This window comes from Balaenoptera ricei, chromosome 5, assembly GCF_028023285.1.
Source record: "Balaenoptera ricei isolate mBalRic1 chromosome 5, mBalRic1.hap2, whole genome shotgun sequence".
Classification (NCBI taxonomy): Eukaryota; Metazoa; Chordata; class Mammalia; order Artiodactyla; family Balaenopteridae; genus Balaenoptera; species Balaenoptera ricei.
In genome coordinates this window covers 91,142,827-91,214,915 of record NC_082643.1, presented here as the reverse complement: position 1 = coordinate 91,214,915, position 72,089 = coordinate 91,142,827, and the positions used below count along the sequence as shown (strand labels likewise).

The window sequence follows — 72,089 nt, the reverse complement described above, 5'->3', positions numbered from 1 at the left end:
AAGGCAGAGTGCCTCCAATATGCTTCGACAGATAGGCTTTTACATCAAGAAGAGAAGGAAACCAGAGAAAGTAAGACTGAAAAGCTACTCAGGAGTTGGCGGGGTAGCAATGGCATGGAGTCATTCAAGAGGGAGAGGTGACTTGGGGCTGGGTTGCAGGGATGACTTGAGCTGGGTCTCTAAAGACAGTTAGGATTTAACCAAAGTTTTGGAGGGAGTGCTGTTGACAGTTTGGGGCTGGATGACTCGTTCATGCTTCATGCATGGCATAATGCTTATCACCCCTGACTCCTGCCCGCTACGTACCAGGGATCCAAAATACTCCCGGACATATACGTTTCCAAATACCCCCTGGAAGGCTGAACTTTACTGGGTGTGTGAACCACTGATGGATAGCGAAGGGGAATGTGAGAGGGTGATTCAAATGGAAGAGACCAAGGTGTGGAGAAGGACACATGAGACATTCTCAGACCACTGGTAGAGCACTGTGACTGTGGTAGAGGATTCGAGAGGAAAACAACTTTTAAAACAAGCTAAAAATGAGATTTATCATTAAATTCTATTCACAACATGTCCAAATGGCCCCCAAAGACCATGTTAAACACTAATGTCGGATTCAGTTAAGAAGTCAAAGGCATGTAGTAGATGGAATATGAGCTCTGGCCTCAGACCTAGTTTGAATCCCAGCCTCACCACTTACTAGCTGTTTCCCTGGGCAAGTTACTCATGGTCTCTTGGCCTGCTTTAACAACTTCAAAAGGAAGATCATACTTCCTCAAAGCATTGTTGGAATCTCATCATGTTTGAGGAGGTCATTAAGAGGACATGACCCCAGTTGACCTTCAAGCTGGACCCAAGCAATCAGAGGCTTCTCACTCCCTGCTCCCCTGTCCTTGGAATGTACATTCTGCCCACTGTACCTGCACTAGGAGCCACTTAAAGGACACAGCTTTGACAGAGCAATGTATTATTGAGAACATCTAGACAGTATACATGACTGAACCCCATTAAGGCTTCTACACAAACTCTTAAGATTCTGGTGGGTAGGTGGAGAGATCTACTCATGTTGCAGCCACCCAAGACAAACCTCGTATGTAAGGTCTCTTGCTTATTAAAACCGCCATCTACCAATCTGCAATGATCTGCCTCTTTCTTTGGTCTCTCTTTGTTCTCCACGTAAGGATACCAATTCTGAATTTTACCAGGGAACTCCCAAGGATGCAAACCAACAGATCAATCTGACATTAAAAACATTTGAGCCTTGAAATAACTACTTTGCAAATGAATATATGTTCTACCAGTGTATCTATTTTTTTTGTAAGTCCTCTAAATTTTGGTTGTATGTTGTTCACAGTTAGTTGGAAGTTTTTTCCTCCTTTTTGTTAAGCAAGGTAATATTTACACTAACTTCAAGTGTCCAATTTGGTGAACTTTTGTAATTTTGTACAATCATTGAACCACCACCACAATCAAGAAATAGAACGATTCTCTCACCCTAAAAAGTTTCCTCACCTCATACCCAGCATCTCCCCTCACCCTGGCTCAGGCAACCATTGTATCATTATAGTTTAGCATATTATAGAATTTCATATAAATTGACTCATACAGTATGGAATCTTTGTGTTTGACTTCTTTCGCTTAGCGTAATATTTTTGAGATGTATCCATATTGTTGTCTATGTTAGTATTTCCTTCCTTTTTATTGCTGAGTAGTTTTCCATGGTATGGATACAACACACTTTGTTTATCCATTCAAAGGCGATGGATATTTGAGTTATTTTCAGTTTGGGGCTATTACAAATAATGCTGCTACAACCATTCATATACATGTTTTGTCTGGACATATATTTTCATTTCTCCTGGGTGAATACCCAGAAGTAGAATTTCTGCTTGTATGGTATGGTTGTATGGTAATGAATCTTTAACTTTTTAAGATAATGCCATACTGTTTGCCAAAGTGACTATATTCCCACCAGCCATGTCTGAGAGTTCCAGGTGCACCACATCCTTGCCAACACTTGGTAGCGTCAGTCTTTTTCACTTCCTCCATTCTAGTGTATAGTGGTATCTCACTGTGATTTTTAATTGATATTTCTCTGATGACCAATAAAGTTGGACACTTTTCGTGTGCTTATGAAAATGTTTAATCAAAATATCTATCAAATGAAATGCCAAAATGCAGTTATTGGAAGCAATAACTTCACGAGCACAGGAGCTACTGAACAAATTAAACAATGAGCCCCTAAATGGTATACAATATTGATATTGAAATTCTGTAATTGCATTTTGGGATATCTCAACTTGCAGAATGAAACATTTGCTGAAGTACCTATTTTTAATTGGGTAAATTTATGTTCTATACTGGAATGAAATGAAATTTAGGAGGCCTATAATTATGCAGAATCATAAGTAGAGACAACTTATTTGATGAGGTTTTTCTTATGAAATATTTGTTGAAGAAAGTCACTCTGAATGAAGGCAAAAAAAAAGTCAGCATCTGTGAAAATATTTGGGCTGAAGTATTTACACATTTCAACATGCAAAAACTTAAAATTGTGAATTTCCTTGTTTTAGTTTGCTAATGCTGCCATAATAAAATACCACAGACAGGGTGGTTTAACAGAAATTTATTTTCTCTCAGTTCTGGGAGCTGGAAATCTAAGAGGAAGGTGTCGACAGGTTTATTTTCTTCTGAGGCTTCTCTCCTTGGCTTACAGATGGCTGACTTCTGGCTGTGTTCTCACGTCTTTTTTGTGTGTGTGCTTGTACCTCCCTGGTGTCTTTCTGTGTCTAATTTCCTTTTCTTATAAGAACATCAATAAGATTGGATTAGGGGCCATTCTAATGACCTCAACTTAACTACTCTTTAAAGACCCTATGTCCAAATATAGTCTCGGGTGTATTTGGCGCTAGGGGTCAAGGCTTCAACATAGGAATTTTAGGGGGATATAATTCAGCCCACTACACTCTTCCATTAAGCAGACCAGTTCTGACATCCCTTTTACTTCCACATAACACAGGACGAAACATGAACGCTGGCATCTAGTGAAGGGTATAAATGGGCCAGAGAGTAAACACGCTCTGCCCTGTAATCTGCAGTCACCCTCGTGCTCTGTGCTTTCCACGTGTCAGCATGGACCTGCCAGGCTCCAAAGTCCACCTGTTTAGGCCAATAATATCTACCTGACTCTCTCACACTGGCACATTTTTAAAAAATAGTTCTGTTTCTTCTGTTTATAAAAGTAATATATGCTCATTGGGGGAAAAAAAAAAAGATCAAACACTGGTGATGTATATAGAAGAAAATAAGATCACCTCCAAAAATACACGCCCAGAGATAGCCACTGTTAACTACATTCATTGTATGTGCATCAGAATGTTTTGTCTATGCAAGGACTTGTGTGCTTTTTAATATAAAAAGTAGAAATCATAACATATATAATTTTTCAGCTTTGTTTTTTCTACTTAATATATTCTGGACATATTTCCCTTTCTATAAATAGCTATCTTAAGACCTGTCAAAATTCAGCCTGGCCAGCTGTGCCGCCACCCAGGCCTAGGTTTTACTTAGACTCTTTGGAATGAGGTAGAAGTTTCAGGGCCAAGATAGTCAAAGACCACTCAAGGTTAAGCAAAGTGCAGCCTTTAGTCCCATACTGTTCCAACCTTCTTCCTGAAGGTGGGATGCACAGATTACCAAGTGATGCTGGGCCCAAGTCAGGGAGGCTCGGGGAGTGATTTGGGAGCTGATGTCAAGCAGCCTCTGATGTCCTGCAGGCTTGAGGAGAACTGCCTTTCTAAGGTGGAAGCTGCCCTTACCTCTTTTATTAACCTTCCTCCAGGCTGAAATTGTGACCCTTAGCCACTCCCAATCACACTTCTGTTCTCTCATTTGGGACACTGAGGGGCATCTTTCTTCCCCCAGTTCCCAAATAGACAACCTAGAAAGCAATTCAGCACAACCTCCAACAAACAGAAACTATCGAAAAGAAATTTACAAGTATCACACATTCTCCTCCTTTGCTTCAAATACACAGTCCATCTTCTGGGAATTGGGCCCGGAGGTGGATAAGAAATATAGATGTTTGTCCTAGTCTGTTCATTCAATCTCCACAGGAAAGAAAAAAATTACAGTGTAAGAGAGTCATCAGCCCAGCCACATAATATCCTTTTAAACAAGTGCTAGGAATTCCACTGCCTAAAAGAAACCATATCAGAACTTATTTCCTATTCATAGATATCATAGGTTATTTCCAAATTTACTAAACAATACTTCAATGAACATCTTAGATATATATTTTGTACTCTTGCCTTAATATGTTTCCTTAGAATATATTCTGAGGGGTGGAATGTATGGGTTGAAGGGTATGTATTTTTCAAGTTGTGATAACTATTTCTAATTTGCTCTCTAGAAATGTTATTGCAGTTTAGATCATTTCAATGACCTTGGTTATATACCTAGGAGTGAAATTGAGTCTCATTTTGCAAACCTATGTTTAACTTTTGAGTAACTGTCAGATGGTTTTCCAGAGCAACTGCACGTTTTTATATCCCATCAACAATGTATGCAGGTCCCAGTTTCACCATATCCTCATCAACACTTATTATCTGTCTTTTACTAGAGCTGTACTAGTAGGTGTGATGTGGTATCTCAGTGTGGTTTTGATATGCATTTCTTTGGTGACTAATGCTGTGAATATCTTCTCATATGTTTACTGGCCATTTGTCTATATTCTTTTAAGAAATGTCTATTCAAATCCTGTGCCCATTTTTTAAATAGGTAATTTTTCCTTTTAATGTTGAGCTATAAGTGTTCCTTACATATTCTGGATAGTACTAATTCCTTATCAGATATATGACTTGAAAAAATTTTCTCCCATTCTATGGGTTGTCTTTTCACTTTCTTAATAGCGTCCTTTGAAGCCCAAAAGTTGTAAATTTTGATGAAATCCAATTAATCTATTTTTTCATTGGTTGCTGAGCTTTAGGTTTCATGTCTAAGAAACCATTGCTTAATGCAAGGTCAAGAAGATTTACCCCTATGAGTCTTATAGTTTAAACTCTTACGTTTAGTGCTTTGGTTCATTATTAGTTCTTTTTTGTATATGGTATGAGGCAGGGGTCCAACTTCATTCTTTTGCATGTGGATATCCAGTTGGCCCAGCACTATTAGAAAAGACTAATCTTGGGACTCCCTGGCGGTCCAGTGGTTAGGACTCCACACTTTCACTGCAGGGGACACGGGTTCGATCCCTGGTCGGGGAACTAAGCTCCCTCATGCTTCAAGGTGCGGCCAAAAAAAAAAAAAAAAAGAAAGAAAGATGAATCTTTCCCCCACTGAATTGTTCTTGGCACTCTTGTCAAAAATTAATTGACCATAAATTGGTTTATTCTTAATTCTTTTCTATTGATCGGTATTCTATCCTCATGCCAGTACCACATAGTCTTGATTAAAATAGTTTTGTAATAATTTCTGAAATCAGAAAAGGTAAGTTCTCCAAAATAGTTGTGTTTTTTTTTTTAATGAGTGTTTTGGATGTTCTGGGTCCCTTGCATTTCCAAACGTATTTTTCTACTATTAATTCAAAAAGTACTTTCTATGTTAAGGATAGTAACCCTTTATTTATTAAACATATTACTATTTTCCCTTGTAAATTGTTTATTTTTTCTATTTAGTAGTTTTAATGTTTAATTAGTTTATTAATCTATGACTCTTTCATTCACAGTTTGGGGATTTGGCTATAGCTAACTTTTTGGAACCTCAACTTTATTCTGCCTAAACCTACGACAGTCATTTAATCCTCCCATCACGGATCACTGTGAAACTCAGACTCGACTCTACCTGAGTCACAGTATTTGTTAGTCTCTTCTTATGTAAATCTCGTGAAAGATTGAAAACGGCCAAGAACTCTTTGACACTCCTCTCATCAAGCGATAGGGTTTGTGTCCCCTCCCCTTCAATTTAGGTGGGCTCTGTAACTGTTTTCATCAACAGAATATGGCAAAAGCTCACTCTGTGCCTGGGCTTAGGCATTAAGAGACTGGAAGCATTCACCTCCTGTCCTTGGAACATTCTCTGGGAGCCCTAAGCTGCCATGTAAGTGACTGCCCTGAGACCACCATGCTGGAGAAGCCCTGTGTGGGAGCGTCCCACAGCCGAGGGTCCCAGCTAAGCCCAGCCTTTCAGTCATCCCATCCAAGAAACTGTACAAGCTAGTGAAGCCTTTCAGAGCAGTCATCCACAAGCTAAACACCATCAAGTGACCCCAGTTGATACTCACGATGGAGAATTATCACCCAACTAAGCCTGCCTGGATTCATAACCCAAAGAATCATGAGCTAGAATTAAATGGTTGTTGTTTTAATTGTGGCAGTAATTTGTTACAAAGCAATAGATAACCAGAAATTAACCTGGGCTAATAGCCACCCATGTACTGGTAAGACAGGTGGAGTAAAAAGAAGCATATAATCCTTAAAAGAAAAAAATTTTTTTCCTTTTAGAAAAGAGAAGAAAAAGTAATGGTTGAATATCAAATGTGGAAACTTTTCAAGCTCTGTCCTCTTTGCAGATTCTGGATGAGAGATTAAGACTATATAGGAGGTGAGTGGTATAAAAAGATGAGGCTTTGAGGAAGTCAAATAAGGGTATGGCTTACTCCCTTATCATGGTTGATATCTCTGAATAGTCCTCCCCCTATATAATCGAGCAAGAAGATTCTTCTTAGTTCCCACATTTCTGTGATGGAAGAGATAATAGGAAGAATAGACCATGGCTAAATTCTAAAGTGCCCCTTGTGAGCTTTCAATGCAGAATCTATTTTAAAACTGCTCCAGCTGTTGGTGAGAATATGAAATGATGCAGCTGCTACGGAAAACAGTATCACGGTTCCTCACAAAATTAAACATGGAATTACTATATGATCCAGCAATTCTACTCCTGGATACATATCCAAAAGAATCGAAAGCAGGGTCTTAAAGAGGTGTTCGTATACCCATGTTCATAGCGGTATTCTACACGGTAGTCTAAAGGTGGAAGCAATCCAGGTGTCCATTGATAGATAAATGAATAAACAACATGTTAGGTGATTAGGTAGAAAATCATTATGACACATGCTACAACATGGATGAGCCTTAGGACATTATGCTAAGTCACATTAAGCCAGTCGCAAAAAGACAAATACTATCTGATTCCACTTATGTGAGGTATCTAGAGTAGTCAAATTCATAGAAACAGTAGAATGGTGGCTGAGAACCAGAGAAGCTCATTAGGAGACCACCTGAGGCCAGATTAAAGGAGTGCAGGCCCTGCACACGCCCTGATCCTTATCAGCAACTCCACCCTTGAACCATTGCTATAAAACTCCTCACCAAATCCTCCCAGGTGGGGACACACAGTTTTCTAGGGCACAAGCTTGCTGTGTCCCCCTTTGCCTGGCAAAGCAATAAAGCTATTCTTTTCTACTTCACCCAAGACTCTGTCTCTGAGGTTCAATTCGGCACCAGTGCACAGAGGCCAAGTTTTCAGCATCAATACCCAGAGGTAGCCAAACTAGAAAATTTGAGGGCACAGCCCCCAAGACTGTCCTCACTTCTGACATCAACTGCAAGTTCAGGGGTTCCCCAAACTACCCTCAGGTTCAATAATTCACCGAAGGACTCAGAACTCACTGAAAGCTATTATGCTCAGAGTTACTGTTTATTACAAGGAAAGGGTACAGATCAAAATCAGCTAAAGGAAGAGACATATAGGGCAGACTCTGGGAAGGTTCCAAACACAAAGCTATGCTGTCCTCAGGATGCATTCCTCTGCCGGCATCGGTATGTAACAATACACACAGAATATTGCTGACCAAGGCAGCTCACCTGAGCTTCTGTGTCCAGACTTTTTATGGGGTTACAGAGGCATGATTGAGGGAATGATTATCCACACGGTTGAACTCAGTCTCCTGAGTTGAGATAACACATGACTCAAAGACACACCCCTGAACCCCATGGGTGGTCTTTCTGGTGTGGCTAGCCCCTACACTAACCAAAGACACTCCTACCCGATATGACATTGATTACCTCCTAGTAGCTGATGGCAAAGTCAGTTTTTTCTTTGGGCAAGGCCAAATTCCTTACTACATAGCATATGTCAAAACACACATTGGCTTTTAAAGCTTCTACTCAGAAGTAACACGTGGCATTTGCTCTCACATCTTTGGCTAAATCAAGTCACAAGGCCAAGCGTGACATCAGAGGGGGTGGTGAGGTACATTCTTCCCATAGCTGATTAGGTATAGGTGATTAGAAATCCTGTCTACCACGTAAGTGTTTTTATGTGTATTAATTCATTTAATTCTCTCGACAACCCCCTATTACTACCTTCATTTTCCAGATAAAGAAACTGAGCCACAGAGAGGTTAAGTGACATACCCAAAGTGGCACAGGTAGTAAGGGAAGAGCTGCGATGCCAGGTTTCAAGCCCAGGAACTCTACCTCCATAGCTCATGCTTTTTAAGACAACTAAAGGAGAAAAAATCCTATAGCTTCTTCAAGTTTCTTTTTTCCTACATTCAAATAATACTTGATGAATACTTCCGAAGCACTCCAGGCACTGGACTATGATGTGCTGGAAATTAATGAATTAGACGTTAGGCACTTGCCCTAGTGAAGCTGAAGTTTTTCCTACTTTCTTCTTGGACAAAGGGATTTGTGGTGGAAAACAGGAGCTGGAATAACCAGGCCCCACTCCTCAAACACACAATCACCACTACTACAACTACATCACAATCATTCCCCCAAACTAAGATCAAATCTTACCCACCCACTTCTTGAGACTTTGGAGGAGCAAAGAAAGAGGTAAGGGAAAAATAAAAATGAAAATGGATGAAATGAAGTAAAAGCTATTAAAAACCCAACTGGATGACTCTTTGCCACTTCTCCTTACTTCAGATTAGTTAAAAACAGGTACAGCATAGGCACTGCCCGATTGATGGCAATGATAAACTGTTGTCCCGTCTGTAAGCATCAACCCTGTCCTTACCCCTCATCCTCCAGAGTGGACACATTCTCTTGGAACTATAGAAGAAAGAATGTTTTTTTTCTGTTGGGTTTTCTGAGAAGACAAAATGTTGGCAGCTCTCTTGTCAGCACTAGAGATCAGCCTGTCTGAGAATGGAGCCACTATAGAGGAAAGCAGGCAAGACCAGAGACATGTGAATCAAGCCTTTGACAGCATTTGAGCTCCTGGATCCAGCCATGCCTGAAGTCAAATGGCCTAGACTTTTCAGTTATGTGAGCCAATTAATTCCCTTTTTATGGCAAAGAAGTTGAGTGTCTGCTATTGAAGTCAAAGAGTCTTAATACACCTATATATTTATCCTCCTTTTAAAGTTCCAATGTCAAAGAAGCCATCTTGTGCCCTTCACAGGAAGGGGAAAAGTTCGTCTTTAAGAAATGAGAAAATAAACCTAAGGAAGGCTGGTGTGGAAAGCTTGGCCTCTCTGCACAGGTGCCAAATTGAATCTTGGAGACAGAGTTTTAGGTGAAGTAGAAAGGAATAGCTTTATTGCTTTGCCAGGCAAAGGGGGACACAGCAGACTCCTGCCCTCGAAAACTATGTGTCCCAGTGCTTGAGGATTTGATGAAGAGTTTTATAGCAATAGTTCAAGGGTGGGATTACTGACAAGGTTAGGGTGTGTGCAAGGCCTGCATTCGCTTAATGTCATCTCAGGTGGTCAGTCTCCTAATCTTGATCAGCTTCTCTGGCCTCTTTAATCTTTTTTTAAAAACTAATTAATTATTTATTTATTTTGGCTGCGCTGGATCTTAGTTGTGGCACGCGGGATCTTCATTGCTGCATGCGAACCCTTAGTTACAGCATTCATATGGGATCTAGTTCCCTGACCGGGGATCGAACCTGGGAACGCAGAGTCTTAGCCACTAGACCACCAGGGAAATCCCTGGTCCCTTTAACCTTGCCTCAGGTGGGAGCTTGGCTGCTCCTCCCTTGATTAGCAACTGTTCGAATCCGCCCTTTGGAACTCAGGGAAGGTCGTGGAGGCTGGAGTCTTGCCTACAAGAAACGGGGGACAAAAAGGCTTCTGTGCCCAGGAGTCCCACAGGGTCCTTCTTGGTTTCAAGTCAAATGAAGCTCATGGGGGATGATACCAATTTCCTAGGTACCAACTGCTGAGACTGTCCCCCTTCTACCAATACTTATAGCCCGTAATTTCTAGGAAAGCATGAATAGCAACAGAAGGAGGAATTGGCTACCAGGATGCATGGAGAGACACGAGCAAACTGAGTATCGTATCTCCACTAAAAAGATTTAGTACTAGAAAGCTGCAGTGAAGTCTCATATCTCTAAAATTCATTGCAGCCATAAAAAGCACCACCATATTTTCACAAGCTATTAAAACAGTTAAAAATAAAGCCCATTTGGTATCCAGTATCCTTCACATGATCATATTTTTTCATGTATTTGTGAAGCAATGAAATTTGGTTAACTGCAATACATCTCCTTGTAACTGATTCAGATTTCCACATTCTCTTTTGCATCCTAAAATAATAAGCTACAATTTCTCTAGCCATATAATTTATAAATTACATAGACATATCACAACAGGAAATACATGTTCTTTGTTTTTCCTCTTCACCTTTCTCAACTGGTTTTTCATTTTAACAATTCTTGATGAAATCTCCACAAACATTGAGTGGCATGGGCATAAGGATAGTATAAACGGAGGGCCTTAACATTTACTCGGAACCTATTATGTGCCCATCTCATCATATTTTATTTCATTTAATACTAACCCTAACCTTTAAATCAGGTGTCATTGCCCCCATTTTTCTGATGGGAAAGCCTCAAAGAGGGGAAGTCATTTACCCAAGTTTAAATAGCTATCAAATATCTATGGCAGACACTGTTGATTGCTTGCGCATAACTATTTCCTTCCTCTTTGCTGCTTGAACATACTTCTCATTAAAGAAGTTGAAAATGCTGAATACACTTTATCCCAGACTTCTTTGCTGCTAGGGCATGAGCTTTGATGCAACCTAGCCAATGGGGCCTGAGGGGAAGTCTGCTGGGGATTTGGGGGAAAGTTTTCTCCCTGATTAAAAAAATAAAAAACACATGCACAAGAAGGAGGCTCTTTCCCCCTACTTTTTGTTTTTGGATAAGGTCTTATAGTGATGTGATGCCTGGAGCAGTCACAGTCTTCTTGAGACTATGAGGACACAAACCTGAGGATGAAGTTGAATACTCTAAAACACTCTAAAGATGGTTTAAAGGAAAAGTGGTCCTTAATGACATCTTTGAACTTCTCCTGCACCTCAAGACTTAGAACAAGTGCCTGGTGTGTATTAGGCACTTAACAAACATCTTTTGAATGAATAAATGAATTATTTTAACTTTTCAAAATTTGTCTTCATAAAAGATAAAAGGAATATCTACCAAAGCTTAATCTTCATCTACCTCTGACCCAGCAATTCCACTCCTGGATATATATATGTAAAAGTGTTATGTGTCCACAATAGACATGCGAAACAGTGTTCATAGTAGCTCCAAACTGGAAACAACTCAAATGTCTATCAACAGAAGAACAGACAAATAAATGTTGTAATATTCATGCTTTGGAATGCTATACAGCAACATAAAAGAGCAAACTGTTAATACTCACAATGGCATGAATGAATCTCACGGACATACTATTGAGCAAAAGACAATATACACACAAGTACATACTATTTGCTTGCATTAAATAAAGTTCAAGAACAGAAAAAACTAATCCATGGTGATAGAACTATCAGTGGTTACCCCTGGGAAGGGTGAATAATTATTGAGGAGTAGGGACATAAGAGAATCTCTTGAGGTGATGAAAATGTTCTACATCTTGATCTGAATTGTGGTTATACGGGTTTATACACATAAAAAATTAATCTGGGGCTTCCCTGGTGGTGCAGTGGTTGAGAGTCCACCTGCCAATGCAGGGGACACGGGTTCGAGCCCTGGTCTGGGAGGATCTCGCATGCCGCGGAGCAACTGGGCCCGTGAGCCACAACTACTGAGCCTGCGCGTCTGGAGTCTGTGCTCCGCAACAAGAGAGGCCGCGACAGTGAGAGGCCCGCGCACCGCGATGAAGAGTGGCCCCCGCTTGCCGCAATTTTTTTTTTTTTTAAATGAAAGCTTCTTTCTTTCTTTCTTTCTTTTTGGCTGTGTTGAGTCTTCGTTTCTGTGCAAGGGCTTTCTCTAGTTGTGGCGAGCGGGGGCCACTCTTCATCGCGGTGCGCGGGCCTCTCACTATCGCGGCCTCTCCCGTTGCGGAGCACAGGCTCCAGACGCGCAGGCTCAGTAGCTGTGGCTCACGGGCCTAGTTGCTCCGTGGCATGTGGGATCTTCCCAGACCAGGGCTCGAACTCGTGTCCCCTGCATTGGCAGGCAGATTCTCAACCACTTGGCCACCAGGGAAGCCCATGTGAACATATTTTACATGAAAATGTGCCACCAATAGCACTGCTGAGAGCAGGGTCTGGACACATGAGTAAGTGTGTATTGAATGAAAGAATGAATGACTATATCCTACAAGATAACATTGCCCCCATTTGTCTTAGTCCTTTCAGACTGCTATAACAAAATACCATAGACTGGTTGGCTTATAAACAACAAGCATTTATTTCTCACAGTTCTAGAGTCTGGGAAGTCTAAGATCAAGGCACTGGTATATTCAGCGTCTGGTGAAGTCTCACTTCCTGATTCGTAGATGGCGGTCTTCTTTTTTTTTTTTAATTTTTATTTATTTTATTATTATTATTATTATTTTTGGCTGCGTTGGGTCTTCGTTGCTGCGCATGGTCTTTCTCTTGTTGCAGTGAGCGGGGGCTACTCTTCATTGCGGTGCGCGGGCTTCTCATTGAGGTGGCTTCTCTTGTTGTGGAACACAGACTCTAGGTGCGCAGGCTTCAGTAGTTGTGGCACGAGGGCTCAGTACTTGTGGCGCACGGGCTTAGTTGCTCCGCGGCATGTGGGATCTTCCCGGACCAGGGCTCAAACCCTTGTCCCCTGCCTTGGCAGGTGGATTCTTAACCACTGCACCACCAGGGAAGCCCCGATGGCAGTCTTCTTGATGTAACCTCACATGGCAGGCAAGATGAGGGGGATCTCAGGGGTATCATTTATAAGGGCACTATTCCCATTTGTGAGGGCTCTACCCTCATGACCTAATCACCTCCCAAAGGCCCCACCTCCTAATACTGTCATATCGGTGGTTAAGATTTAACATATGTATTTGAGGGGAAGGCCACAAACATTCAGATATATAGATAGAACCATTTTACAGGGGAGGTATCTGAAACTCCAAGAGGGAAGGTGACACTCCCGAGGTAACAGAACTTATGCCAGACAGAACTGGAAAGAAAGAGAACTTGGGACAGCCAACTTTGTATTTTTACCCACCATACTAAACTACCAACTTTTGCTGTATTTAGAGACCAAGCCCCAAGGACAAGCCCCTAGAGATAATTTATGTGACAGCTCTTCTCTAGATATTATACAAAGATGCTATAATAGGAGGAATATTGAATAGGAGTTGGCAGCAGTGATTTGCTATTATAGTGTTTTATTGAAAACAATTCATTTTACTGAAGACTTACTTCCAGAATCCTTAGTCTGATTAATGACAACCTTCTGGAATGATATTTTTTTTTTAAATAAAAAAGATTTTGCTTCCTTAAAAATTCACATAATATAGTATGTGACAGATCACCATAGTCATATATTTAGATCCGCAATTACTAGATACAAATAAAAGAGAGCTGGAGAGAAGACATCATACATGCTTTTAATCAGGAAAGAAAAAGACCTCTCTAATCAATGTCTTGCAAAATCATTAACCAAAGTCATAAACTGAAGCTCAAATAATTGAAAAATGAAAATGATCCATCTACTCATGACAGGGAGATTGCAGTCTAATAAAAAAGTTGAATGCATATATGGATGAAAAGGATTGACACTGCCATTTGGTTAATTGGCTAACAGTCATAAACAAATGGAAGAAATAACCAAATTGAGAGCAGACGTCAGAATTTTCCCCATCATCTTTAAGAGGTCACAACACATTGATCTAGAATTTTGATGCTCAAATCATTAGTTATGTGGAATAGAACTGACAATGGCAAAAGGCATTACAATTCATCCATCCATCGTCTGTCCGTCCATTCATTCATCCAATCATCCATCCACTCATCTATCCATCCACTAGGTTTAACAACATGAAATTGCCATTATTTGATCATTTTTGACTTACAAGAAACGCAACTTCTTGTGGTTCAATATAAAATATTCAATTAATACTTATTGAACATACTGCCATGTTCAATGCACTATGCAAGGCTTGGGGAGTAAAGGTTGAATAAGAAATACGCCCCATTTCTGAAAATCTCTACTGGGAGAAACATACACCAACTACTGTTTATAAGAGAGTTACAAAGTGCTATGGGTTTATATTGATTACTGTACATGCATAGAAAGAACATACAGCAAATTGTCAGTAGAGACGTGGTTGGTGGGAGTTTATAAAATTCTTTTTCCTTTTGCTTATTTCTACTTTAAAACTTTTTATTCAGTGAACATGCATTATTTTCATAATCAAAAGTTTTTTGAAAATGTACCATGAAGGCTGAAAAATTGATGGATATTAATAGATATGTATAAGATAAAGGATGTAAAACTTAAAATAGATGAAGCAACCTAGGTAAATAATAAGTGAGAAACTGAATATACAAACAGACAATGGTCAGACCATATACAAAAATAGAGCTCTGACCCACAACCTGTAGCAAGCAGCCTGGGAAACCAATCTATTATTTATAGTAACCAGACTGGAAAGCCAGTCTTCTGTCTATAAGTCAGACTGCTATCTCTATCAACCAGCCCAGGAAGCTAAATAATAATCGCTATAACGGTTGGCCCCAAATCAAGCCAGGACTTGATTAATAACTGAACTTTCCTAATATTTGTCCCCACTTTGAACTTAGGACCAATCAGACACAGCCCAATATGCACCCCTAACCAATCACACAGGATGCCCCACTTCTAGTCAGCGCACCTCCAGGTTCTCCAAGCCAACAGGCTCCGATCAGGGCATACCCGAAGCCTTCGCTTTGTTTCACTATAAAACTTTCCCACCCCTCTGCCTGCCTTTCAGTCTCTGCCAAAAGTCAAGTAATGGTGGCTGACTCCCTTGCTATAGCAAACTCTAAACAAAGACATCTTGCCCGTTCTCATTTGGTTGGTCTTCATTTATTTCCACAGAAGAAAAAGAGAAATGAACTTGGGAATGAGCTTAGCGCACAGAATGCCAATGACAAAGGCATATACATTTATGAGAAATGAGCATTACAGCAACTGTCCGTACCCCACTGATCACAGGGACTAGCTGGGTTCTGGTTAAGCTGCAGGAAGATGAAGTTGTTTTACTTCTTTGTATTTCCTTTTCCACACCCTCTTTCAGCATGCTTTACTCCCTACTCCTTAACCTGAAAAGGAAAATCTAGAGCTACCGTATGCCTCTAATTTGGTTTGACCTTTGAAGGCTGGCTCTGAATCAGGAAGACCTTAGGCACCAGATTTTATCACTTAGAATATCAACTCCATGAGGGAAGGGAGCAAGCATGTCTGTTCAGCCCACCTCCATGTGCCCAGCTGAATGACTGAAATAAACATGTGGATGCATTCAGGGTATAAGCACTATGTGGTACATGCAGGAAGACAACTCAAGTGAATAGCTTGTGTCAAAAACCTATTTTGCTTCCCTGAAGTTATTGAACCAAAGCACATTCAGAGAACACCTATGGTCCAACACACCAAATGTGGTCTAAATAGACTAGCCACACAGGAGCGGAAGATTGGGGTCATCACTCCATAGTAATTTGTCCTATGATGTTCAGTGCTTAGTTGGATACAGCTGCATTTCTATCCAGTTCACTGGATAGTAAACATGACTCACTATTAATAATAATTTTCCACCGCACATCCAGAACAATCCATCCAGAGAAAATTGGAACTTCTTCTTTGCTGAGGTCCAGTCCCATCAATTTGATGCTCATTTTATAGAAAGGCCATTGAGCAAAATTAATGTACCCAAACAAATAGAGTTTGTCCTTGTAACTGATTCCGAGTATGACAGGAAACAAAAGGGCTGCCTTAATGGCCTCCTCTGAGAAATTTATTTTCAGAACATTGAGTTATTTTCTTCTACTTGACCAGATTGGATTAAAATTTTTATAAAAAAAAAAAAAAAAAGAAAGAAAGAAAAATAAAACTTAGTTGTCTGTTTCATAGAAATCATTTAGAGATCTAGCTTCATTTAAATTCACTTGTTATTGTCCAAATCAAATAATGTTATAATCTTTGGGTTATTTTACTTCTTTCCATTTGACACTGTTTTTCCCATTTCCTTCACACTGCCCCCAGCATGTTTTACTCCCAGCCTCTTAACCTGAAAAAGAAAATCTAGAGCCACCATATTGCCAGAAATGAGGGAGACTGAGCCTCTTTAAAATACTACTATACCTTGCCAGGAGGTAACACTTTATACTATTATCCAAAAACTCTGGCCATCCTTTTTCTGCGGTATTGGACAGATCAGCGAGGGTACCTGCCTCACTCTCAGATCCTGGGGAAAAAAAAAAAAAAAAAGGCCTCCCCCACAGCCTCTGGAATGTTCTTTTCCATGTGATCTGCCTGTCTCCTGACCTCCTCCATCACAACCAGTTGGACCAATTGGGAAGCTCTATCCAAACAGGAAGGGTAGGAAGAAAAGATGCCAACCAGAGTGCCTTGGTCAGAAATTAGATCTAGAAAGTATGAAGAGAGAATCAGCTGGGTTCAAGAAGAGATTCTGAAAACTTGCAAAGAGAAGGCATGAGTGAGCCCGTGTTACTCATAAACAGCTGCCACAAGGTCAGGAAGGTGTGGACAGATGGGAAGTTGTTCGTGGGTAGTAACAGGAGAAGAGCAGAAGAGATGGGGCAGAGCTGAATCAGCAGAATGGCAGGGAATTGGTGACTCCTTGCTCCTGAGGTGCAAGGAGAGAAGCTAGTTCCTTATCAGGTTTCCCTCCAGTTCAGCTGGACCGCAGCTTGTAAACCCAAATAACATTTCGGATTATATAATAAGTATCATGGGAAGCCACAGAATATATAAGCAGAGGGGGAACACAATTGGAAATGCAAGTTAGGAACATCACTCTGGCTGCTCTACAAAAAAGAGATTTGGTTGGAATGCCTGGCTGATACCTTTGGTTGCTTGTCAAATACCTTCTCCTCCCTTACCTCTTGCAGACAGAATTATAATTTGGTCTGGTGTACATCTATTCAGGGTGATTCAGGATAATGGGATTATATTCCCAACTCCAAGGGTAACTTCTGATTGGTCCAAGTCAATATGATGGTCCCATTCTCCATGTCAGTGATTGGTTCCATAGTCGACATGTGAACCAGTTCTGACTAATGAGCTTTGAGGGGAGGCCTGTCGTGGGAGACTTCTGGGAATGGCATCTTCATTTGTAGGAATGCACTAGGAGACAGTACCTTTCTGCTTCTGGATGTGGCTGTGTCTGGCTATGAAGCTGCTGACAACACCTGCAGTCATCATTCACCCATGAGAGTGGCAGCCTGAGAGTGAAGCCAACAAACTAAGCGTGGATGAGCTAAAGGATGAAAAGAACCTGGGTCTCTGGTGACCCTGAGTGAACCAGCTCCCAAACGTGCCCTCTTGTTGGCCTTTCTCCTAAGTCAGATAATGAATTTCTTTTAAACCAATTTGAGTTAGGATTTCTGTTTTTGCTGCTTATGACTTCTTAACTATTTAGGGGGCTAGAGTACAAGTGAGAGTCCAATTAGGAGATTGTTGGAGTGGTCAAGACAGAGATGATGATGAACAAGGGTGGCAGTGGTGAAGAGAGAGAGAAGTTGATGATTCAAGAGATATTTCAGAAGTAGAATCAATAGGGTGAGGGGTGGCTGAATGGAAGGATGGTTAGATTAAATCATTAAGAAAGTTCCGTGCCATATCCCACGTTGACAATGTCTGTCTTAGTCTATTGGGGACGCTGTAACAGGAATACCATACGCTGGTGGCCCATAAACAATAGAAATTGATTGGAGGCTGGGAAGTCCAAGATTGTGGTGCCAGCAGATTTGGTGTCTGGTAAAAGCCTGCTTCCTGATTAATAGGTGCCCATCTTTTCACTGTGTCCTCACATGGTAGAAGAGGGCAAGAAAGCTCTCTAGGGTCTTTTTAAAGAGTATTAAATCCATTCATGAGCGTTCCACGCCCACAACCTAATCACCTCCCAAAGGCCCCACTTCCAAACACCATCATATTAGGGATTAGATTTTAACATACGAATTTTGGGGGAAACACAATCTATGGCAATTACTTAATAGTTTAATATGCCCTTTGAAAATTTCTTGTGGACCAGAAATGATTGCAGTTGTACTTCTGAGGTTCTTCTGCATCTCATTCATTGGCCAACAGTACAAACTCTGTGATAGAAGTTAAAAATAGTATCAGCATATAAGTTGGTTTGTTTGTTCATTTGTTTTTTAATCTGTGCCAGAGTCCAGAAGTGTAATTCTGGGAGCAGAAACGACTTTGCAGCCACTCTCCAGTGTTTTCTCAGAACCAAGAGTAACAAATTCCAACTGCTAGAGCTTCCTTAAACAAATAAAGATTTCCTTTATTCTGAGGCCAGCTTGACAGGAAAGCCTAGCAGAGAAGCAGTCTCCAGAAGCGAGTGGCCAGAGGTCATTTTAGTGTAGCTGGGGCGTCTTTGTGGGTGGCTTGGACAGTTCTGGATATGGTTACATGCATGTGCATCCTGTCATCTGACTGCATCTGGATCCTTGCAGGTGGGCCTGTCACACACCCAGTGCAGAAGGGACTGTGTGAGGAAGCTCAGAGCACATTCAAGACACCCCAAAGAGTTAGTGGAACCACATTCAGCATATGGTGCTTCACAGGCAGATTTTCTGGCAGATTTTCTGGCAGATTTCCATCAACAAAGAGCTTTCATTGTGAGGTTTGGAATCATGGTCTTTTCATCCATGGAAAAGCATTAAATCTGGTCATGTATAGGAAGAAATTTTCCTTTTCTTTTTTTTGACCACTTCTTAGGTTTGCTCAGTGGTTTCCTTTTTTTGATAGTCACAGATTCCAGGAAAGCTATGCTAATAGACACATTGAGGTTTTGGTAGGGGACCTTCCGTCTAATAATGACAGATGCAAGTTACTGCAATGGGGTTTTATAGTGATTTGAATAGTGTCCCCTGTTTAAAAAAAGAAAATATCATGTCCATTCAAAACCTCAAAATGTGACCTTATTTGGAGATAGGGTCTTCACAGATGTAATGAGTTAAGACGAGGTCATCCTGGATTAATGTAGGCCCTAGATCTAATGACTGGTGTCCTTATAAAAAGAGGAGAGGACAAACAGAGATACACAGAGAGGAGCAGGATATGTGATGTTGAAGCAGAGATTAGAATGATGTGTCCACAAGGCCAGGGATTTCTGGGAGGTATCAGAAGCTGGAAGAAACAAGGATGGATTTTCCCCAAGAGCCTTTGGAGGGAGCATGGCTCTGCGAGAACTGTGAGAGGATAAATTTCTGTTGTTTTCAGGCACCCAGTTTGTAATGGTTTGTTCAGGCAGTTCCAGGAAACTAATACAGGCTTCAAAGGCTGAGCCCCAGATCTCTTTGCAGGCCCACGCCTGCTGACCCCATTTCTTCCTCTCCACCAGGGGCTTAAGGATAACCTATTTTCCTTTTCTTTCAGCAACTGTCAACACCCGCTCGCCTCCCCTCACCCAAGCCCAGCAGCGGAGTGGTACCCAATTTTCCCAGGTCCTCCTTTTCCTGCTGACAAGCTCATAGTCCTCTCTTTGCTGTCATTACTTTTTTTTTTTACTAATTACTACAGACAGACAGGCAACCACACAAGTAAGAATGCGGGGGAAATTGCAAGGTTTATAAAACTTGTTAAACCACTGCTCTTCTGGTCTATCTTGTTCCTGGAGTTATCTAGCGTCTGCAATTAAATTGGCACTTGGGTATTCTTCCTTTCTGTTAAAACAAAAAACAAACAAAAATTGAATTGTATACGTCTCTACAGTTATAAAAATTTTTAAATATTTCCTAAAATTGATATAAACTGCACAAATCGGAAGTACCAATGCATTTTCATCAAGTACCTATATTTTTAACCACCACCACAGGCTTATATGCCATGAACCCATCCCCATCTCCAACCAGGATTGTGGAAAAGAAAATCTGGCAAGTTTTTGCTTAACTCTCTTCTGAGATGGCCTCTGAGGAACTAGGCTTCTGTCCTTCATGTTCATTCTGGAGTGTGGGGCTGGCCAACCCTTCCCCTCTTTTCTTGTTGAGATGTACCCTTTCCTTTGGGAGCTCTTCTCATTTGGCAGATGTGATCATCACTGAAGAGGTCATCATGGCCCTTGACTGACATCTGGGAACTTTGGTTCCCACCATTCCTGATAAGAGTGGCTCACTATGCCTAAAATGTTTGTGCAAACAATATGGTTTATGCTGAACACGTGCTTTGTTTCTAGGGATGTGGAATTTTGGTAGATGCTAGGCAGGGGGTGCCTGCATGACTAGCCCCAATAAAAACCTCGGACACTGAGCCTCTAATGAGCTTCTCTGGTAGACAACATTTGACACGTGTTGTCCCAACTTGTAGTCTAGGGAGGTAAGAGTGTCCTGTGGTGCCTCTACTGGGAGAGAGCTCTTGGAAGTAAGGGCCTAGTTTTTCCCAACTTCATCTCAGGTGCTTTTTCCCTTTGCTGATTCTGCTTTGTATCCTTTCGCTATAATAAGTCATAGATGTAAATATGACTATATGCTGAGTCCTGTGAGTCCTCTTAGTGAATCATCAAACCTGGGGATGCCCTTGGGGACCTCCCAACACAGGCTTTCTCTGTGATATTTGGGGAGCAAATATCAATACTATCAAAGAGAAGTGGAGGGTTGATGGCTTTCACTACAAAGTTTATTTACATAACTCCTTTAAATCTAATTTGACTTATTCATTCATTTGTTCATGAATTTATATGCTTTGTCAAGCACACATTATGTTCTACTCACTCTCCTAGGAACTGGAGGGAGTGAGAGAGAAATACAGAGAGAACATCACATCCTTCCCTGCAAGGAGCTCACAGTTTCACAGCACCTTTGAATAGAGAAATAATTAAACTTCAGTGGGAGAGGTGCCACTGGAGGAAGTCAGAGCAAGGATTTGGGGAGAATACAGGACAGAGACATGGTGATCTCTGCTTAGGAAAGTGGGGACAGTGTTCCAAAGGAATTGGCATTAAACTGGGATTTAGAGGTCAGGTAGAGGTTGACCAAGTGGAGAAGAGGGTAGGGATATCCTGTCAGCAAGAATAAAGCCACAGAGGCATGAAATAACTGGTCCTAGGAATAGGGAGATGCTCAGGATGGCTGCAGCTGGGACGAGGTCAACCGTGGGGTTGATGTGAGCAGTTAGAGCCCAGTCTGGGAGGAATTACATGCAGTGATAATTTTTTTTTTAATAAATTTATTTATTTATTTATTTTTGGCTATGTTGGGTCTTCGCTGCTGCGCACGGGCTTTTCTCTAGTTGCAGCGAGCGGGGGCTACTCTTTGTTGCGGTGTGCGCGCGGGCTTCTCATTGCAGTGGCTTCTCTTTTTGCAGAGCGTGGGCTCTAGGTGCACAGGCTTCAGCAGTTGTGGCATGCGGGCTCAGTAGTTGTGGCTCACAGGCTGAGTTGCTCCGTGGCATGTGGGATCTTCCCAGAGCAGGGCTCGAACCTGTGTCCCCTGCATTGGCAGGCGGATTCTCAACCACTGCGCCACCAGGGAAGTCCCTGCAATGGTAAATTTTTAGGTTTGTTTTTGTTTTTGTTTTTCGGTGAGCAATGGGATAACATTAGAAGTTAGTGACTGTCCATCAACAGATGAATGGATAAAGAAGATGTGGTGTGTATATATATATATATATATATATATATATATATATATCTCAATACAATGGAATATTACTCATACATAAAAAAGAATGAAATAATGCCATTTGCAGCAACATGGTTGGACCTAGAATTTATCATCTTAAGTGAAGTAAGTCAGACAGAGAAAGACAAATATCACATGATATCACTTATATGTGGAATATTAAAAAAAATGGTACAGATGAACTTATTTACAAAACAGAAATAGATTCACAGACATAGAAAACAAACTTATGGTTACCAAAGGAGGGGAGGGATAAATTAGGAGTTTGGAATTAACAGATACACACTACTGTATATAAAATAGATAACCAACAAGGACCTATTGTATAGCACAGGGAATTATATTCAGTATCTTGTAATAGCCTGTAATGAAAGAGAATCTGAAAAAGAATATATATATACATATATATAACTGAATCACTTTGCTGTACACCTGAAATTAACACATTTAAAATGAACTATACTTTAATAAAAAAAAAAAAAACTATCTCCTAAAAAAAAAAAAAAAAAGAAGTTAGTGACAATGATCAGACCTGTGATTTAGAAAGAACCTTCCATTGGTTTCCTAAGTGAAGAGAGGCTGTATAATAGAATGGCTAAAAGGGTGGAGCCAGACCACCGGCGTTCCCACATTAACTCTGCCACTTACAGCTGGGTGATCTGGGACAAATCACTTCACCTGTATATACCTTAGTTTCCCCATGTGTAAAGAGGGGATAATAAGAACCCCTGCCACAGTGAGCTGTTGTGAGGGTATATAAGCTAATAAACTCAAAGCATGTGGAACAGCATCTGGTTCTCAATAAGCTGTAGCTTTCATTATCACTGCATAAAAGCAGCATTTGTTTCACAAGCATTTTATCTGCATGTAAGTTTTTGGGAACAGATTCTGCTTAAAGCAAGATCCAGTATTAGTGTAAGATAAATTTGGGAAATGACAGAAAACTGGGAATCAGGATTTTCTTTAATATATCTGTATTCAAATCACAACATATACATGTAAATATTGAAGTGGAGCAGAATACAAAGATGCAAAGTGCTCTTCTGGAGGATCTTTGTGTTTCTTCAAGACAATGATAATTCCCCATGAAGTAAAAGCCCACTGCAGCTAGCTAAACAAAGCCAATATAGATTATCAACCAAGTGGCTATTATCAGATTTATAATATTATGGTATTTATAATATATCAGAAAGGCTAGTGTTCCTTCTGTTTTCCATGGTTACACATGGCATATCAGTTGAATCATAATCTTAAAAATCAACCTCATCTAATTAAGACATTCACCTAAGTCAAGTAGTCTTTGTTTCTTTTTTCCCCCATTGCTATAAAAACCTTGTAATGCACTAAAATCATTTTAATGTAACTTTTTAGTAAAAAAAAAAAAAAAACACAAAAATTGAAACATTGCCAAAAACATATACAGAAGTAGAAGCTCCAGAATTTTCATATAGAAGGGATTTAGAAGTAACCAGGTATTCGGAACATTCTTATCCCATAGCCTAATAGCTATCACTTTCACCCTCAATTCTGTCTTTGAGCGTTTGACTATTGTATTAGTTTCTTGCCGTTGTTGGCATTCCTTGGATTCCATGGCTTGTGGCCACATCACTCCAATCTGTGCCTCATCTTCACATCTGCCTGAAGTGTGTCTTCTCCTCTGTCTCAAACTTCCCTGTGCCTTTCTTTTATAAGGACACTTGTCATTGGATTTAGTGCCATCTGGGATGATATCATCCCCAAATCCTTAACTTAATTACATCTGCAAAACCTTTTTTTCCAAATAAGATAATATTCACAGTTTCCAGGGATTTGACAAGGACATTATCTTTTGGGGGAAATCACCATTCAACCCACTTCAACCACCCTGTATGAAATAGCACCCACCCATTTGTACTACCATCATTCTGTACTCCTCACCCTGCATTATTCTTTTTCATAACATTTGTCATCATTTCACATTCTAATATTCTCTTGGCTACTTTTTATCGTTTATCTCCCCCAGGAGAATGGAAGCCTCATGAGAGCAGAGGTGTGTTCACTCCTCTCTTCCCAGCACTACAATAGCACTTGGCGCAATTTATTTGTTGAATGTATGGAGGAACTAGGAAACTTTCTTGAGTCCATGTTTGCTCAGTAAGGATGGTTTTCTACTTAGGGGTGAAAATAAAGATCATTTGGGGTACCTTGGAGGGAGGAGGGCTGTTGATGGAGCCCAACCAGTACCACTAGCGAAAAGCAGCAACCAGATTGCTGAAAAAAAAAAGATCAGAAATTTCAGGTGGGATTTTACTCCAGCCAAGTCTCTTCCCTGCCCCTGGATTCTCTTTCTTAACCCTTTTTCCTGATCTTGGCCCCTCTTATATGCTCTCATAGCAGCCTGTACTTCCTCCACATAGCTACAGCATACTGTATTGTAACTGCCTGTTTATTTGTTTGTAATTTCCATCTCATCATACTCTCCCTTACGGCAAAAACCTTGAGATCTTTGCTGAGTTCTGTGAGTTGTTCTGGCAAATTACAGAACCTGAGAAGGTCATGGGCCCCCCAAATTTATATACAGTTGGTCATAAAAGGGGGTGGCCTTGGGACCCCTGAAGTGTAGCTGGCATCTGTAGTAAGGACAGTCTCATGGAGAACTGACCCCTTAACTTGTGGGATCTGTGGTAACTCTGGGTGGTTAGTGGCAGAATTGAATTGTAGTATGCCAGGTGGTGCTGGAACGCCTATCCTGAATCTTCCAATGGCTCCTTGCTCCGGGGTGTTAAAAAACCTGAGGCTCTCAACAAAGACTGGATTTGAAATACAGATGTTGACACAGCCTCCATTAACAAAAGCCCCATCAAATAGCAGCAGCGCTCTGTGTCTTTTCTTATTAAAGGAGCATTATTTTACAGGTGATGGTGACATTGGACATGGTGCATTTAGGCCTGTGTTAGGATGTTCTGAATACATAGGTATTGTAGAGTGATGTTGTACGAGTGATGCCAAGTTTCATTTAAAGATCTTGCATCTTCTAAACCCTGACTCTTATTGAAGAATGGGCTCCTAAGGGAATATTCCATGGGAACAAAATTAAGAAATATCTGTAAGAAACACTGGAGGCAGCAGAGCCTTAGAATTCAAAACTGAGATGCTGACACAGGGATATATTTTACCATGTTTACGAGAATTGAAAAAAAGTCTGCTTTGGCTGATTGATTTGGTAATAAACACTGGCTTTACCGATCAACTTTTAAGTTAGATTTTTTACATACATTGAATGAGCCAAATCTGCAGTTCTAAAGTTTTGGCAAAAATATACTTAAAACTCATGATAAGATAAAAACATTTTAACAATAATATTGTATTGCCAAAGGTCTATAGAAATGTTAATGTTCTTTTTTTCTCAATTCTGAGTTAAAAAATAAAGTGCCTTGAAATGAAAGAGTTACAGTGCAATTATTAATTACTGATAAGTCTTTTAAAAGCCTTTTTGGTATACTTCCCAGAGATTGACAAAGTGAATAACTCAAACAAAGGAGGACCTAAATGAATTGCCTTATGATAGATCATAAAAAATAATTTTTGATGATAGAGTGCTATATGACTTTTAGCATTTATCTTGGAAGATCAAAGATCTGAGTGACATTGCTATTACAAAGTATTCACCATAAGCATCTATTTATATGAACATATTTTCTCAGTGTTTATAAAAACTAAAACTATGAATAGAACTGATGCTGAATCCTGTCTTATCTAGCAATAAGTAATATTCCTCTACTAACATGTGAACTATGGACAAAAAAATAGCACCATTCACCTCACTAAAAGATACATTTCCATAAAAATATGTTATAGGAGATTATATCAGACTAAGCCTTTTATAGACAAAAGTTATAAACTTTGGATAAAATATAAAAACAATTATTTGAAGACGCTGGAAAGTAACAAAAAGCTGGCAGGCAGGATTTTAAGGGATGGCTACTCTTCAAAGAATTGAAATATAATGAGTGTGATTTATGCTCATTCATCTTTTTATCTGAGGGCACTACTCTGTCTGCACTGTGAAAAGCAGCGGGAACTCAGAAAGCCACAATCTTAATGGCTTAAGGAATTAGAGAATGGAGCCTGGGGCTCCCAGAGCAGCTGGAAGTTGAGGATGAAACTCCTGAAAAGGAACGCATAATAGAGGGAGAGAGCTCCAAAATCTACACATACACTCTGCCCAAATCCTTGGTTGACTCCTGAACTCTGTGTGCATAGGATAAAAGTTAACTACAGTAAGTCCCCTACATACGAATCTTCAAGTTGCAAACTTTCAAAGATGTGAACGTGTATTCGTGTCCAATCACGTGTTAGTTCACGTGTCTGCTGTACATTGTCACGTGCGTGCATCCTCTACAAGTGGTTGCCCTTTTGTGTATTTTACTGTACAGTACTGTATAGAGTACAGTAGAACAGTATCTTTATTTCAAGCCCAGGATGTCCGGAAGCAAGCGTAAAAGCAGTGGTGATGTAGCTGGTACTGATAAGAAGCTCCAGGAATTGGAGGCCCAGAGAAAGGATGAAGAGAGACAAGAGGAAGAAGAAGTAACTGCAGAACTGAAGAGATTCACAATGCAGGAAATGGCAAGGGGATTTTCTTTATGTGAGGAGGCACTGTTACTTTTGGAGGCACAGGACCCGAACGTAGAACAGTACACGAAGTTTGCAGTAGCCGTTCAGAATGCAATCCAGTGCTACTGTGTCATCAACGATGAGAAAAAAATAGCTACCCAGACATCACTGGATCGTTTTTTTCAAGAGGGTAGGTAGACTTGAATCCAGCTAGGAACCAGAACCTGTGCCATCAATGTCAGGCGTGAGTGAAATTGCACCTTGCCCTCCGTCTCTATTGCTGACGATCCATCAGCTCTACCATCTCCCACCTCCTCTCCCTCCTCCAGTCAGTAACTCTTCTTGCCTGTTCACTCGATGCCAGCCCTGTATGCCAGCTGTTGTTCTATACTACTGTACTTTTCAAGGTACTGAACTATAAGATTAAAAATGTTTTCTTTATTTTTTGTGTTTGTTCTTCATGTATTATTTGTGTGAGAAGTATTATAAACCTATTACAGTACAGTACTATATAGCCGATTGTGTTAGTTGGGTACCTAGGCTAACTTCGTTGGACTTACAAACAAATTGGACTTATGAATGTGCTCTCGGAACAGAACTCATTCGTATGTAGGGGACTTACTGTACCTGCAAGAATACGTCAACATTTATCAGAGGAAGATAACAGAAGCTAGAGGATCTACAATGTATCACCTACAATATCCAGTACACAATAAAAAACTAACAAGAATATAAAGGAACAGGAAAGTTTGGGGGTTTTTTTACTTAATTTTTATTGGAGTATAGTTGCTTTACAATGTTGTATTAGTTTCTGCTATACAGCGAAGTGAATCAGCTATACACATACAAATATCCCCTCTTTTTTGGATTTCCTTCCCATTTAGGTCACCACAGATCACTGAGTAGAGTTCCCTGTGCTATACAGTAGGTTCTCACTAGTTATCTATTTTATACATAGTAGTGTATATATGTCATTCCCAATCTCCCAATTCATCCCATCCCTCCTTTCCCCCCTTGGTGTCCATATGCTGTTCTCTACGTTTGTGTCTTTATTTCTGCTTTGCAAATACCTTCATCTGTATCATTTTTTAGATTCCACATATAAGCAATATTATACAATATTTGTTTTTCTCTTTCTGACTTACTTCACTCTGTATGACAGTCTCTAGGTCCACGTCTCTGTAAATGGCACAATTTCGTTCCTTTTATGGCTGAGTAATATTCCATTATATATATGCACCACATCTTCTTTATCCATTCCTCTGTTGTGGGCATTTAGGTTGCTTCCATGTCCTGGCTATTGTAAGTAGTGCTGCAATGAACATTGGGGTCCATATATCTTTTTGAATTATGGTTTTTTCCAGGTATATGCCCAGGAATGGGATTGCTGGGTCATACGGTAGTTCTATTTTTAATTTTTTAAGGAACCTCCATACTGTTCTCCATAGTGGCTGTATCAATTTACATTCCCACCAACAGTGTAAGAGGGTTCCCTTTTCTCCACACCCTCTCCAGCATTTATTGTTTGCAGATTTTTTGATGATGGCCATTCTGACCGGTGTGAGGTGATACCTCATTGTAGTTTTGATTTGCATTTCTCTGATAATTGATGATATTGAGCATCTTTTCATGTGTTTGTTGGCCATCTGTATGTCTTCTTTGGAGAAATATCTATTTAGGTCTTCTGCTCATTTTTGGATTGGGTTGTTTGTTGTTTTGATATTGAGCTGCATGAGCTGTTTGTATATCAACTGACGATTAACCCCTTGTCAGTTGCTTCGTTTGCAATATTTTCTCCCATTCTGAGGGTTGTCTTTTGGTGTTGTTTATGGTTTCCTTTGCTGTGCAAAAGCTTTTAAGTTTAATTAGGTCCCATTTGTTTATTTTCATTACTCTAGGAGGTTGGGCAAAAAAGATCTTGCTGTGATTTATGTCAAAGAGTGTTCTGCCTGTTTTCCTCTAAGAGTTTTATAGTGTCCAGCCTTACTTTAGGTTTTTAATCCATTTTGAGTTTATTTTTGTGTATGGTGCTAGGGAGGTTCTAATTTCATTCTTTTACATGTAGCTGTCCAGTATTGAAGAGACAGTCTTTTCTTTTGTCTGTTCTTGTCTCCTTTGTCGTAGATTAGGTGACCATAGGTGCGTGGGTTTATCTCTGGGCTTTCTATCCTGCTCCATTGTTCTATATTTCTGTTTTTGTGCCAGTCCATACTGTCTTGATGACTGTTGCTTTGTAGTATAGTCTGAGATCAGGGAGCCTGATTCCTTCAGCCCCATTTTTCTTTCTCAAGATTGCTTTGGCTATTTGGGGTCTTTTGTGTTTCCATACAAATTGTATTCTAATTCTGTGAAAAATGCCATTGGTAATTTGATATGGATTGCACTAAATCTGTAGATTGCTTTGGGTAGTATAGTCATGTTCACAATACTGATTCTTCCAATCCAAGGACATGGTATATGGTATATCTCTCCATCTCTGTTTGTGTCATCTTTGATTTCTTTCATCAGTATTTATAGTTTTCTGAGTACAGGTCTTTTGCCTCCTTAGGTAGGTTTATTCCTAGGTAATTTATTCTTTTTGTTGCAATGGTAAATGGGATTGTTTCCCTAATTTCTCTTTCTGATCTTTTGTTGCTAGCGTATAGGAATGCAAGAGATTTCTGTGCATTAATTCTGTATCCTGCAACTTTACCAAATTCATTGATTAGCTCTAGTAGTTTTCTGGTGGCATCTTTAGGATTTTCTATGTATAGTATCATGTCATCTGCAAACAGTGACAGTTTTACTTCTTCTTTTCCAATTTGCATCCCAAGGAACAGGAAAGTTTGACTCATAGTTCAGAGAAAAGGTAGTTAGTAGAAACTGACTCCAAGATGACTCAGATGTAAGAATTAGCAAAGACTTTTTTTTTTAATTGAAGTACTGTTGATTTACAATGTTGTGTTATTCAGGTGTACAGTAAAGTGATATATATTCTTTTTCAGATTCTTTTCCATTATAGATTATTATAAGATATTGAATATAACTCCCTGTGCTATACTGTAAGTCTTTGTTGTTTATCTATTTTATATATAGTAGTGTGTATATGTTAATCCCAAACTCCCAATTTTTCCCACCCCCTTTCCTTTCCCCATTGGTAACCATAAGTTTGTTTCCTATGTCTGTGAGTCTATTTCTGTTTTGTAAATAAGTTCTTTGTATCATTTTTTTAAGATTCCACGTGTAAGTGATATCATATGATATTGGTCTTTCTCTGACTTACTCCACTTAGGATGATAAATTCTAGGTTCATCTATGTTTCTGCAAATGGCATTATTTCATTCTTTTTTATGGCTGAGTAATACTCCATTGTGTATATATATATATATATATATATATATATATATATATATATATACCACATCTTCTTTATTCATTCATCTGTTGATGGACATTTAGCTTGCTTCCATGTCTTGGCTATTGTAAATAGAGCTGCTATGAACATTGGGGTGCATGTATCTTTCCAATTATGGTTTTCTCTGGATATGTGCCCAGGAGTTGGATCGCTGAATCATATGGTAACTCTGTTTTTTCTTCTTTAAGAAACTTCCATACCGTTCTCCACTGTGGCTAGAAAAGAGTTTTAAACAGTTATTATACATATATGCAAGGACATGAAAAAGTATATGGTCAAAATAATGAATTAACAGAAAAACTCAGCAGAGATATAGAAATTCTAAGAAGAGAGAGAGAGAGAAATGGAAATTCTAGAACTGAAAAGTACAAAATTTGACATAAAAAATTCACTGGGTAGTCCTAACAGCTATTTAGAAATGGCTGAAGGGTTGGCAAACTTAGAAACAGATTAAAAGAAATTATCCAATCTGAAAAACAGAGATAAAAACTGTTGAAAAAAATGAACAGAGCCCTAGTGGCGTTCAAGACAATATTAAAGAGCCTAAGATACATGTAATAGGAATCACAGAAAGAAAGGGAAGAGAGAATGGGGCAGAAAATTTTTTGAAAAAATAATGACAGATTTCCCCAAATTTGGTAGAATACATAACTTTAAAAATGAATAAACCCAGCAAAACCCAAGCAGGATATATAAAAAAAGAAATTCATACCACAAACATCATGGTCAAACTATTGAAAACCAGATAAAGAGAAAATCTTAAAGGCAGCTAGGGAAAAATGACATAGTAGAAATTGAGTAGGTGGGTAGAGGGACAGGATTCAGAAACAATGAAAGCTAGAGGACAATGGAATCATATTTTTAAGAGCTAAACTTGGAGCAGGGGTAGGGGGCAACATCAATCCAGAATTCTATATGCAGAGAAAATATTCTTTGAAAATGATAGTGAAATAAAGATGACTTCAGAGAAACAGAAACTTAGAATTTATGAATTACAAGAAATGCTTTTTAAAAATTATTCAGAGGGAAGGGAAATGATATTAGATGAAAACTCAGATCTATGGGAAGAAATAAAGGGCATTGGAAATGGTAAATATGTAGGTAAATAGAAAAGAATATACATTTAAAAATTTTATTTAAAAGATGTAATTGTTTAAGGCAAAAATAGTTCACTGCATTTAAACATAGGTGGGGGGCTTCCCTGGTGGTGCAGTGGTTAGGAATCCGCCTGCCAATGCAGGGGACACGGGTTCGTGCCCCGGTCCGGGAAGATCCCACATGCCACAGAGCAACTAGGCCCATGAGCCACAACTACTGAGCTTGTGCGTCTGGAGCCTGTGCTCCGCAACGGGAGAGGCCGCGACAGTGAGAGGCCCGCGCACCGCGATGAAGAGTGGCCCCTGCTTGCCGCAACTGGAGAAAGCCCTTGCAAAGAAACGAAGACCCAACACAGCCAAAAATAAATAAATAAATAAATAAATTTATAAAAAAAAAAAAAGAACATAGGTGGGCCTAATGTATATGAAAGCAATCATGTAAAGGATGGAGGATAAATAGAACTACACTTTTGCAAGGTTCTTACATTTTACATCAGTTACTACAATATGAGGTCATGTGCATTGAGACACTTTAAGCATGCATATGCTAGAGTAAGCACTAAAAATTAATGTAAAGAAGTTTAGTGGAAGGTCAATAAAGGAATGAAGATGAAATATAAACAAATATTGATTAACCCAAATGAAAGCAGGAAAGGAGAAACAAAAGAACAAAAAAGGGATGAAACAAATAGAATACAAATTGCAAATAATAATAGACTTAAAATCCAACAATATTAATCTTACGTTAAATGTAAATAGACTAAAAACTCCAATTAAAAGGCAGAAATTATCAGACTGGATTTTTTTTTTTTTTAATCAAGAACCAACTATAGGACTTCCCTGGTGGCGCAGTGGTTAGGAATCTGCCTGCCAATGCAGGGGACACAGGTTTGAGCCCTGGTCCAGGAAGATCCCACATGCCGCTGAGCACCTAAGCCCGTGCGCCACAACTACTGAGCGTGTGCTCTAGATCCCGCAAGCCACAACTACTGAGCCCATGTGCCGAGACTACTGAAGCCTACATGTCTAGAGCCCGTGCTCCGCAACAAGAGAAGCCACCACAACAAAGAGTAGCCCCCACTCACCGCAACTAGAGAAAGCCTGCTCACAGCAAGGAAGGCCCAACATAGCCAAAAAAAAAAAAAAAGAACCAACTAGACTCTATCTACAAGAGACACATATTTAATATAAAGATACAAAGAGATTGAAAAGAAAAGGAAAAAGATTTACCAGGGAAACAGTAAACATAAGAAAGGTGGAGAGGTTGTATTATTATCAGACAATATAGAATTCAAGCCAGGAGTATTAAGAGAGATAAGGAGGGGCAGTTCATGAAAGAAGGAAAGAGAGAGAGAGGGAGGGAGGGGCGGGGGAGAGAGAGAGAGAGAGAGAAAGGAAGGAAGGAAGGAAGGAAGAAAGGGAGGGTTAAATCATCAGGAAGACTTGAAAGCCTAACAGAAAACATAAAAATCATACATATATATGCACCTAATAACACAACTTCAAAATGCATAAAGGCAAAACTCATCAAACTAAAAGAAGAAATAGACAAATCCACATTCACAGTTAGATTGTAATATTCTCCTTTCGGAGAATGATAGAACAACTAAATTTAAAAATTCATAAGGATATAGTTGATCAGAATAACACTATCAATACCGAACTGAATTAATATTTATAGAAAAAAATTGACAGTTACATAACTACTCAACTGCAGAATACACATTCTTTTTTAAAGCACACATGGGATGTTCACCAAGGTAGATAATATGGTGGGTTATGAAATGAGTCTCAATAAACTCCAAAAGGTTGAAATTTTAGTGACTCCTTTCTGTCCACAACAGAATTAAATTAAAAATCAGTAATAATATCCAGGAATCATTTTGCAATATATACAAATATTGCATCATTATGTTGTATACCTGAAAGTAATATAATGTCATATGTCAACTACACTGTAATTAAAAAATAATATCTAGGGCTTCCCTGGTGGTGTAGTGATTAAGAATCCGCCTCCCAGTGCAGGGGATGCGGGTTCGAGCCCTGGTCCGGGAACATCCCACATGCCATGGAGCAACTAAGCCTGTGCGCCACAACTACTGAGCCCGCGTGCCACAACTACTGAAGCCTGCGCGCCTAAAGCCCGTGCTCTGCAACAAGACAAGCTACCACAATGAGAAGCCCATGCACTGCAACGAAGAGTAGCCCCTGCTCACCGCAACTAGAGAAAGCCCGTGCGCAGCAATGAAGACCCCACGCAGCCAGAAATAAATAAATTAAAAATAAATAGTGTATATGTGTCAATCGCAATCTCCCTAAAAATATATCTATATAATAATTTTAAAATAATATCTAGAAAATAATATCTAATCAGCTAGAAGAGGAAGTCAAATCCCAGTTAAGTAGGAAGAAGGAAATAATAAAGAACAGAAGTCAATAAGCTAGAGAATAGATAATCAGTGGAACCATAGATGTCTTTTTGAAAAAATTTAAAATTTTTATAAACTTCTGGCCATATTAGTCAGTAGAAAAAAAAAGAGAAAATGCAAAATACCAAAATCAGGGATGTTTGAAAAAATGACAAGGTCCTGGCTCTCGTGGACTTCTAGTGGGGGAAACATGTACATTGTCATACAAATAAATATACAGGTATAGACTGTGGTAAACTCTATGAGAATTCTGCAGGGGAGGGAGAGGCCGATTGGGGTTGGAGAGGAGCACCTCTGCAGAGGTAAGTTAACTTCGACCCCTGCGCTCCACGAGGAGTAACGTCAGCCCCTCCCGCCGTCTTTGCGGCCCCTAGGAAGCAGGTGGCGGCCCCGCCCCGCGCGCCGCGCCCCCCCCATCTCAGCCGCCTCCGCCCTTCCGCGCAGGCGCGGGATGGGCGCGAGGTGGGGCTCGGCCGGCGGCTGGGCGGGGCAACCGCGGGGCGGGCCCCAAGCGGGACCACACACTGGAGAGGTGCTTTCGGTGTCGGTTCCCCGCGATGCCGAGGCCAGACCCGGACGCCTCGCCTCTGTGAGTCGGTCTCAGCGCGGAAGGCACAGAGGGAGGCCATGGCGGAGCCCTCCGAGCCCGGGCGGCAGGCGTCCGCGGGCGGCGGGAGCCTGGAGGAGGAGGACGAGGAGGACGAGGAGCGGGAGCCGCTGCTGCCGCGGATCGCCTGGGCCCAGCCGCGGAAGGGCGCTCCGGGAGGCGCCGTGAGGCTGGAGAAGGCTGCCGGGGAGGAGGGCGCGGCCTCCCCTAACCAGGCCAGTGACCGGGAACTGCTGCTCCTGCCCAGGGATGCGTCTTTCTCTTCTTCCCTGAGTTTGGGGTGCCTGCGGAGCTCGCCCACCGACCTGGACCGGAACCGCCCCGTGGGTTCAGGTGCGATCCGGCTCTTCCCTTCCCCGGCGCCCTCCCAGAGCGCCTGTCGCCGCCGCCGCTTAGCCCCCCATTCAAGCCCCTCCTTGGGTCCCTACCCCCGGCTTTTTTCGCTGTCTCCCGCTAGCCCTTGCCTAGTAGGAAAGGCTCTTCGCCGGGCATCAGGTCCGACGCACAGGCCGAGGGTCAGCCGCTGGTCACACCTTGGACACCGCGCCTTTCTCTCCTGCTTCCCCGTTTACTCGCACCTTTTCCAGGGGCTATAAGCTGCTTCACCTGAGACCCGGGGTTGTCATTAAACACTGATCCTTGAGGCCTCCCCTAAGAGTGAGCCTAAACTTTTGGAATCAGACAGGAAAATTTAACACTGTAAAATGACGTAAGTTGTTTGCTCAAGTTTGGACTTGAGTTTTGGGTTAAGAACCCTGAACTACCAGGAAAGTTGGTGAATTTGCAAGGTGGATGACAGCCGAGAGACAGAGAGCAAGAATATCCGGTTGCCACTGGGACACGTTTCAAAAACTTTTTAAATTAAATATTGTTACTGTAACATTAGCCAAAGGGGGCAGAAGCAGTTGAATTTCTGTACCTGCTCTCTCTCTTGCAAAGTTTCCTTTCCTGAGTTATTTCTATTTTTATACTTTAAAAAGAAAAAGAAAAAAATTGTTTCACTCTTAAGCAGACTGACAGCCTCACGTGAAAGAGAGGATAATTGAAATGATGTTGAAAGGTATGCGACTTGCAGGCATTGATATTTATTGATAAATCGAATTTTTTGGCATGATCGAGTCGAATAAGACTAATTGGATAGTAAAATAGAATAGGCTTGTAAGAGTCCTAGGTAGAGCTGAGACAGGCTAGTTTGTAAAATGGCCGTGATAACACCTACTTGCTGGTGGTAAGGATGGTTTAAATGACCAGATGTGTGCATTGTGCCTGGAGTTCATTCCACATGTGAGCTTAAAGAAAAGGCACAGAAAATGTAGTTTTCATTAATGCTGCTTAAGTTTTTCTGGAGTGGTTATTTTACATGTCCTGCTATTAGTACACTAATGGGGCTTCTACAATTTAAAGAATTCTGGATAGAGTAGGTTATTCTAGTTGTAGTTGAATTTATGGTCAAATATTCTAGAGTAAATAAATCAGAGCAGCCCAAGGGAAGCAGACTTTCATGAATAAAGCTTTAACAAACCTGTCTAATATACAGGTCGGCTAGCTACCATTATGTTAGCTTTTGGATGCATTGACAGTACAACATTTAACAGAACAAACAAACATGCATTTGCAATCAAATCGCAAATGGATCCACATTCACCCAGCTACATTGATAATATGGGTATATATTACCTAGAAACCGACCTGTGAAGATTTGTGCGGCTAGCTTGCCTTTTTCTACCCAAAGTTACCTGTGTAGCTAGATTTTAAAAGAGCCTAAAACCTTGAAAATATATTTATTCTATGAAGGTGAGGTTTTGTAAACAAATGATATTTAGGCTAGGGAAAGTAAAAGTGGAGATAGAGTATAATATTTGAATACAAATGGATTATTAAAGAGAATTCCAACCTTTTGAATGGCAGTAACTTACTTATATCACAGTTTACAGTTTGCTAAGATCTTTTTTTGTATATTTCATTAATTCTCACAATAGCACAGCAAGTTAGTTGTTATTTACCCCCATCCTGAGTGTGAAGACTGAAAATGAATGAAAACTGTAATGACTAGTAGTTGATAGAACTTCAGAGGTAAGCCAAAGTCAAGGTCCAGGAAGTGGAAAAGCCAGACTGAACCTAGTTTTTTCATGTCCTACAGTTTTTCCATTTTGCTGTAGATCCCCAAGTGTTATAAAATAATTGTTAACTTTTGTTTACTTATTATGGAGGTCTTATTTTTAATGGATTTAAAAATAGTTTTGAACCGTAAAAACTATTTTTAAAATTTCAAACCATTCTCCTAGAAAGTTCATAATTAATTTAACTCGATGATTAAGTTTAGTTATTTTTTGAGTCCATTAACTTGCTTTGTCCTTTACCATCCAATTTCCATGAAGCCACTTCTCTAGTTCCAAGATATTCTTGCCTTTAGATTAATATTAACGTCATTTATGATGCTTAACTATTTTGTTTATGCAAACAGGAGCTTTATGTACTTTACCCAGTGGAAGAATGTCATATGTCTGTTATCTTTACTTGAACAAGACATGTGACAAAGTCTAGAACCAGCATAAACATAGTGTTGTTGGATCAATGTCAAAAGGATTAGTGGCATTCCTTGTTCCAGCTGTCATTTTAATCAGTGAGTTGAAGAGTAGTAATGATGATAATAGTTAATACCCACAAAACAGTACATGCAGGGCATAGTTCTATGTGCTTCACATGTATTAATTTATAACCAACCCTATGATGTAAGCACTATTTTTTATTTATTTTCATTTTAAGGAAGCACAGAGAGGTGAAGTGAAGGTCCCAGTTAATATAAACCAGAGGCACTTATCAATTTTGTTGGAGAGCCTGGCAATTAGAGAATGGTGTTAGAATTCACAAAGAGCTTCCAAAGTAAAAGAAAGTGTGTTTATAAGCCATTTAATGATTCATGGTGGCTTATAAATGTACAAACAAAATAAAATCATTTAAAAGTAAGGAAGAAATATGAGAATGGGAAATAAGAGCAATGAAATAAATAAGATGGAGGCTGGAATAAGAGTACACAAAATTAACATCACACACTCGATACAGGCAGCCCACAGATTTGATATTTAAGATATTTAAGATATTTAAGATTAAGATTACTGAGCAGCCAACTTGAGAGAAACACAGTCACTTGCAAGACAATCACTCTGTCCATAAACAGACTAGTTATTTGAACCAAGACAAAACTGGCAAAGGATAAACTGTCATGTATTCTCTTGGAGAAGAGATTATATGCTGAGTAATAAAAGTGTTGAATTTCACAGGAGTGTTTCTTACAACTTCCCTGAAGTTCATTTCAGTAGAAGTAATTCTAGTGGGTGGTGGTATCAGTATTGCTAGGTCTAGATTCAAGATGCTGATAGTCTGGCTTAATTTAGAGGAAGGTGTTAGAAGAGTGGATATCCCATGGATCTTGACAATCCTCCAAAGCTGAACTTTTGAAAGGTAGTGAGCAGCAGTGTGTTGGAGATATTCCTCAGCCAATAATTAGAATACACTTATTCTTGTTTTCCATTTATTGCAGAGATCCGTCATTCAGCAAATGTTTCAGTGTCTATGGGGTGCCAGTGGAAATTGAGGCCTTGGGGAAACCGTGGTGGCCAGATATCAAATGGATGTCCAGTCACGAGCCTTGTCCCCATGTAACCTTATAACCTAATGGAGGAAAGAGTCAATTAAAACAAACAGTTCTAACAGAGGGTATATGTGCTTGGATGGGGAAAGCCAAGGCTTCCATTGAGCCATACCCTGGATTTAGGGGCCAGGGAAGATTTAGCAGAGGAAGTAGCGTCCAATTTGAGACTTGAGGATGAATAGCACTGGAACCCCTGAGGGTTCCAGTTTGGGTCAGATCACCAAACTTGTGAGCCAGCTACTTTTCTTTTTAGAAAATATTCTTGCCAGTGGGTAAGATATAGTCCCAACCCTTAGGTGAGGAAGAGTTCATTTTGATTTATTTATTTAAAATGAGAACTTGATAAGTTACCATGCACACTTATATAAAACTAAATATAAGAGGTTATACAAGGGGTTCTCTTAATCCATTTTCCATTTCTGCTTATCAGAGGATCAGCTGTAACCCTTACGTGTGGTTAAGGGTTTGTTAATAAATAATTCGCAAATTTATTGAGGGTTTACCATGTGCCAGGTACAGTTTTAAGCACTTGGCATATATCACAGGGCAAAACAAAGCTCTCTGCCCTCCTGGAACATAGATCATTTTGTTATAGCGTTGCAAGGTGATCAGATGAAGTCGAAGGATGGATAAGAATTAGCCATAGAAAGGAAACTTGGCATATACATCAGAACAGCATGGGCAAAGGTTCAGAGGGTGGGCTGGATGCCTTGTGAAAAGTGTGGAGTTTGAATAGGACTGGAACTTGACTAGAAGGCCACTGCTTCTTGGAGGAGTGCCAAAGAGAGTATACAGAGATAGAACTCACATTCTCAGACAATTTGAATATTTTTTGTTACAGGGACAAATAAAAATCTCATAGTTTATTTCTTAAAAGGGAGAAAGTAATTTTAAAAATTTAAAGAAGATATAGCTAATTGAGCCCTCAGCTATTAAAAATCAAACCAAACAATGACAACAGACCTTCAAACCAAATCTCCATGGCACATTTATCTTGAAGTGGTGTAACTTTAGGGTGAGTTCTCCAAGTTAAACTCATTGCTAAATACACATTTAGGTAAATAAAATGAAGAAAGTTGTAGAATGTAATTGTGAGTTATGAATCAGAAAAATTACTAAAAAATAATTACTTTGATTTTTAGAATAGTTGATATATAGTCTTTTTTTTTTTTTTTTTTTTTCCCTGGCGGTAGTTAGGTAGGACCAGTTGTCTCTTAAGTGCCTTTCTGGATTGTGATGGTAAATCCAGACCATTTTCAAAGAATGCCAGTTTTCATGTAGGGAGATAATCTCATTTATCCAAAAGAGTTGCTCAATAAAGGGACAAGTTAAAGAAAAAGGGATTGAGAACATCCAGGCTGATTGTATAGGAATCATTCTGATCTGATTTTGGTTGAAGCTGAATTATTAAGTATTCAGAGTATGATCCTGGGCTCCGTGAGAGTAACAAAGGCAGGTTCTATGGTGAACTCATAAAGCTTAACCCATAAAGCAATTTGATAACATCTAATAGTAATGTCAAAGTCTGCACATAGTTTCCAAAAGAATTGGAACAGGATGGGAGAGACCAAAAGGGGTCCAAGAGTTTAGCCATTTCAACATGAATTAGTATGACAGGACTCCTAAACAACGATTGTAATACTAGAGTGCTTCTTATTTTGGTATAGTGTCAAGACTGAGAGATATCTCTATTCTCTGCAATGGGTTGCCTGATTCTGGAGACCATATTTTAAAGTGGCACATTGAAAACTGAAGCATGAAGCAGGAGGGCAACTCGGATGCTGAAAAGCCTGAAAATACTTCCATATGGAAGGAGGCGGAGAATAGAGGAGACTTAGGGGAGCATGAAATGATCTTCAGCTATTTGAAGGGCTATCCCTGGGAAGAGAGGAGTAAGTAGACTTTTGTTTTGCTCCAGATGGCAGGTCTAGGACATTGGGTGAAACTACAGGAAACCTATTTCTGAAAAAGAAAGTTTATATTTGTTTTCAAACAAACACAAAAAGTATGGAAAAAGGAGTGATCTCTCTTTGAAAGTGTTTAAACATTGGTCCAGAGACCACCTGCTTGGCGATGTATTATGGAAAGTACATCAGTACTGTGAGCAAAGCTGAAATAAATAGCTTTTCAAGTTCTTTCTTGTTAAGAGCCCTGATCTAGAAGAAATATCATTTGACTAATTATAATTATTATTGGCCTATTCTGCCACACAACTAATACTTCATTTAATTCATTTAAATGTTTATGAAGAACCCACTAAACGCCAGTTCCTCTTCCAGGTGCTAGGGATGCACAGTGAACAAGAAAGACAAAGTTTCTCCCTTCATTCTTAAGAATTTTCATGGAATAGATCTGGAAATAGTATATCAATTGTATAGACATGACTAAAGTACTTGGATTATTTATTCTTTTAAGTAGGTTAAATATGCCCAAGGGCCCTTTTTGTAGTATTTTTCTCAGCATAAACTTTTAAAAACTAGTAAATAATAGTTTTATTTATGTCTGAATTAAGGAAAATTTTAAATTAAGGAAAGTTTATAGTTTGAATTTTCATAAGATTGTTGTGTAATAGCATTTAAATGCCTTTCAGAGTAAAATGTCAATAATTTTTGGCTTGTCTACCACTTTAAATGATTAATTATTAATTCTGCAAGTGTTTATTGAATGCCTTTTATGTTCCAGGAACTATAAAAGTTCTGGGTATATAGCAGTGAGAGAATCCTTGTCTTCTTGGAGCTCACAAAATAAATAAGTTATATAATATGTTAGGTGATAAGTGCTAACCAGAAAAATAAAGTGGAGGTTAGGGGAGATTGGGTAGGGTCTTGGGGGCCAATATAAGAACTTAGAGTTTTTCTTCAAGTGAGATGGAGAACCACTGGGCTACCCTGTGTGTGAAAGTGCTGAGTCCTAACCACTAGACCGCCAGGGAATTCCCTGATTTATGTTTTAAAAGGATTACCATACCTTCACTGTTGAGTGTAGAGGGGAGATCAGTTAGGAGACTCTTGTAACAATCTAGGCTAGAGTTGATAGTGACTTGAATCACATGGAAGGAATGGAGGTGGTAAGAGGTGGTTAGGTTCTGGATATTCATTTAAGGTACAGCTACACAACTTGCTGTTGGCTGTCGGGGGGTGAGGGTGTGAGACCATGGATGATTCCAAGGTTTTTTGCAAGAGCGCCTAGAAGATTTGGAGTTGCCAGTAACTAACACAGGGAATACTGGGAGTGAAGCAGTTGAGAGGAAATGAAGAATTGAGTTTGAGGCAGTAAAGTTTGAACTGTCTACTAAACATCCAAATGGAGAAGCTGAGTATAATAGTCTGGGGTTCAGGGCAGAAGTCCAGGCTTGAGATATAAATCAGGGAGCCATCAGTGCTGATGAGGGAGAGAAGAGGGCCATGAACTGAACCTGGGCATTCCAAAGTTAAGCGGTCAGGGAGATGAAAATGAGCCCACAGAAGACTGAAAAAGAGGAGCTAATGAAATGGAAGGACAACTTGGAGAAGTGGCATCTTGGAAGCCAAGTGAAGAAAGTGTTTTCAGGAGGAGGGAGTGACCGACAGGGTGGAACGATGGTGTTGGTCAAGGAAGATCAGTTCTGAGGTTGGATTTAGCAATGTGGATGTCACTATGGACCCTGACAAAAATTGTATCAATGGAGTGGTCAGGTCAGAAGCGTGATTGAAATGGGTTCAAAAGAGAGTGGGAGAAGAAAAATTGGAGATGGTAAATATAATTATAGAAGTCTTCTGCTATAAAAGGGAGCAAAGAAATGAGGGGGTGTCTAGGGGGACTTTGGGGGCTAAGAGAGATTTGAGATGAGAAAAATTACACCATGCTCTGTATGGTGGTGGAAATGATCCAATAGAGAGGGAAATATTGATACAGGAAAGAATTGTAGAAGAAATGTCCTGGAGAAGTCAGGAAGAGATAGGTCTAGTATACAAAGTGGAGGAGTTGATCTTAGAGCTTGGATCATCCATCTATAGTAATAAGCAGGAGGCAGAGGTTGTGGATGGGTAGATATGGTGCTGAGGGCTGATGGTAGTTTTTTCTGCTTGCTTCTCTTTTCTTCTTGAAATAGGAAGATCATCTACTGAGAGGAAAGTGGTGTTGGGAATTTGAGGAGAGGGGAGGGTATGAGATAGTTGTCCAGAAGAGTGGGAAAGTCTGTGTATTAGGGGAGTCGTCCTAGTTTAGGCCATTATAATGACATACCCTAGCTGGAGTGGCTTAAACAACAGACATTTATTTCTCACAGTTCTGGAGGCTGGGAAGTCCAAGATGAGGGTGCCAGCATGATCAGGTTCTTGCTAAGGGCTCTCTTCTTGACTTGCAGATGGCAGCCTTCTCACTGTGTCCTCACATGGCCTAATCCTATCATGGGGTCCCCACCCTCATCTAAACCTAATTACCTACCAAAGACCCCACTCCCTGTATGATCACATTAGGGGTTAAGGCTTCGACGTGTTTTGAGGGACACAAGCATTGAGTCTTTAACAGGAATGTAGTATGCTCCCAGGGCAACATGAAGGGTCCACCTGAGGATTGTGGTGATGAATTTAAGGGGAGACACCAGGCTTTGTGTTTATCTAGTCAAGTTCAGCTGTCCAGGCATAGGCATAGTCAGCAGTCAGTTGGGTTTATCCAGGATTGGGATTTTTCCATGTAACCATGATGAGGGGTGGGAGGAAGAGAGTGATTTTTTTTTTTAAAGGAATTCCTTTATTTTTATTATTTATTTATTTATTTATTTATTTTTGGCTGTGTTGGGTCTTCGTTTCTGTGCAAGGGCTTTCTCTAGTTGTGGCAAGCAGGGGCCACTCTTCATCGCGGTGCGCGGGCCTCTCACTATCGCGGCCTCTCTTGTTGCGGAGCACAAGGTCCAGACGAGCAGGCTCAGTAGTTGTGGCTCACGGGCCTAGTTGCTCTGCGGCATGTGGGATCTTCCCAGACCAGGGCTCGAACCCATGTCCCCTGCATTGGCAGGCAGATTCTCAACCACTGCGCCACCAGGGAAGCCCGAGAGTGATTTTTTGATGATTAACCATAATTTATGCTGGCAAGGAGGGAAGAAGGGACACAAAGGGGGTGACGACCATTGAACAGTATATGGTAAATCGGTGCTTTGAACGTCCTAGTGGGATGGAAGAATTTTTGAACTCAGGGTGCCAGAGGGCGTGAACTAGGAAAAATAGAAGATACTTGAAGTGAAAAGTAGGGAGAGATTGCAGGTATTGGTGATGACAGATCTGAGGTATGACTGCAGTCGGAGGCTGAGGTGGGATGAAGAACAAAAACACTGGGAGGGAGGAGTTCAAGTTAACACAAGGCATTAGTGTGATTATTTCAGTATAGGAGATCTTGTTTTTCACATGTCATAGCTTGAATTGGGGTTAGAGAAAAAAAAAAAAAAGCATCAAACCAGCCCATACAATACTTAATTACATTTTTCTGTACCTAAATGTTTTAGTGCTAATAATCTAATCCAGTATTACAGGTCTATATTGTGAGCATGCTCATAGCTGGTTTTTCTTCTTCTTAGCATTCTATTTAACATTGTTTTTTCTTTTTTTCTTTTTTTTTTTTTTTTTAAAGAATATTTTGATGGCTCCAATTTTTTTTTTTTAATAGTTACTTTATTTATTTATTTATTTATTTTATTTTATTTTTTTGACTGTGTTGGGTCTTCGGTTCGTGCGAGGGCTTTCTCTAGTTGCGGCAAGTGGGGGCCACTCTTCATCGCGGTGCGCGGGCCTTTCACTGTCGCGGCCCCTCCCGTTGCGGGGCACAGGTTCCAGACGCGCAGGCTCAGCAGTTGTGGCTAACGGGCCTAGTTGCTCCGCGGCATGTGGGATCTTCCCAGACCAGGGCTCGAACCCGTGTCCCCTGCATTGGCAGGCAGATTCTCAACCACTGCGCCACCAGGGAAGCCCTAACATTGTTTTTTCTTAATGCAATAATTGTTGGTTCTTCAGAGTTGAATACATTCTTGGATGATCCAGAATTTGCTGATGTTATATTGAAAGCAGAGCAAGCAATAGAATTTGGAGTTTATCCAGAAAGAATCTCTCAAGGTTCAAGTGGAAGTTACTTTGTGAAGGATCCTAAGAGGGTGAGAATTTCACAGACCTACTATACATAACAGACATTTTGGAAAACACTAATTTAAATGTGAAGTCATTGTGAGTTTCTGAAGATATTTTCCTAATAAATCTGATTGCACCTTCTTTTCAGATATAAAGGTCAGTTTACTATTAACTAAAGCACTCTACGACTTAAAAATTGAGCTATTCATTTTAAGCCATAGTTTTCTGTTTTATTATTTTAATATTTGGTTTCAAGTATTTATTGAATACTCACATTTAGCTGTAGATTTGTTGGGTTTATATTCACAAGTCCTTACCGTACAGAAACCAAGCAGAGTTTTATTTTACCCTCAGAATATTTTTTCCAGCATTATACCAGAGAAGGAGCCTGGGAAGTCTGAAGTTTGAAGGCGTTGGAATGTGACAAAGTGAAATGAACCAAAGTATAATTCTAAGGCAGAAAAGAGAAGTTGATACGGGACTTTGTTCCACTTAGTCTAGAATTTTTCAAAAATCTGTATTATTTCTAAAAGCTTTCTGAATGATGCATAGCCAGCAGTTCTCTTTTTCAGGAGGAAAAAAGATTATAATTCCATCCAAATATTTTTTGCAAAGACTGAAGTAATATTTTAAAACATAGTCTTTTTTGAGATTTAAATATATATATGTAGGTAATGTCAATCTCTCAATCTTTATTCTAAGCTTGATTTCTTAATTTGTTCGTGTTGACTTTTTTATTAGTGACTCAGACTTTATTGCATTATAAAACAATTATATACTTATAATTAGATTTTTATTTCTTGTCTAAGGATAATTCAGCTTCTAAATTTAATATTAATGTATTTTATCAGACCAGTAATAATGATTATAAACTTTTAGACATCCATGAGCAATTTTTTTTAAGAGGAGAGAATTTATTTAAAAATTGGTTCATAAAGAAATAACTGAAAAATGATTTAGGGTAGGAGAATCTGGCAGCATAGATGTCACTGTATCCTATCATTTCCTTTGTATCTTAGAGATGACTTTTTGTCATTGGATTTATTCATTTAACAGATGCTTGAACGTCTACTGTGTACCAGGTACACAGTACTTAGGATATAGCCCTAACAGAGAAAGTCCCTGCCCTTTTAGAATACACATCTACTGGGAAAGTAGACAATAAATAAACATAGAATTTGGGTATTTAATAGATATTGAATAATAACACTGTTTGACCTAGGTCAGTGGTTTTCAAACATTTTAAAATCAGTGGGACCCCTTCTTAACTAGGAAGTCCAGTACATAAAATGGGTGAAATCAGTGGATGGGGTCTTAGAGCCCTGCCCTCCCCTCTTCTCTCACCTTCCCTAGAATTTCTCAGAGCACGGTTTGAAAACCATTAGCCCAAAGGATTATTGATTTTAGATTGTTGAATGAGAATGCATATAAAACTGTTATTAGAATTAAACCTCTTAATAGTTAAGAGTGATGCCCAAATTTGTGGTGGGAAGAAGTAGAAAATGATCAGAATGCGTTTTATGGATTATTATTTCTCTGTATTAAAAGTCTAATAAAATTTCTACTTTTTTCCCCCTATAGAACATTATTGGTGTGTTTAAACCCAAATCGGAAGAGCCTTATGGTCACCTGAATCCAAAATGGACCAAATATGTTCATAAGGTCTGCTGCCCTTGCTGCTTTGGCAGAGGCTGCCTGCTTCCTAATCAGGGATACCTTTCCGAAGCTGGTGCCTCCCTTGTGGATGAAAAGCTTCATCTGGGCATTGTACCAAAAACAAGGGTAAAGCAGAAATTGTTTTTAATCATGTACTTCTGATTTACAGCCCACTTCTCTGTGAACACTTTAGTAATATTTGTAGTGACAGAGCCTAAAGTTGAGCCCCTTTTTTTGTAATCCAGAGTCACAAATGACTAGTAAATTGATTCTAGTGTAGATCCACAAAGTATCCAAGGGAATATCTCTTGCTCAGGTGAGCTGAGATGATGCTGACAAAAAGAGGAGAAAGAACTAGCATTTAGAAAGCAGAAAAAAACCTAGCAATTCTTTTGAAGGTAGAGATAACTAATATGCTCACAAGACTGCTATATTTTTCTTTCTGACCTTTATACATTTTTACTTGAAGTTCTACTTGAAATGTTCATTCCTAATTCTACATTTCAAGACTACTACTTCTTTCTTCCACTGGCCAATTTTAGGCTGCCTCTCTCAGAAAGAAATACATGTGTGCCATTGAACCAACTTTGCCAAATCCCTTAGCCTTTCTATTTTAGATTCTCAGGAGCATTTAGTATAGTGTTAAACTTTGCTAATTTACAGCATTAGAGTGAGTGCCGTGGTGTATGTGAATAGAAATACTATAATGCAAATTCTAATAGCCATTTTTCTAAACTGTACGTTTCTAGGTGGTTTGGCTTGTCAGTGAGACATTTAACTACAGTGCAATTGACCGTGCAAAATCTAGAGGCAAAAAGTATGCTTTAGAGAAAGTGCCAAAAGTAGGTAGAAAATTTCATCGGATAGGACTTCCTCCTAAGGTAAGTTACTGCGATGAGCTTTATTTGGGGGGAAGTTCATCACATATTACCTGAGCTCTGTGCGCTAGGCACTGTGCTGTGGACTGCGGATATATGTTAGTAAAAACGGTTTTCTCACCTTCAAGAGCTTATAGTAACAAGCAGTCTCAGCGCAATGTGATAAAGCTGTTGAGGATGGTTAAGTGCAGGGAGCCCAGAGAGGGTAGAGGAGGGATATTTAACCCACTTTGGAGGGCTAGGGAATTTCCGAGAGGAGGCTGCACCTAAGGCTTTATAAAGTACTGGCTGAAAGGGCAGGCTGAGAATTAGACCTCGGTTTTATTCCAGCCCTCTCCACCAGTTAGCTCTGAGACCTTGGGCAAGTCCCTTACTCTCCAAGCCCCAGTTTCTGTAAAACGGGGATAATAAAAAACTACTTCTTAGGGTTGTGAGAATGAAATGAAAAAATATATGTCAAGTACTTGGTACAGTACCTGGCACATAGTAAACGATAGTAGCCGAGTTTACTCACTACATATTAGATTTTGTTTTTTCTTATCACTTTTAAATAAACCTAAGGGATGATTAGCAACTAGCTAAGCAAGGGTAGGGAGGGTTAATGGGAAAAACATTCTAGAAAAAGCACTAGGCTTTATTTATTTATTTTTTAAATTATTATTTAACCTGCAATTTTGTTGTTTTGTTGTTGCTATGCATTTATCTATATAAAAGAATTGGAGTAGAAATGCATGGTTATCCTAACTTGTCTTTAATATTGTACTCCAAGTAAGCAGGAAGTTTTGAAAAAATTTACAAGGCCTGTTACTCCTTGCATATGCTGAAATAGGTGTGACTAAAGAAGGATATTATTTCCGTATTTATGACTACTAGGACTTCATTATGAGTGCTTTAGAGAAAACATTTAGGAAATCATTAAAATTTCATGCCAACCATAACATAAAGTGTTAGGATAAGTGATAGATTTTTTTTTTTTTGGCTGCAACGCCCAGCATGTGGGATCTTAGTTCCTGGACCAGGGAGCCAAACTGGGCCCTCGGCAGTGAAAGCGTGGAGTCCTAAATAGGTTTTCTTTGTAGTGATTTGTTTGTAAATATTTATGAGGCCAGCTAGGTTACCCATTCATTACCTGTGTGTCCTGTGCTGTTTAAATTTGTATTTCCGTCTTTAAAAAATTGTTTAATATTAACAACTAGTAATTTTAGCGATAGAAAACTTTATAAAATAGACATATCTTCAAGGAAAGGACTTTTTTAAAAAACCACTATAGAGGTTATGATTAATTGGTTACTTCTTTAAAATTTATGACAGGATCTTTAAGCTACATAGTCAAAGAATTCATTCTTTTATAAAAATAAAGTCATTTTCTGTATCTTATGTTGCAAAAAGAATCCTGAAGTATTTTTTCAGTAAGATAAAATTATACTATTATTAAATAAATAACCAGGATAGGTGTAAAATTTGGTCTTCAAAATTAACTTCATGTTAATGAATATTTTTAGAAAACAGCATTCTTGTTGAGAATATCACCTTAAAGGCACGTGTGTATTTTGTTTTTTAGTTATCCTAAAATAGCTGCTATGCTCCTTGAAAGTCTAGGATTGAGCGTTTTTAATTTGCTATGTATTCTTTATGTGATTATTTTAAATTAGTGTATAAAAATAGTTTTCTTGATAAATGTGGCTTATCTAAACTAGTGTTAACTTCGATTTTTCTTATTGTGTTCATATAAAATATTTTATGACAATACTGCTGAGAACTTTAAAAAGTAGTCTCTTTGTTCTTATATTTTCTTTTCTAACTATAATTCTTAAAATTATAGATTGGTTCCTTTCAGTTATTTGTTGAAGGTTACAAGGAGGCTGAATATTGGCTTAGGAAATTTGAAGCTGACCCTTTGCCAGAGAATATTAGAAAACAATTTCAGTCACAGTTTGAAAGATTAGTTATTTTGGATTACCTCATCAGAAATACAGGTACTGAAGTTCTCTCATTTGTTCACTCAAATCTTGTTAACTTTCAAATTGTATTCAACTCTTGTTTATCCAAATCAAAGTCGTAAAATTTTGATGCAGTAGTCTTGAGGCCACTTTTTCTTTACGTTCCTTAGAAAACAGAGATGTAGTACCAACTCTCCCAGGCAGAATTAATCTCGTACTGGATATTCTGACTCAGAGCAGGCTCCTGCCCAGGTGATAGCGATCAGTTCCTATCCCTCAGGAGCAGGGAGTTTCTTGGCAACAGGACAAAGCCTGCTGGAAATTGGAAATGTTGTGACATCTTATGGAAAAACCCAAACAAACTTTTTGGCCAACATAATAGATAATCTGCGGCAGTGGTTCCCAAATGTGGTTCCCTGGACTGTCAGGGTCAGTATTATGTGGGCATTTGTTACAAATGCATCTTCTGGGAGCCCAGCCCAGACCTGCTGAATGTGAGGCCAGCAGTTCGTGGTTTAATAAGTCCTCCAGGTAATTCTCATGCACCCTGAAGCTTGAGAACCACTGGTTCAAAATCTTTGCTCATTTATATTAGTTTCTGGAAAAGCATTATGTACCTTTTTAGATTTACCTTTATTAAATCATATGGTCTTAAGTTAATGTTAAAATTAGTGTAGAGTCCAATGGAATATTGCTCAGCCATGAAAAAGAATGAGATATTGCCATTTGCAGCAATATGGATGGACCCAGAGAATATTATACTTAGTGAAGTAAATCATACAGAGAAAGACAAAAATAATGTGATATCACTTATATGTGGAATCCAAAAAAATAACACAAATGAAGCTACATACGAAACAGAAACAGACTCACAGACATAGAAAACAAACTTACGGTTACCCAAGGGGAGAGGGAAGGAAGGAGGGATAAATTAGGAGTATGGGATTAACAGGTACAAACTACCACACATAAAACAGATAAGCAACAAGGATTTACTGTATAGCATAGGGAATTATATTCAATATCTTGTACTAACCTATAATGGGAAATAATCTGAAAAAAATATGTATATATAACTGAATCACTGCTGTACCCCTCAAACTAACACAATCGACTATAGTTCAGTTTTTTTAAAAATTAGTGTAGAATCTAGAATACTCCTATAGAGACATTAGGTAAGAGCCTATCCAGGAATTTGCCTGGAAATGGGGTGAATGCTTTTTCTTCCCAAGGTGAAGAGAAATTATCCTTTTTAATAACCTTGGTTTAAGAGTTGACAGTAATCGTACCTACCACAGAGTGGTTATAAGAATTCAGTGAACTAATACATGTTAAGCACTTACAACAATGTCTGGCACAGAGTAAATCTCAATGAATGTTAGCTAACATTTATGAGTATTTTTAGTCTGTATGTGTTAAATTGGAGGCTTTAATACGTCCATATGCTACAGATAACAAATGAAGGTCTCAAAAAGTGATGACTAAATTTTTCCCCTTGATTAAACTATTGATATCCATAAAACAATGAAGTAACAGATTTTTTGTTTGTTTGTTTTGAAAGATAGGGGAAATGATAATTGGTTAATCAGATGTGAAAACCAGAAACAAGAAGATGAAATTACGGTAAGGAAATTTTAATATATATATGTATATACACATACACACACTATCAATTTCTGTAAAAAATTCCTTGACATTAAGTTATTCTTCATCACATCCTCTCCTTCACCTAGATCCTTGGTTTTTATCTCCTTTTTCTGTTTTTATCCTCTTTTTTCTTTCCTTCACCTGTTTACATTGTATTTTTTATTCTATTTTCAAAATCTCTGTGCAGTTTTATTTTTTATGTTGTATTAGTATAGAAGAATGATATCAGCTCAGTACTTTTTTCAGGGCTTTGGAAGTTTGTTGTATAACCACCATATTTATTTTGCTTTTATGTAATAAAGAAAGGCTTCTAGTATTTTTTGCCAAAATGTTTATATTTTACTAATTCACTTCTTTCTGAGCCTTATGACTCAGGATTAGATAATGCAGAATTACCCAATAAAATGGAACCTATGTGCTTTACCTGTGAATTATAGCCATTGAACTTAAAAAAATATACTTCTAATGCTTATAAGAAGCTGGTTTTCATGTACATAATAGACTGTGAAGACCCTCAACACTATCAGGATGATAGATTTTAGATCCATTCCTATCAACTTTGACTACCCAAGTTCAAATTTTTGATATTTACATTAGAGATATTTTCAGAATAATTTTACTAGTTTAAATCAGTTTAAACATTTAAGAGAGTTTTAACTGATTAAAAATAAATTTCTCCAATGTTTACAGTCTGTGTATTCTCATCACTTAAAGCTGTTGCATCACTTTAAAAGTTTGTAGTTTTCCGTGTTCATCAAAGAAATTTAAAATTACATATTCATAGTACTCAGCAATAAAAAAAGAATAAGCTTGATATATGCAATAATGTGAATGAATCTCAAAATCCTACCAAGTGAAAGAAGCTACACAAAAGGGAAGATACTGTCTGATTCCTTTTATATAAAAATCTAGAAAGTGCAAACTAATCCCTAGGGACAGAAAGCAGGCCATGGTTGCCTGGGGTGGGGTAGAGGAAGGGAGGGGACTGCTAAGAGACACAAGGAAACTTCTGGGTGGTTTCACATCTGTCAGTGCTTGTCAGATTGTACACTTTAATATGTAAAGTTTATTGTGTGTAAATTATACCTCAATAAAGTTGTAAATAGAAAAAAATGATAGAAATAAAAATAAATGGCAGTTATAGCAGAAATGGGTTTTAAAATACACATATAAAAATATTCATATTTATAACAGTTCCTAAATATATTTTATTGGTATATCTTAAGCAATTGGATTTTACTGAAAACCTTATTCTTCTGCTCTTAAGTATTTTGTGCATTTTCATCGAGATATTTGATATAAACTAACAGGAACAAACCTGGCATATATCACTTGGACCTTCACTCTAATACTTTCAATTTAAAAATTATCTTTTTCACGTCTTGTTATTTTATCTAGGCCACTTAATAATGGCAACCGTCTATTTTTTGATAATAGGAGGTACTGTTTAACATGAAAAGTCTCTTGTCCCTGAGGTCTTCGTTTCCGTTACAGAAGAATGGAGAAGTTAGGAATGGCCTACATTCTGTAATCAAGAGTTTCTTGAAGTTCCTTCTACTGGACCTTATTATATTTAGCTATGGTCATTGGGGAGTTTTATTTAGAAACATTTTGTGTTTGAACTAATTATTTCTATGAGACCGTAGGAAAGACTTGATTTTAATAAGGTAACTTTAAGTTGTTATCTTAAAAATATCAATATTTTGCAAATACCATACATTTAAGCAATGTATCTGACAATAAATTATCCAGAAGTACACTTTTTAAAGTCTTGATAATTCCCAGCCCTCTTCCACAAAGAGGAAAAAAATGAAACTATTAATGCATGAATTTGTAATACCAAATTAAAAAAAAAAATAGTGATTATGAAGTTTTTACTGATTCTTAAGATAGTCTCTTCCCTTAAAGGGTAAATTGGTACCTTCTGGCAACTTTATTTTTATAAGCTCTTCAGATAAAATGTCTTTAAACCTCAACAATTGTTATCTTTTGGAAATATGCATATAAATTTTTTTATCAACAGACTATTTTTCTCCCCTTTAGGAAGCAAAATGGACTGATGATAAAGAAACGCTTATTAAAATAGCTGCAATTGATAATGGTCTAGCATTTCCTTTTAAACATCCTGATGAGTGGAGAGCATGTGAGTATTTAGAACTTTCCATAGATTCTATTCTGGAAAAGTAGTTACCCCTTTTGCAGAATAAGAGGGGATGGAATTTATGGATATCACAATAGCAGAGGAAAAACTGGGTGAAATACAGTCATTCATTAGGGCTCAGTTCTAGGCACTAGGGATGCAAAGATGTATACTACACTCTGTGGGTCTTGCCATGTATTGTTTGCTTATTTTTGGATGACTGTGTCTGATTTTGATTTTTTGGCTTGTATTAGCCTTGTAAAATAAGTTTGATAGCTTTCCAATTTTTAAATGTATGTAATATGGGAATTATCTATTTTAATATTTTGGTAGAATTTTATTTTCATATTTGGGTAGTATTCACTTCTAAAACAATTTAGGCCTACCTCCCCCTTTTCTAGTGAGTAGTGGCTTAACTGCCTTACCAGTCTCTTCTACAGTTAATGGTCAGGTTTTCTACGTCTTCTTGAGCCAGTTTTAGACGTTGTTATTTTGCTTAAAATTATCCATGTTATCTTGAGTTGTAATTTATGTGTATAAGTGTTTTGTAGAATTCTCTTATGATTTAAGAAACCCCCTCTGTGCATATTAAATATTTAGGGGTGAAATGAAATGGAATTTGCTTTAAAATACTTAGGGGGAGGAAAAACAGGGATAGATGAAACAAATTTTATAAGAAATTTGGTGATAATTGAATTAGGTTATTCAGAATATGGGAATTCATTGTACTAGTTTTTAAAATTTTTGTGTATGTTTGAAATATATGTAATAAATTAAAAAAATAATCTCTGTATCTATGACTCTGCCTCTTTTAAATTCCTACTGTTTATTGGATTTTTTTTCACTAGACTTGCCCAAGATTGTCTGTTATAAAGCACTGGCCCATATATATATAATATATATGATTATATATAAATATAATATACAAAACAAATATACATAATTATATAAATATATTTTATATATAATTTTTTTGCTTTTATCAGATAATTGGCCTTCTATTAATCAGGTTTCCAGTTTGTTTATTTGCTTTTTCTTTTTCATAATTTATGTTTTCCATTATTATTTTCTTCTATTGTGTTCATGCTATTTTTTTTTCCTATATTTTTTTTTTCTAGGTATCATTTGGCTAAAGCACAGATTGGCTAGGTGTTGCATTGTTGTTCTGCTTTTACATATTCATACTTCCCGATTTTATTTTGACAGGAATAATTTAGAAGTATTTTGTTTGGTTTTAAATTTCTAGGGCAGTTGATTTAAAAAAACTGTCCATTGTTATTTTCAAGTTTTATTGCTTTGGGATCTGTGAATGTTAACTGTGTGAATTCTGCTCTTTGAAATGTTTTAGTAATTCTTTTGTAACTTTTATGGCCAGTTTGAAGGACTGTATTTGAGAAGAATGCGGTTAGGCACAAAGTTCTGTGTCTGTCTACTAATGAAAGCTTGTTAGTCAAATCATATTCTTGATATATTTTTTGACCACTTGATCTGTTAATTTTTTAGAGACAAAGTTCACTGTGATTGTGATTTTGTCAATTTCTTCTTGCATTTCTATACATTTTTTGCTTTGTATTTCACACACAAAGGCCCAGCGTTTTATCTTGCTGTTGGCTTATTCTTTTCATTAGTGTAAAATATATCCCTCACAGTGTTTTTGGCATTTCTTATTTAGTCTGTTGTAACATTGCTGTACCTCGTTTCTTTTTATTAGTATTTACCTGTATTATTCTATACTTTTATTTTCAACTTTCATTATTTTAAGTATATGACATATGAACAGCTCTTAGCTGAATTTTTTTTTTTTTTTTTTACCCAATCTGAGATCCTTTTAATAGGTACACTTAACTCTGTAGTTTGTCTCAATAAACTACTGATGTGTTTGAACTTTTCCTGCCATCTTTTTTTTTTTTCTATTTACCATGAATTTCAATTTTTTCTTTTTTTCCTTTCCTATCTTTGGTTGAACTGACTTGAGATGTCTTTGTTCTATTTTTTTTTTTTCCTCTAATGGTTTGGAATCTATATGCAAATTGCATTTTAAAAGTGTCAAGTTTAAGATGCCTACAGTACACCTGGAAAATTTTACCAAACACACAGTTGGGAATTAAGGGTCTAGAACTTGAAAGATTAATTGGTATTGAGGATGTCATTTTTAAACTGTCACCTTGGTAAGTGGAAGCCGTAGTGGTGTTGCTATCACCTGGGAAAATCATGGTGAACAAATGTCATCACTAGGACAATGTGTGAGGTACATAGGTACTCAATAAATGTTTCATGAATATTTAGTAGATGAAGGATAGGAAGGACTAAGTGTAGAATCTGGGAATGGTGACATTGAAAATGAGAGGAAAAGCCAGCAAACAAGAGGAATGGCTTAAAAGACAGAAGGTAAAGTTTGAGAGAGTGGTATCTCCAAAACCACATAGAAGAGAATTTCACAGAGGGAGATGATAGAGAACAGTCCTGCTTGCTGCAAAGACACATGAAGTAGCATGAGGGCTGAAAATGGGCTTTTTGAGAAACCCTTATGAGATGACTGGTGATCTTAGGGGTGGAGAGTTTGAATGGTGATAGTAGAAGTTGAGGGATAGGGATTGGAAGTAGAGGCAGGCATAGAATGAGGGCTTTTCTTTTATATAATTGGTCAGGGAAAGGTCAAAGGGAAATTGGACATAGCTTCAGAGATGTAGGCCACAGGAAAGGCTTTCTTTGGAATGGACTGTACTTCCCGCAGTGTTCAAAGAGATAGATAAAAGAGAATTCAAAAGGAATGACTCTAAAGGCAGAGTTTTTTCCTCAGGGCTTTCTAAGTGGTAGGAGCTGGAGGTTCGCATTGGATGTACCCACTGGAGTTCTATGGGTGATCATATTCTCATAAGCCTTACATTTTCTTGCAAGAATCTGAATATGTACCCTATCTAGACAATCTCACTACGTTACAAATCTTTCTAGTCCTGGCACTGTGTATATTTAATGGTCTTCTTGGGAGAGAACTAGAGTTAGCCCAGAATCATGGATCTTTTATCCCTCAAAGCCAATTACCTGTTTACCTACTAATGATTTAAAATTTTGGAACATCATACACACACACACACACACACACACATATACAAATATGAGTGGTCAGTTCCTGATAATTTGTGGCTGAAAACGCAGGGAGACCTCGGCCATGGTATCTGGGGCTGTGAACAAATTATAGATACCCCTCAGTTTCCAAACACAGGAACCAGAGATTCAGATATATTTTTTGATATAGGGCTGTTTGAGATAGACTCATTATCAAAACTCTTATTGTTTCCTATTTAAAACTCAGAAACCTAACCAGTTCAGGTAACACCTTACTGTGCTTTACCATCTGAATTAACCATCCAAACTTAGAAATATGAATAATTTAGATGGCAAAAACTAATTGTTCTCTCTGATACCTCTTTTCTCCTTTTTTTTTTTTAACATCTTTATTGGAGTATAATTGCTTTACAGTGGTGTGTTAGTTTCTGCTTTATAACAAAGTGAATCAGCTATACATATACATATATCCCTATATCTCCTCCCTCTTGTGTCTCCCTCCCAGCGTCCCTATCCCACCCCTCTAGGTCTCCTGTCATTTTTTAACCTAAGAACTGTAGGGAAAAAACAGGGTAAATTTAGGTCTAAATAAACCATTTCCCCTCACTGATAAGAATACTTTTTTTTTTTTTTTTTTAGATCCATTTCACTGGGCTTGGCTTCCTCAAGCAAAAGTTCCTTTTTCTGAAGAAATAAGAAACTTGGTTCTACCATATATTTCTGACATGAACTTTGTGCAAGATTTATGTGAAGATCTTTATGAACTTTTTAAGGTAAATAAGTTTTTAGTTTTAATTATTGCAGAAAATGAAATAAATCTTAAAAGAGATTTTCTTAATAGAGCTAATTTGCAGTTTACTGCTTCTGGTATCACTGCTTGCAGTAGAACCTGACATAACAGAAAGGAATTAGCAGTTTTACTTTATAGGAGCATAAATTTATGAAGTTACACTATGAGTATTCTTTGGAGTGAAATTACATTATAATTTGAGAAGTTGTTTTCAAAAGTTGAATTTTTACAAAATTACTCTATGAATTATAATAAATGTTTGGTGATCTGCTGTGATTCAATTTTCTTTTTAAAAAAGCCTAAACCCATTGGCTGGAAAGTCATTTTAAATCCTTTCTGGAACAAGTTGGAGTATAACTACAGTTTATTGTCATTCTGGAGGAATACGAAAATACATCAAGTAAAAATAATCTTTTCATGCTGTTTTTTTCTATTAGGAATGCTTTCTAATGACCTTATGTGCTGAGTTGAAGAGTTCATTTGTTTTCAATTTTTTTTTTTCAAAGATCCTGATTTTTGGAATTATAGTAATGTTTTCTTTCCTTTTTGTGATAGACTGACAGAAGATTCGACAAAGCCACTTTTGAAAGGCAGATGTCTGTGATGAGGGGTCAGGTAGGTCACCTTTTTAAGATCTTGTTCATTAAGGAAAAACTCTCTCTTTGAAACAGTAGTCAACTTTTTTTTTTCCATTGTGACCCAAAGATGCAGCTCTCAACACTGTCCTTTATTCTGAACCAAAATAGCTCAGATGATTAGAAATGAAGTTGATTTCAATACTCTTTTGTCTTCTGTATTAGATTTTTTTACCTTGTTGTGTATTGTTTAGTTAGCCAGTCTCCTCCTACTGCTAATTCTTGTCCTCATTTTGATAACTGTTTTCCTGAGTGTTGGTATCGTTTTCCTCCTCAAATCCACTTGCTTGAATGTTTCAATACCACGTTCTGTTTCCTGTTGATTATTTTCCTCATAAAATATGTTTGGCCTTTGCTAGAGCAGTTAGTAAATAACCATGTCACCATGGTTGAGCACTAATTGGGACATAAAAATACTAGTTGTAACTCAGTCCTCTCACTCCTTTTCACCTCCTTTAATTAGCAATACAGGGTATCAGTTACATCTGCTGGTGTGGACCTGCAGGCTGGGCTGACCTACAGGTGATGTCTGGTTCTTCTACTCTACTAATAGTATTTAGATTCCAAAAGGAAGACTTGAAATGAAAATAAACTATAGTGTAAACATTGTCTTTTAGTGACTTACTAATTAACTTTTTCTTCCTAAAATATGCATTTCATTTAAGGTAGCTATTTGCTGTATACCTGTGACAAAGAAGACAAGTCTAGGTTTTGCACTATTTATTATATAACATTAACAAATAGATATAGTTAAATTAGATAACTATGTATTCATCATATATTTATTAACAGAACCAGCGCCAGAAACTGTCCTAGTGGTTGAGATACAGCAGTGAGTAAAAACCAAGTTCCTACTGTGATGGAGCTCTTGCTCTGATGAGGCTGGGGGTCAGGAAAAGGGACAGATTATTAGCATGTACATCTCTCTGTGTTCTCTTGCGCTTATACAGTGCTTTGCTGGAGTCATAAGTTTTAAATAGTAAGTGAAATGGCTGGAGAAGCAGGCTAGAGCCAGCTTTTGGAGGGCCTTAAGTGCCAGGTATAGATTCCACATGGAAGGGGTTGGAGCAGTTGTGATAACCCAAGTGCCCATCAACAGATGATTGGCTTAGAATACAGTGGAATATTACTCAGCCACAAAAAAGAATGAAATATTGCCATTTGCAGCAACATGGATAGACCTAAAGAACATTATACTTAATGAAATAAGTCAGCGAAAGACAAAACTTATATGATTATCACTTATATGTGAAATCTAAAAAATAATACAAATGAATTTATATACAAAACAGGAACAGATTCACAGACATAGAAAACAAATTTATGATTACCAAACGGGAGAGGGAGAGGGGAGAGACAAATTAGGAGTATGGGATTAACAAACTACTGTACCTAAAATAGATAATCAACAAGGATTTACTGTATAGCACAGGGAATTATACCCAGTATCTTGTAATAACATTTAATGGAGTATAATCTGCAAAAAAAAAAAAAGAATCACTAAGTTATACACCTGAAACTAATGCAATATATTGTAAATCAACTATACTTCAAGTTTTAAAAAAGGGTTGTGAAAATGACTAAGTTGTCTATTTACTAGTATGGCGAGATCTCCAGAATATATTATGTTATAAAATGTAGTGCATAATGGTATGTATAAGCTGCTAATATATTGTATATAATAAAAAAGGAATCAGAATATTTTTTTAAAAGGGAGAGTCATGATGAGACTTACATTTCCCGAGAGGAGACCTTACCCTGGGGTTTCTCCTATCAACTCCCTGAGATTATGTGCTAAATTCTGTTTATATGTGTGTCTTGGGCATGGAGTGGGCGATAGAATTTATATCCCAGCAAAAGGTGTCCATAACCCAACAAAGAACCCCTGCAGATTGGACAGTGGGGTGCAGATTGACTCAGCAGATGAGTCTAGAGCCAGGGAACCTTGTGGGGAGGTGTTTTCGGTAATTCAGGTATGAATGATGGGCTTAGATGATTGATGATTGTAATTATGTTGCTGAGTGTTACCACCCTAAACTATATTTGAACTAAATTTTCAGGCATAGGTAATTATGCCCTAATTTGGCATTTTTGCTTGAAACAAATCTATTTGACTTAACAATATGCTCCATCTTCTGGAATTCTCTTATCCCTAAAGATGTATCTTTATTTCAGAAATGTTTGTGTGTTTTTTTTAAAATAAAAGCTGTAAATAATCTTGTAAGCTTTAATTGTAGATTAAAGTTAGTATGTGAGAAATTTTAATTTTAAAATGCTTGTCTGAACAGATATGGGGACATTCTAGTTCTAAGGTCTATTACAAAGATATACCAGTGGCTATCTGCTGTTTTAGGTTTATTTATTCATATCCTGTCTCGTTTACAAAGGAGTAAAGTATTACACAAATGGGTGTAATAGAATATAAAAGTGACAGGATCAGGATCTGGGAAAGAAAAAATAAAATAAAACCTTATATGTTTTAATTTGATTTTGTTTTGATTTTTTATTTTCATTTGGTTTTGACCTTTCTGATAGCCAAAAAGAGTAAGGTACTCTGACCATGTACATGATTGTGTAGCTCTCTGGTTTTAACCCTTTTTTAAAAAAGCTGGTATGAAAAAAATCAGGTATTATTTTATATACTAAAGTAAATCAGTGCTTTGAAACCAAGGCTTAACAAAGAAAAACGAATACCTGTGTTTCAAGCAACAGAATTCATTATTCAGCCAGTTCCTTAATCGAGTCAAAATGCTTGTGTTATTGAAACCGAAAGTGGGATCCGGCTGCTCACTGCTCAAAAACCAAAAAGAGGCAAGGTTGGTGGAAAGGAAAGTTTGCTTTATTTTAGATGCCGGCAACTGGGGTTGGGGGAAGGGCGGACGCCTGTCCAATGGCCAACTCCCCTCCCCCCTCCTACAACCAGCGGGCAAGAGCTTTTATAGATGGAGGGAGGGGGCTACATGCAGAAACAGCACAGGCAGCTCTGACAGTCGTCCTGAAATTGGTCATGCGGTGCTCTGACCAGCGTCATCTTGGTTGTTGTAAGTACAGTTACTCTTCACTTCCAGGGTCGGTTTGTTCCCATTTCCTTGAGGCCAATTCTTGGAATTGTGGCAGCTTAGGTCATGGCTACAGTCTGGTCATCATGTAGTTAACTTCTTCCACTTGATGGGGGTTTCAGTATCTATAAGACAGCTCACAGGATATGGCCCAGAATATTATCTATAGCCCTTGAGGAGGAACTAAAGGTCTTTGACTATGCTTAGTGACTAACCTGTTATTATTTGGTCTCCTTTGGCTGTCTTCCTTTGTTTCCGCATTTTCTCATTTCTCTGATTAAACTTATTCTCCGGCTAAGATTTTTCCACAGACAAAAGGCAGGCAGAGGACATAGGGTCCTGCTCCGTTTCATTATTTCAATCATTTATAATTATCCCTTGAATCCCTCTCCCTTCTAATTTTACCAATTAACATCATGATTTGTGCTTCGTACAACCAAGTCTTTTGTCCTAGTTTATAGTAAGTTTTTAGTTTTGCACACATAATCAGTGACAATTCTCATTCTACATATAAAGATGTGGACTGGAATTAGGAATTAGTATGAAGGCATTTCTTTTAAAATTTGACTAGAAATGTTTATTCAGTTAAAATTTTTGAATTTTACATTAAATAGCAGTAGGGTCACGATCAAGCTCAATAAGAGCATTCATTTTATATTCTACCTGTGCCTACTTGGAACACTGGACCTCAGAAATACTTATTTATTTGAAATATATTTTATATACAATCTGAAAAAAGTGGCAGAAATGATTAATAAAACAGTTTTATTAATACAGGGTGAAATTCTATTCAGTGATATATAAACCAGAAGCTCATTTGCAGATTCAGTAAAAATTGATGTTAAAGAAAATGAAAGTGACACTTTCGTACCTCCTGAGTACTTGACTCTTTACTAGATATTTTTATGTTTGTTATTATTTTTCCTCATAACAGCTCTACATAGTTGTCTGCATTTTGTAACTTGGCTCAAATGGGTTAACATGTTGCATCTGTTTAATAAGGGAGTCTAAGTCTGGCAAATCTGCAACATTTCGGCATTGCCTCTGCCTGGGGTCCTTATCATCTCTTCTCTGGATTTAATGATCTTCTAAGTGGTGTCCCTACCTCTTTTCCCATCCTTCTTCCACATTAGACCAGAACAATCTCTCTCAAAGCAGATAGTATCCTCTCTTTTGTGATTTAAAACTCCCCTGATTTGTCAGTCAGTATAGGCTTAAGCCCTGACTTTGAGCACCTTTGCAGTCTGCCTCCGCCCAACATACCTGCCTTTATCTCTTGTCATTTTCAGCTTCCCCTAAGCCTAGGCTCTCAGAACTGTTCTTCAGTCCCAGTTCACATTTCCCAGTGGTGCCCTTTGCATGCTGTCGTCTCTCCTTGGGTGCCTTTTCCTCTTCCTCTGGAGAACAGTTTTTCCTTCAAGCTCCAGCTCTGTCTTCCTAGGCTTCTCCTGCCACTCAAGGAGTTCTGATTTCCCTAGCACTCCATGGGAGTACTGGGGTCACATTTCACTCAGAAATTGGATGTTAAGACAGCACATTGGGGGAGTTTCCTGGTGGCCTAGTGGTTAGGATTCCGGGCTTTCACTGCTGCAGCCCGGGTTCAATCCTTCGTCGGGAAACAGATCCCACAAGCCATATGGTGCAGACCAAAAAAAAAAAAGGACTGCAAATTGGGCATAGTACAGTTGAAAAATAGCTTAAAACCAACCGGGAAGTAGAATATATGTAGTTTTATGTAGATAGTACAGTAATTCTCATGCCCACTAAAATTTGAGGACCAGTGAACTAATCCAAAGGAAAGCAAAGTCTATATGCAGAAGTCTGTGAGTTCACACCATCTGCCCTTGACCTATCGCACCCCTACCATGGTATCAAATGTGGCATAGATGGAGCATTCTAAAATGTTTTTCCTTGCCTGCAATGTTTAGTCTATTTCTAAAAATAATCTTCTCTGATGTAAAGATGTAGTAATAGATGTGTTTATTCTTTGGGAAATGAAAAAATGAGTGGTATGTAAAGGAGGGGATCAGATTGTAAAGTCAGGGCATAGATCCACTGTTGCTGAAGTGTTTGTCACACTACATTCCAGTTATTTGTTCGTGCGGCTGTTTGTTTCTAGAATGTGTGCACTTTAAGGCTCAGATGGGTTTTTTCCCTCGTATTTAGTCTTCTCCCCAACACAGTGCGTGCTCAGTAAATAAATGCAAGATCATCAAGTGTCTTCTCAACTCCCAAAGAAATACTAATATTTTGGATAGCTTTAAGACTGAATAATTTTTGCTATTATATATTTGAAATTTTTTAGTCTTGTAGAATGACTCTCATTTTCTTTGTACCATTCCGCTTCTAGATTCTCTACAACAATCATATATTGTTTTTAGAGTCAGGAAAATATTAGGTGTTACTTAAATTAGTGTGTTTAGATTAACATGTTTAGAATAGGATTTTTAAAATCAAAAGAGGAAACTAACTGAATATTTCATTCCTTAGCCATGCTGGTACCCACATTTATTTTCATGGTAAGGACAATGCTTATAAACATAAATTTTGTAAATTCTTTTTGTCTTTTCATCCAAACATAACCAGCCTAGAAGATTTTAAGGGAAGAGCTTAAAAGGAATCCTAAACCATAAATACAATGAGTAACTACTATTACTAGTAAAGGTTTATTTCTCTGATGTATTAAATACTTCAGATCTTCCAGGATCTAAACCATCTAGTTTATACCGTTCAAGTATTATGACATTTATTTATTAGTATGGCTTTATGTTGAAACCTTTATGCTTATCTCACTATTAAACAGTCTTTACAACAACTAGTAAACTGCACACCATCTGTATATTAAATATTTTCAAATACCTGAAGGAGACATCCTTATTTCTAAAGTACACAACAAAGGGAATTTTTTACCTGATATGCAGGGAAAAAAAGAAAATGAATTATTAAATTTTTATATGAACAGAGTAGAATAGGCTGTAAGCTATGCATTGTTTCATAACCTTATTTATATGCTCAAGTAGCAATTCCAAGAGTATGTTTAAACATGGAATGTAATATAGTTTACTTTTCCTAGTTTTACTTTTCCTACTTAAGAATAGACTCTTAAATAAAACTTTACTTTAAATGCTACCTTCCCCAGTTCTCTTAACTCACTTGCCCTGCGTCATGCTTCCCCATAGCACTTTTTCATTCTAATACTTGGTATAATTTACTTGTTTATGATGTTTATTGACTCCTCCTCTGCTGAAATATGAGCTCTGTGAAGGCAGAGATTTTGTTTGTTTTCTTACTGTTGCATCCCCAGCACTTAGAACAGGGCCTAGCACGTAATAAGCATGCAATAAATTTATTTGTTGAATGAGTGGGTAAGGCAAGTATTTAGTAAAAACCAGACTATTTAGACCAGTATTTGTTTAGGTCCAGTGTCAAATGGGGTACGTATGTGGAACCATTCACTTCATTCAGTCTCTGACTCCATTGCTCCTGGACATAGATGCATTCTAGAATATTTCAAAGTTACCAATTGGCAAAAATTATTTGATTTTAATCCCGTGCATTTGTCTGTGTATATGTATGTGTGTGTATAAGCATACATATGTCCACATATATATATTGAGAGCAGTTACTCCTCATCACATTCTCTGCTGGGCATAAATGGATGAAATAAAAATTGTAGTTATGAATAGATGGTTAAAATAATGTCAATGAACAGAAGGTTTTTATCTTTTTTGAACTGATGAAAACCTCTCTTCTTTCCACAGATCTTAAATCTTACTCAGGCATTGAGAGACAGGAGGAGTCCTGTCCAGCTAGTACAGATGCCTTGTGTGATTGTGGAGCGCAGTCAAGGTGGAGGTCAGGGTCGGATCGTCCACCTCAGCAATTCATTCACCCAGACTGTCCACTGCAGGAAGCCTTTTTTTTCCTCCTGGTAGCAGATGTGAGAGAAAGAAACTGTGTGGCATTATTGTGTTGTTACAACATTACCGCCCTGTAAACCTGCTGGTAAGAGCTCCAGTTGCCAAAACCTCAAATAATATAAGTTTCTAAAAGGTTTTCTTTTGAATGTAATTGAAGTTTACAGTTTTTTGTCCAAATATTAAATTTCTATTTCAGGGAAGAGGTGATATATCTCCTATATCGTATTTTTGTAGAAAAATTGTACTTTATGTTGTTGATGTTAGTTTCAGAGGTAATTTCATAGTTTACACATTCTGGAATGACTATAATTACTCTAGAATTCCAAACAGAAAAATAAGGTGTTTGTTGACTTTGAATACAATAACTTTTTATATACTTTTTTAATATTGAGAAGAATGGTCATGTTAACTCTTCTTACATTATAAAAGGCCTTTGAGGATGAAACTGCTCTTATGAGCTTTAATAGAGTAGTTAATAGAAAATAGTTAAGAATAAAGCAATGTTGCCTTAATTTAAAAAGCTGCTATTTTAGAACTTGAATAAATGCTCCTAAAGTGACCATTATTAGGGACCAGAAAATTATATTTCAAGTTACCAATGACTATTTTCTTTTGTGTACTTCAGAATATTTTTGGCCAATTATTTTGTTATAGTGAGGGGAAAAAAAATCTAATGCTATCTCCCCCTTTAAAAAAATGGAAACACTCAACTGAGACTTGAGGGGAATAATATGAAATTAAGATAGATCCCCAGTATTTTGAAATTCCAGAATAACATTAAAAATTCCCTTCTGTTTCTTGCATGGGATTAATACTTAATCAGTTAGTACCTCAGAGTACTGATCTCGTTCAATTTAGTACTTCAATTAGTATTAAACTTCACTGAAAGGTAAACCATAACTCAAACTGTATACTGGGTTGCATTTTCAGGTCCTAGGACATAACCTCTTAAAAATAATAGTAGTGTGTAGGGTACTTGAAATTACTGATGTTATTATAATTAGTCAACTTTAGAATACTAGTCCCAATTAAAGGGGGACGTAACAGAGATAACCATTAAGTCATTTTTATTTGATTTTGAATATCAGTATTTCTGGCATCCTGGGAATTTGTAGTACTTTTAACTTACCAAGTGATTGAAATTGAGATGAGCCCGATACGAAGATTTGATCCCAAAGAAGCAGGAGCTTCATTCTCTTCTTAGGCTCCAAACAAATAACATCACCACTCAGACTAAACTGGGCAGTTTGTGGTCTTGGCCTTTTGTTGTTAAGCTTTCTGTCCTGTAATTTTTTAAATTAAGTTATTTTTATGTAAAAAGTATTTCCTGAAGGTTGAATTAGGATGGAAGTCAGATCTGCCGTTCTCCCTTCCTTCACATCTTTCTCTTGGTCTTCGTGGATGTGATGAGTGAGGATACTGCTGTCCTAGTGGAAGTCCATTGGAAACCTGTGTTCTTCTACCTCCTCTGACCCTCCATGATCTTAATGTTGAGATAATGGAAAATTGACTGGAAATTCAAAACTCAAGCTAATATCTTTAGATAAATACCAGTAATTAAAATGTGCCTTTTGAAGATGTGTTCTTAATGAAATAAGTTGTTATGATGTGGGTACTGCTTTCATAAAACAGGTCTTTCAGTATTTTGAGAATTTCTATATTAATTTTAAAAATGGAAACTTAGTAAGTTGCTACTGTTTTATACCCTAAAATTAAAATAGTGTGGAAATATTTTTAAATGGTCTGACCAGGCCAGAAAAGTAGAGTTGAAATATTTAAGATATGATTACAAGTCAGTACATTGGTTTTATTTTATAAATTTTCATGAACTTCATTTTTATTTAAATATTGTGTTAATATTTTCAGTGAGTATATTTATAGTGTCAAACATGGTAGACGAAAGGTAATAAAAATCACTGTCTTAAGACTAGATTTCTCCTGAAGTATGTATATTGAATATTTAGAATGTTTGTAAATACATTTATGTTTATAAATGATGCCAAACCACCATTTTCTTACTGCATATATTAGTAGTATAGTTTAATACTTTATCATTCCAAAAGACATAATTAACTGGAATCTTTATAATTAGAGACATTTTCATTTTTATTTGAATATAAGCTGCCTTACTCTCCCCCAAATTTGTCAGCAGTTGAAGACTACGGAAACATGTTTTTTGCAGTCTTGAAAACGATTTGATTCACAAAATTTTTTTTTTAATTTAAAGTTTTTTACTAATGGAATTAAAACCTTATGAAAAACAATGGTGACCAGTTCTTTGATCAGATTACATCTTAAATCCTTTTACAGATATATGAAGAGACAGGCAGCATCTTATGTTTTATAGTCTGCCTTCTTTCCCAAAGTGGCCTGGGCAGCTGTACAGAGTAGTGGCAGAGATCCTCAGTGTGGCTTTGTCTCCAGGCCTCTCTCATGGTGAGTTTGGAGCCATGTAACCGAGTTCTGGTCAGTAAGATGTGCGGATGAGGGATATATGGGGCTTCCAGACCTGGCAGTAAAACTCACTGCGTCACAACCAGTGGTCACCGTTGACCACTCTCTTGCCTTCCCGTTTGGCTATAAACAAAGAATTTGCAAAGTGGAAGCAGCCAGGGCATGTGAGTCACTGCTTGGAAACCTACCAGGAGAGCATGCTGACTGCTTTGGACTGTGACATGAGCAAGAAATAGTGCTTGTGTTTAGTCACTAAAATTTTGCATTTATTTATTAAAACTTACCATAGTCTGTCCTATCCTGGGCGTTAACAGTGTAAATAGAAAAAAAATCATTTTAAAATAAAAAAATAAAAAACCAATTATAGAAGGCTGAATGGCAGCAGCAATGAGTATTTAATCTCAAATCCCCATAGAACAACTAGGATAGCAAAAGAAAAATCACAGTGACACCATCTTCACTAAAATTAGATGATAGAATATCCCTATGGATCCCAGAAATGAGCAGTTTGGGCTAAATCCATCAATAGCAAAAGGATCACATGGGAAGAACAGCTTTGGAGGAGTGAACGGAGGGAAAGTGAGGGGGGCCTGTGATGGTACAAAGAGCCCAGAATCTGCTGACATGTCGTCAGCCCCAAAAGGAGGCACCCCCAGTCATCGTGGCAGTCTCAGCTGGTGCATCCAAAACCACAATCAAAATTGGGAGAGGGCTGTCCAGCATTCAACTGGCAGCTGTAAAGGGAGCCTGCAGGAAGGTATGAGGGTGCCAGGGCAACCTGGTCTTCAGGGTTCCCAGAAGTAGCTGGTGAGAGCACATAGGCCTGCCCTGAGAGAAGCTACTGGATATAGAATAGACATTGACAAGGGAAGGACCCTGGGGATAAAGGAGACAAGGTTCTGATACAGATAGAAAAGGGGACCAGATGAGACAATTCAGAAAGTACTAAGAAGGTTCATAAAAAACTATGTCATCTGGGAATTCCCTGGCGGTCCAGTGGTTAGGACTCAGCACTTTCACTGCTGGGCCCAGGTTCCATCCCTGGTCCGGGAACTAAGATACTGCAAGCCAAGTGGCACGGTCAAATAAATAAGTAAATAAATAAATAAATAAGAATAAAATATCAGCTATTACAAAAATAATAATAAAAATAAAAGTTATCTTAAAAAAAAATGTTATCTAATACTTTGTAGTAACTACAGAAGAGAGAACCGTAGAACTACAAAACCAGGAAACTCCAGGCCTACCTCACCACCTACCCAGGAATCTTCTGAAAATATAGGAGGAAAGTATGACAAAGTCCGTTTCACTTAAACATGACCACATCATACAATATGCTTTAAGAAAACAGGATAACAGCGTGTATAACATACCCACAGAAAATGAAGATATCCTAGAAACTTTTACAAAGCAGAAGAAAACAGTAATATTTGTTAAATTGCTGAAGAAATTCAAGACATGATAGAAGCCAAGAAAGAACAATATAACATCAAAGTCAGAAAAGCTCAAAAATTAGATGGACAAGCAACAGGAGGAAATAAAATGAGAGCTGACAGAGCTCAGAGGAAATATTGGAGTTAACAGTATGTTTCAGAAATAAACTAGAAGGAACCCGAGAGCAAATAGACAACATATCCACAGACACTCTACAGCAAACATCATACTTAGTGCTGGAAAATCTAAAGCTTTCTACAGTTGTTTTCTGTTGCTGCTGTAATAAATTACCACAAACGTTAGTGTTTTAAACAACACAGATTCATTGTCTGACAGTTCTGCAGGTTAGAAGCCTGATACAGGTGTCACTGGACTAAAATCAGGGTGTCAGCAGGGCTGTGTTTCTTTCTGGAAGCTCTATGAGGGAATCTGTTTCCTTGTCCTTTCTAGTATCGAGGAGCCTCACACATCCCTTGGCTTGTAGCCCTCTCCATCTCCAAAGCCAGCAACAGCGGGCTGAATATTTTTCTCATCACATCATTCTGACATTGACCCTTCTGCCTCCCTCTTGCACTTTTAAGGGCACTTGTTATTACACTGGGCCCACCCAGGTAATCTAGAATAATCTCCCTATGTTAAGGCCTGCTTATATGTAACCTTAATTCCATCTTCAACTTTAATTCCCCTTTGCCATGTAATATATTCAAAAATTCTGGAGATTAGGACATGGACATCTTTGGGGGCCAGTATTCTGCCTTCTGCACTTTCTCTCTGAGATCAGTAATGTGACAAGGGTGCCTACTTTCACAATTCATATTCAGTATTGTACTGGAGAGCATAACCAGTGCAGTAAAGGCAGGGAAGAGGTAAAAGGAATGACGTTCAGAAAGAAAGAAAGAAAATTGTCATTATTTATAGATGACATAATTATGCATGTAGAAAATTAAAAAGAATCTACCAATGACTGTTAGAATTGATAAGTGAATTTTGCAATGTTTGTATACCAGCAACATTAGTTAGAAAAAGAAAATTTTAAAAGATACCCTTTATAGCAGCAGCAAAACACATCAGATTTCTAGGGATAAGTCCAACCAAAGATGTGTAAGCTCTCTACACCAACTATAAAAAGAGTATTGAGAAAAATTCAAGATTTAAATAAATGGAGGGCAATACCATGCTTATGTATAAATAATATTAGCATGTTGATGCTCCCAAGTTTGTCTATAGTTTCAACACAATCAAATCCCATCAGGATTTTTTTAAAAATTGACAAGCTAATTCTAAAATGTATATGGCAATGTTCTGGCCAACCTATGAGACAAGAGCAAAAGTTGGAGGACTTATATGCTACCTGGTCTCAGAACTTACAAAGCTACAGCAATCAAAACAGTGATAATTGGGGTAAAGATAGACATAAGATCAAGGACACAGAAAAGAGAATCCAGAAATAAACCCTACATACATGGTAAACTGATTTTCAACAAAGGTGCCAAGGCATTTCAATAGAAAGGGAAGTCTTTTCAACAAATGATACCGTAATACACACACACACACAGTGAACTTTCACTTTCACCCCATACAGAGACCTAAGTATGAGAGCTAAAACTTCTAGAAGAAAACAGGAGAAAATCTTAGTGACCTTGTTTTTACAGAGATTTCTTAGAGCACAAATGGCACAAACCATTAAAGAAAAAATTGATAAATTGGTCTTCATCAAAACTAAAAACTTTTGCTCTTCAAAAGACACTTCAGAAAATAAAATTCCAAATCATAAACTGGGAGAAAATATTTGACAAATATATCTGATAAAGAATTCCAGAATATATAAAGAGATTGCACAACTCAGGAATAAGAAGTAAAATAACCCATTTAAGAAATGAACATAGGGGCAGGACAGGAATAAAGATGCATACGTAGAGAATGGACTTGAAGACACGGGGAGGGGGAAGGGTAAGCTGGGACAAAGTGAGAGAGTGGCATGGACATATATACACTACCAAATGTAAAACAGATAGCTAGTGGGAAGCAGCCGCATAGCACAGGGAGATCAGCTCGGTGCTTTGTGACCACCTAGAGGGGTGGGATAGGGAGGGTGGGAGGGAGACGCAAGAGGGAGGGGATATGGGGATGTACGTATATGTATAGCTGATTCACTTTGTTATACAGCAGAAACTAACACAACACTGTAAAGCAATTATACTCCAATAAAGATGTTAAAAAAAAATGAACAAAATATTTTACACAGACACTTCACAAAATAAGATAAATGAATGGCCAATAAGCACATGAAAAGATGCTCAACATTATCACTAGGGAAATGCAAATAAAACCCACAATGAGTAAAGTTAAACTTAACACCTATCGCACACCCAGCCATTCCTTTTCTTTTACCCACCCAAGCAAGAGAAATGAAAGCAAACGGCTACATAGAAATGTTCACAGCAACCTTTTTTGTAATACCCTAATCTGGACACAACCCAAGTTCACCAACAGGTGAATGGATAAGCAAAAAATACATCCATACAATGAAAAGGAAAAGTCTATGTACTGATAAACCCAACAACATGGATGAATCTCAAAATGATTATGCTAACTGAAAGAAGCCAAACACAAAGAGAACGTACCATATGGTTCCTTTTATATAAAATTTGCTAAAATGAAAACTAATCCATTGTTAAAGAAAACAGTCCAGTGATTGCTTGGGGACTGAGGTGGATTACTGGGTGGGGGCGGCGGGGATGGTTTGCATGGGGGCCTGAGGAAATTTCAAGGGATGATGGAAATACTTAGTGTCTTGAGTGTGGTCCTGATTTCACAGGTGAGTACATTTATCAAAGATCATCAAATTGCACAGCTCATTGTATGTAAAGTATTCTCATGAAACAATAAACAATGAATTACCACTTCAAACCTATCAGATTCGGGCAAAAGTTAAAGCCTGATAGTTGGTAGAATCATTTTGGAGAGCAGTCTCTAGTAAAATTGAAGATGCAAGTACCTGGTAGTATATGCATTCAAGGAAACACAAGATTGGTCAATGCTGTAGTGTTTATAATACTGAAAAATTGAGAACAACCTGAATATTAACAGGAAATGGATAAATTGTGGTATACCCATACAATAGAAGACCACAGAGCACTAAAAATAAACTATAGCCACATGTATTGAAATGTACACACAAACTTGAAAACGATGTTGAAGGAAAAAAACACTAAGTTGCAAAAGTATTTACACATCTCATTTATGTAAATACAAAACAGTACTACGGTACTTTTTTATAGTTGCTTTTTGACATATGCATACATGTAAGTATATTAAAAAGTGGACAGGAATGTCCTTCTCCAGCTTCAGAATAGTTGTTACCTCTGGGCTAGGAGGATATAGAAGCAGATCTAAAGGTTACCAAGTACACTTTAAGTATAAAGTTTTATCTCTGAAAAAAATCTGAAGCAAATATGACCAGATGGCCACATTTGTTAAAATCTGGGTGGTAGGTGAGTTTTTATATGTTATTCTCTGTTATTTTCCGTATGCTTCAATTATTTCATTTTTAAAAATAAGCTTTTATATGGGAGCACATTTATGTGAATGCTTTGTTTGCCACCTTTCTTGATTTGCTATGGCTGTCATGAAAAAATATCACAGGGTGGCTTTAAACAATGGAAATATATTTCCTCACAGTTCTGAAGGCTGGGAGTCCAAGATCAAGATGCCAGCAGGGTTGTTTTCTGGTGAGGACTTTCTCCTGGCTTACAAATCGCTGCCTTATTGTGTCCTCACATGGCCTTTTCTTATCGCACTCACATCCTGAGGACACGGTTCTATTGAATGAGGGCCCGCCTCATTTAACTGTAATTACCTCTTTAAAGGCTGTATCTCCAAATATAGTCACATGGGGGCTAGAGCTTCAGCATATGAATTTGGGGGAGAGGTCACAATGCAGTCCATAGCACTACCCAAACTAAAAACCTATTAGGCACCTCCACATGCATTAGGCTCTCTGAATGCGGCCAGGCTCAGCCTCGACCTTGGCCACTGCTGCAGTCCCAGCCACCTCCTTAGTCATATCCTCAGTGGAACACTGAAATAATAAGAACACCCATCTGTAAATATTTTCTGAAGTGAAGTCTGAGAGGCTTTCTTCTTAGCAATGTGTAGGACTTTTCAACCTGGATTCGTAATAATTATTTTTACAGCTGAGATAAATGTCTTGCTTACTGCCTCGCTCCTGGTTCTGTTCTGCATAGTTGTGAACCAGAACAGCTCCGTTTCTCAATCATGGCAGATACATGAATTTGCTTTAGCCTTTTCTCATTTGCTAAAATCCCAACACCTGTATGGACAACAGTTTGTATGATAGAAGTCACTCACCGAGGGCTTCCCTGGTGGCGCAGTGGTTGGGAGTCTGCCTGCCAATGCAGGGGACACGGGTTCGAGCTCTGGTCTGGGAAGATCCCGCATGCCACGGAGCAAGTGGGCCCGTGAGCCACAACTACTGAGCCTGCGCGTCTGGAGCCTGTGCTCCGCGGCGGAAGAGGC

The 72,089-nt window shown here is 38.2% G+C and overlaps 1 protein-coding gene across 1 annotated transcript; it reads left to right on the top strand.

Moving 5' to 3' along the window:
* Positions 1–34,095: 34,095 nt before the first annotated feature.
* On the top strand, positions 34,096–65,926 carry PI4K2B (phosphatidylinositol 4-kinase type 2 beta). The gene is made up of 10 exons (XM_059923247.1): positions 34,096–34,517; positions 43,821–43,957; positions 45,513–45,713; positions 46,337–46,468; positions 48,288–48,441; positions 49,967–50,028; positions 52,096–52,195; positions 55,898–56,031; positions 56,604–56,663; positions 63,504–65,926. The coding sequence occupies exons 1-10, from the start codon at positions 34,205–34,207 to the stop codon at positions 63,675–63,677; spliced, it is 1,467 nt and encodes a 488-aa protein (XP_059779230.1). The 5' UTR covers positions 34,096–34,204; the 3' UTR covers positions 63,678–65,926.
* The last annotated feature ends 6,163 nt before the right edge of the window (positions 65,927–72,089 follow it).

What these genes read in the sequence shown, in the direction of transcription:
- PI4K2B (XM_059923247.1), top strand. Translation starts at nt 34,205, where the DNA reads ATGGCGGAGCCCTCCGAGCCCGGGCGGCAGGCGTCCGCGGGCGGCGGG. An exon ending in TTACCTCATCAGAAATACAG is followed by an intron (nt 48,442 to 49,966) that starts GTACTGAAGTTC and finishes TTGTTTTGAAAG; the next exon opens with ATAGGGGAAATGATAATTGG. An exon ending in ATCTTTATGAACTTTTTAAG is followed by an intron (nt 56,032 to 56,603) that starts GTAAATAAGTTT and finishes TTTTTGTGATAG; the next exon opens with ACTGACAGAAGATTCGACAA.